The sequence below is a fragment of the Nelumbo nucifera genome, chromosome 7 (genome assembly GCF_055504915.1).
Source record: "Nelumbo nucifera cultivar China Antique chromosome 7, China Antique-T2T, whole genome shotgun sequence".
Classification (NCBI taxonomy): domain Eukaryota; kingdom Viridiplantae; phylum Streptophyta; class Magnoliopsida; order Proteales; family Nelumbonaceae; genus Nelumbo; species Nelumbo nucifera.
The window spans coordinates 33,765,662-33,837,750 of NC_142655.1; the positions used below are offsets into that span (position 1 = coordinate 33,765,662).

Genomic DNA, 72,089 nt, shown 5'->3' on the forward strand with positions numbered 1-72,089 from the left:
CATTTAGCTCATTACGAATATTTCTCATATTGGCATAGTACTCCTCAAGGCTCTGATTTCCCTATTGCAGATTGAAGAATTTCTGATATAGTTGATATACCCTAGTTGTATTATCCTGACCAGAATACAATTTCTTAGCATGATCCCACACCTCTTTGGCTGTATCAAGAAACATGAAGTTCACACTGATTCTGGGTTCCATACTGTTCCACAACCATGTGATAATTTGTGCATCTTCCTGTTCTCAGTCTTCATACTCTTGAGAATTAGTGGGGGGTTTCTCCTCTCTTATGTGCTTTACCTTCTTCTTCGCCTTCATAAAAACCTCTACAGACTTGGCCCAAGTGACATAATTTTCTCCATTTAGTTTAATGGAGGTCATTTGGACATTCAGGTAGTTAGTAGATATCATCACACTAGGTTTACTATCACTGTTATCTCCCATTGTCGAATTCCCTTATCACTGAATCTTGAACACTACACACTGCACACTACACACAAACACTCATCGCCTGAAGACTAACCACACGAAGGAATGAAATACCACTGCACCACACGCACCAGCCCTACATTAATTAGGGGAGGGCTTAGAAACCATAGCAACCAATCACCAACGACACCACTGAAGGCATATAAACCTCCAAGGGAAGAAGGCGATCACTCCTTTTCAGCCCTTTTCCCAGTCTCCAACCAACAACTGAGAAATCCAAGAGAGACCCTAGTTCGAATGCATAGAAAACAAAATTCTAGCAGGTCTGATTTGTTTGATGTTGCTCTAATACCATGTTAAAGTTCGGCCTGCCCTAGAAGTTTGTTTTGTTTGTTAGCTGAAAAGTAAAGTAAACAGCAAGAAGGAAGAGAGAAAAGAAGAAGGAAGAAAGAGGAAGGAGAAGAGAAAAAGTCTAGTTCGAAATTAGGAAAAGTTAACCCTTGTTTCGGCCAGACCTGTTATTGTATTATTAATGTAATTGGAAAAAACCTAAGTGCCCTTATTTAAGTAAGAGGCACTCGAACTAACATAATAGTACACATCAGCACTCTCAATAAGTACAAAGACCTAAATACCCCTTCACTAACATACTTTTTATATGTCAATTGGCTATTGTATTTGAACAATTTGTTTTGGATATTATAACAATTAATTTTTAAATAATAGATTTTGTTTTAAATTACATTTTTTATTTAAGTTGTTTTTATCAATTGTCATCAGATTTTTATTAAGCAAGTATTAAAGTGTAGATGCAAAAAAATGTTGGAATTAACCTAGTATAAAATAAAATATAACAAGATATAAACCGGTGGTCATTCAATTGTAGGTTTACTAAGGCGATAGTCATGTGGAACCTAAGCCGGTGGTTCAGATTGCCGCCTAAAAGTGTAAGCGACATTTGATACAACCTAAGGCGGCGGTCATATGAAATATAACCTGGTAGTTCAGACCGCCACCTTAAAGTACAAGTATCATTTGGCATAGCCTAAGGCGGCGGTTCAAACCGCCACCTAAAATCATGTGACGTATGGCACAGCCTAAGGTTGCAGTTACATGGGACCAAAGCTAGCGATTCTGATCGCCACCTAAAAGTTAGAGTAGTTTGGCACAACCTAAGATGATGGTCGAAAGCCGCCGCCTTTATTCATGCTAAGCCGGCAGTTCTGACTAACCACCACTTTAGCGCATTTTGAACCATCTCAAACCAACCATCAAAGGTGGCAGTCTTTTTCAGCTGAATCGACAGTCTTGATCTAGGCCGACAGTGGATTAGGGGGCAGGTGCCTAACTGCCGCCTTAGATCTATGGCCGCGGTCTGAAGGCCTAAGCCAGCAGTCATGCGACCACCGGCTTTGACCATTTTTCTTGTAGTGCATGTTGCTATAAATTATTGCCTATACTTTTAATAAAATATCTTCAGTTACTTATCAAAGAGAAAAAGAGTTGCAACCAAGCTCTTCCCATATATGCCTTAATGATGAATAATAATTTGTTAAAGATGTCTCCCTTTTTCTATGACAGAAAATCTTTTAATTTAATTAATAAATCTAAGCAAAGCTTTTCACTTGGGAAAATGTCTCTTGCACCCCACTGCCTTGACAATCTTCAGAAACAATAAGCCACTGTTGATAGAGTTCACATCTCCGCCCCATAGAGCCGCCCCACAGCACATCCCCACCGTGTATTGGAAACATCTCCCGATGATGACATCATCAAAACTAGTATTATCATTAGGAGATGTTCCCAATACACGGCGGGATGTGCTGTGGAGCATTGTGGGCGGCTCCTTGTGGGGCGGAGATGTGATCTCCTGTTGATACTAGGTCGCATTGAATTAAAGAGCATAATCATCAAAATTTCAGTGTCCCAGATCTCATGAGTTGGATCATCCTCATCAGGCTCAACAATCTTCCCTATATGAGATATCCAAGCTCCTCTTTTCCACCTATAAAACAGACAAGATACCATTGAAGATATTTTATTCCATCAATCTTTACAATAATAATTTAAATTCCAATGTTCTCCAACATTGATGAAAGGATGCCAACGTTCAAGAGACATACTCTTGGAGGATACAACTATGCAACTTCTACTTCCGGTCATCATAAAAACTGAAAATGACGACAAAATGATCAAAGAAACCAAATACCAAGTCCGACACACCCATATACAAAACTAATCAATAGCACGAATTTTACGACTAACCGACAAAGACTTGCACCGGACCTATATGACTAGAAAGGGTTATACCAAATCAAAAAAATAAATCACCAAAACCTTCCCCAAGGTAAGACAGCATTCAACTCTCGTCCAATCAATCCTTGGACTGAGAAACCAATTCAAAAGAGGAAAAAAGGGCTGGGTGGCAAAACAGAAGAGAAAAAATAGTTACTGAAAATTCCTAGTAACTCAAAATTGCCAAATCAAATCCACCCTGCAGACACGCAAGGGGACAAACAAAACAATCTCCATGAAAAAATTCCACTCAAATCGAGACATAGGAGTGATTGACTGCAATAACTATTTTCTACCATTTTCTCAGGAAAATCCTTAAAAAAGTACTGACTCATACATTGTGTATGAGACTTGCATAAAGGGAACTTTACAAAACTTGCATCTCATATATGTCAGGTACACCTGATAATGTCCTTAATCTGTACATATGACACCAGAAAACCATCTGATGAAAATAATGCTTTAGATCGTAAAAATGATGTTCCCATAACAAGTTGATTTATTTGGATAGATTTACTTACTAATTTAGGGTTAGAAAAGTAGAAGATGAAGAAGGAAAAAAAGAAAAGAAACAGAAGAGAAGGGTTGGGCATGAATGAATGAATCCCTTGCCCGTTTCTCAGTATTTTTAAAACGAGAAAAATAACATGTAATGACAAAACAGATCCTGCAAAAAATATAATGACCTAGAAATCTAACTCAATAGAATTACCCAAAATATCCTCCAATACACATGCAACCATGTGAATAGTTTACCCTTACCTTGTATATATGGGAAACTTCTTTTGAGAGCTATAAGGGATTTTTTTTTGTTTTAAATGTTAAAACTGAGTAATCAATATAGAAACAAGTTTCTAACGCTAATATTCCTGACTGCAAATCTTCTTCAAGTGTGCTACGGTTTGCTAAGAATGCTTGTAATAAGTTGTCCAAGCTCTTCACCACTGTCCTCCTGGACATGATGCCCTGCCTGCATGAACCAATAAGTTAACTGATTTAATTTCATATCATACTTTACTTAAAAAATAGACTTTAAAGTGGAAAACAAAACAAAGGGTTACTTCCATTTTCTAAGCAGTTCATGCACTGTCTAAATGTACACAACTTGAAATCACAGATCAGTCATTGAACGTGGAGGTTTTATTGTTGGTCCAATATGGCAGAGCTACAGATCTAACCCCAGTCAATAAACTCAGGGTGCCTAAAACAACAACAAATTGAATGGAGTTAAATATATAAATTGAGCACTAATTCTCCAATTCTCTCCTTGTCATCCCTTTATCTTCCTCTATTTTTCTCCACTCTCCAGTTCTCACTTCCAACTCCACCGTCACCATCACCATCTCCTCTAATCTTATATCTTGTATCCATGGTCTATAAAATCCAAGCAAGAACACTAACAGAAACCTAAGGAAACACTTGGAAAGGAGAAAAAAAGCCTTCTTGCCAAAGAGCAATGTAGCTTCTTTCTTGAGTTTTGGCTCCGCACAAAGCATGCCCTACAGCACATCACACCCATGCATTGGGAACATCTCCCGTACTTTTAATGGGGAGATGTTTTCAGTGCACAGGTGCGACGTGCAGTGGGGTGCACTCTGTGGGGAGCCCATGCACTTTCACCAAAGGTTTGGGTGGTGTTAGCATTGCTAGACATGGCCTAAAATGTTGAACTCAAGGAAAATCCCTTCATGTCCAAACAAACTAAATCCTAAGTGGGTTGTGTGCATTTCTTTGGTGGTTCATTGTGTGAGAAAGTGAATAGGTATATGGCAATAGCAGCCTAGCAGGACCGTGATACCCCATGGAATAGTAGAGATCTTGATGAGTTTAGCTGGATAATTTTAAGGATCTTGCACAGTCATCAAGGATCATAATGACTTGTCAATAAGACAGAAGAAATGCAATCTCGCTAAACCTAGCAAGATCCCACAGTAAGGAATCCACTACTTCTAAGTAACATGTGATCTCACACAAGGGAAACTTCGCCCAGATCACTCAATATAATGGCAACATGGGATCTTGCACAGGACAAGTATACGCTTCGAGAGAATCTATTTAACGCAAGATCTATATTGAAAGGCAATTGCAAGAGGTGTCCAGAATGAGAGCAGGTCTGCTACAGCAGCTTTGGTTCAAGCTTTTATTCAAGTTCAGAACACTGACATTCAAGCTTCCTAATCCTACTGTTGAAGACCACATAAAGGACTGTTTGAAGGCTCTTCTGCTCAGTACAATTACAGCACCTTTTTTCTGATTTTTCACCTTTCAGGTTGGATTTCTTCGTGTGCTCCTAGATTCTGAGTCACCCTAGGCCCTAGAACTTGTCCATTCTTTTGGACAGGAGTTCATACATGATTTAAAGGGTTTTGATACCTTTTTTATCTTTGACAGACCAGCAACTTGTCTTTTTCTTGGACTGTTATATTCTGGAACTATTTCAGACTTGTTCGAATCTGTATTTTCATCTCAGGACGGCTGTTCCGTTTTCTACAATATTGGGGGTCATTTTCTTGTGAGAACTGCTCTCTTTGGTGCTGAATCCCCCCATCCCTTTGTTATTTACATCTTGAAGTCTGATTTAGGTTGGATTACAGCAAGGGTTTTCTTTATTACTTGCCTTAAGATCATATTTTCCTGCTGTGGAGTGTGATCTCTTGGTGTTTTTCTTGCTAAAATGGCTACTAATAGAGCTCTGGCCCATTCATCTTTGGTGGATAGAAGCCCAATTGATCAAATCCAGGAGGCCAAGGGTACAGCACCTCTAGCGCCCATAAAATATCTTTACACCAGAAAACCATGTTCGAAGCCCTCCTAGAAGCATGTCCCTTTTTGCATGATTTGTAATGATGCCTATATATATGACACTTTTATCAATGAAATGGCATGAGAATTAGGTCAATTCTTCTGTTCCCTTCCCCTCTCTTCCCCTTTTTCATCCTAGGAGGTCGGGTCTCTCTCGAAGGGATCCCGGAGGTGAGAAGTAACTCACCAACTAGTATCAGAGCTTTAGTAAAGGAATTGGCGACCCAGCATGCCATCCACCAAGTCATCTTCCATCGAGGAGCGCATGGATAAGCTCGAGACAGATATGCACAAGGTGCTGGGAGATCTCAAAGAGATGTGTAAATAGACAGATATGCACAAGAAGAAGAAGAAGAGAAAGAGGATAAGGGTTCGGCCAAAAGAGAAAAAGTCACTCTACCCAGCCGACCCAGTTTGTATTTATATTGAATAAGTTGAATTACAAAAGACAATATTGTCCCTTACTAGAGATGGGACACAACTTAAACTTGAATAAAGCAGACCATTCACTTCTAATTAGATAGACAAAAGACCAAAGTACCCTTGTACTGTCGACACTCTAACACTCCCCCTCAAGCTGTAGAATATATGTCATTAAGTCCCAACTTGTCACATATGTAATCTACTCTGCCCCGAGTGAGCCCCTTTGTAAATAGATCTGCCCATTGGTTTCCTGAACTCACATGAGATGTAGTTATCACTCTACTAATCACTTTTTCTCTTACAAAGTGGCAATCGACTTCAATATGCTTTGTTCTCTCATAGAAGGCTGGATTAGAAGAGATGTGTACAATAGCTTAATTATCACAGTATAACCTCATGGGTCTATCAATTGAAAACCCCATTTCTTGTAACAAATTCTTCAACCATACTATTTCACATGTAGTATGAGCCAGAGCTCTGTACTCAGCTTCTACATTGCTCCTTGCCACCACTATTTGTTTCTTGCTCTTCCAAGTTACCAGATTGCCACTAAGGATGGCACAATATCGTGTAGTTGACCTTCTGTCTAACACAGAACCAGCCCAATCAGCATCTATATACCCTTCTATCTCAAGAGTTCCTCCACTTTTGTATAACAAAGCATGACCTGGAGCACCCTTCAGATGCCTAACTATTCTTAGAACTACTTCCCTATGAGGGAACCAAGGGTGTTGCATAAACTGACTCACCATACTTACAGCAAATGATATATCTAGTTGTGTGATAGTTAGATAGTTCAATTTTCCCACCAACCTCTTGTACCTTCCAAGATCATCAAACTCTTCATCTGCATCAATACTCAACTTAGCATTTGGTTCTATAGGTGTCTCGGCTGATTTGGCACCTAACAACCCTGTTTCTTCAAGCAGGTCAAGAACATATTTCCTTTGACATAAGTTAATTCCATACCTTGACCTTGCAACTTCTATTCCCAGGAAGTACTTCAGCTTACCCAAATCTTTCGTGTTGAAGTGATCCTGTAGGAAGTTCTTCAATCCGTCAATCCCATTGCTATCACTACCAGTTATGACAATATCATCCACATACACCACTAGTAAGATATTCCCATCTTTTGAGTCATGGCTGAACACGGAATGATCTACCTGACACTGTTTCATAACAAAGTTCTTCACTACTTCACTGAATCAATCAAACCACGCACGTGGAGATTGTTTCAGCCCATAAATTGCCTTTTTAAGTCTACAAACTTTACCATCCTTCCTCTGAGCAACAAACCCTGGTGGTTGCTCCATATATACCTCCTCAATTAGATCACCATGTAAGAAGGCATTCTTGATGTCAAGTTGCAAAAGAGGCCAGTCATACATTGCTGCTAATGAAATCAATACCCGAACTGAACCAATTTTAGCCACAGGAGAAAATGTCTCCATATAGTCAACACCATACAACTGAGAATAGCCCTTGGCCACTAACCTGGCCTTTAATCGTTCCATACTGTCATCTAGAAGATGTTTCACTGTGTAAACCCACTTACACCCAACAACATGCTTACCGGGAGGGATAGTAGTAAGTTCCCACGTGTGATTGTGTTGTAAAGAAAACGAGTCCTCTTCCATTGCTTGTCGCCACCCTGAAGAGGTAAAAGCTTCCTGGACAGTTTTGGAAGTGGAAACAAAAGATAGAAAGGACAATAAATGGCGATGGATAGTAGAAAGGTGAGCAACTAAAACATAATGAGAAATAGGATGAGATGCACAACTACGTTTACCTTTCCGCAATGCAATAGAAAGATCAAGGTCCGAAGGAGGAGGTGCAACCACAGAATCTGTCAACGAGGACTGAACTAGAGGAGGGGTCAGTGCTCTTCTGTGAGTCTACACTTGTTGGATTGGTGGCCTCTCAGTAGTTACCTACACGGGAGGAGGGGATGGAACAGGAACCATGGGAAGGGGATCCACAACCGGAACAGGAACCATGGGAAGGGGGTCCTCAACTGGAACAAGAAGTGGAACCACAAGGAAGGAGAAGGAACCTCAGGACTCGAGAAAAATGGAACTGACTCAAAGAAAGTGACATCTGAACACACAAATGACTTATGAGAGTTAGGGTTATAGAACTTATACCCTTTTTGGGTTCTGGAGTATCCAAGGAAGATGCATTTAGTAGCACGTGCATCTAACTTGTCTAAACCAGGCCCTAAATTTTGAACAAAACAAACACACCCAAAGACTCTAGGGGTAAGAGGAAATGGAAACAGAGTGGGAAACAATACTGAGAAAGGGGATTGACTTCCAAGGATGGACATGGGCATCTGGTTGATGAGGAAACATGATGTTAGGACAGCATCACTCCAAAAACGCTTTGGGACATTCATATTAAGCATAATGGACCGAGTAGTTTCAAAGTAAGTGTCGGTCTTTCCATTCAGCCACACCGTTCTATTGTGAGGTGTAGGAACAGAAGTTTAATGAATTATCCCATGGTGCTCTAAGTATTGCTGAAATGGTGTTGAGGTGTACTCTTTTGCATTATCGGAGCAAAGAATTTTAATATGAACTCCAAATTGGGTATATATTTCAGCATAAATTTTTGAAAAATAGAGAACAATTCACTTCGATCTTTCATAAGATAGAGCCATGTCATCCTTGAAAAGTCATCAACAAAAATTACAAAATACTTGTAACCATTGTATGACACCACTTTATTTGTACCCCAAACATCTGAATGAACTAAAGAAAAAAGATTCAAGACACGACTATCAACTCTTAGACTAAAAGAGACTCTATGGTGTTTCCCAAGCTGACACGACTCACAATCCAACGGTGGAAAATGACTTGAGGACGGAACCAGCAACTTCAGAGCCTTTAGATATGGATGAACAAGTCTACAGTGCCATTGGAGAGGAGTAAGAGATGACTGAAATGCTGTTGGCAGGCCACCACCATCAAGGTAATACAATCCACCTGCTTTATGACCTCCACCAATCTTCATTCCCATCTTGAGATCCTGAAACACACAAGAAGAGGGATAAAAGGTTATAGAACAATTAGTGATTTGGTTAATCTACTAACAGACATAAGGTTAAAAGAGAACTTGGGAACATATAAAACAAAGGATAAAGATAAGGAGGTAAGATCAACATCACCATCACCACAAATGGGAAAGGTAGAACCATTAGCAAGGGTAACTGTTTGGGATGTAGAGACTGAGAAAGTGAAGAAAACACATTTGAAGTCCCAGACATATGATCCGAGGCTCCAAAGTCAATGATCCAATGTGAAGGTTTGGAAGCCAAGTAAGCCATACCTGAATGGGCAAGAGTAGTTGTTTTCTACTGAGAGGATGTCTGAAGGGACTTATCATATACTTCACACGGTACACTCACAATCTCCTTCCCATAATTATAGACTATAATTATGACCACACTACTGCTGTCATGAATTCAGCATTCAGAAACCCTACTTTCAACTACATATCCAGGTACAAACAGAAGGAAAAGAAGCTTATATGCATACCTATCAATTCACACTGTCAGATAAATTAAATCCAGACCAAAAGAAAGCAATCACAGTCCACTACTAGTCGAATAGATATTTCTGCTCACACCTGTCCACAACTAGCCCTCTTCATACCAGCGAATAGAGGGTATCTAGTACACCACCACAGCAACCGGAGGCATATTTTCCTCCAAGAACAAAAAATGACCACTCCTTTTTGGCCCCTTATTGAACTTCCAATCTGTCTAGGAGATACTAAGCAAAACTCATATGGCTGGCAGCAATCCCAGGAAGACGAAGGGCGATGAGAAAAGAAAAAAATAGAACCGGTTTCTTATTGTTCTAGTACCATGTAAATAGGTAGATTAATCCTATTCAGTTCTAGGTTCGAAGTATGAGAAGAAGAAGGGTTCAACCAGAAGAGATCAGTTATGTATTTGTTATGACCGACCCACTTTGTATTTGTTATGATTTGATTCTGCCTTAGAGTTCTGTCTGTCTGAGATCAGTTATGTAGAAAGAGAAAGGTGGAAGAAAGAGAGAAAGAGAGAAGGGAGAAATTCTGGTTCAAACTGGAAGACTCAACATAACATCTCCCAGTCGGCTAGGCAGTATTTATATTATTAAAATTAATTGAAAAGACATGTGTGCCCTTATTTAAGTTAGGAGCATTGGTTCCAACACAACATTACAGATCAGCAACATTAATCTAGGTATAAAGACAGAAATACCCCTACGCTAACACTCCCCCTCAAGCTGGTGAGTATATCATATACTCCCATCTTGTTACATATGTAGTCCACTCTTCCCCGACTCAAGCCTTTTGTGAATAAGTCAGCCCACTGATTTCCTGTATTAACATGTTTAGTGTCTAGCTCTCCATTCAGCACCTTCTCCCTCACAAAGTGACATTCAACCTCAATGTGCTTGGTTCTTTCATGAAACACTGGATTAGAGGAGATATAAACTGCAGCCTGATTATCACAATAGAGCTTCATTGGAGTGTTGATGTTGTACCCTACTTCCTGTAGAAGGTTCCTTAGCCACACTAATTCACAAGCGGTGTGCGCCATAGCCCTATATTCTGCTTCTGCACTGCTTCTTGCCATAACCGCCTTTAGTAGACTGCCTATCAGACATAGAACCAGCCCAGTCAGCATCAGAATAACCTTCTATTTCAAGTTTTCCACCACTCTTGTATCTCAGACCGCGACCCGGACCCCCTTTTAGATACCTCACAATTCTCAAAACTGCATTCCAATGAGGAATCAGAGGTTTCTGCATGAACCGGATTACCACACTAACCGCAAAAGAGATGTCTGGTCTGATAATGGTTAGGTAGTTCAGTTTACCCACAAGTCGTCGGTATCTGCCAAGGTCTTCAAACACTTCACCTATATCACTGCTTAGCTTGGTATTTGTGTCCATGGGTGTCTCAGCTGGTTTAGCACCCAACAAGCCTGTTTCCTCCAGCAAATCAAGCACATATTTTCTCTGGCACAGGTTAATACCATACTTGGATCTCGCTACCTCTATCCCCAAGAAATATTTCAGCTTACCAAGATCCTTTGTCTGAAAATGTTCACTTCTTTCTTTCATTAAATAGAGCCACGTCATCCTTGAAAAATCATCCACAAAAATGACAAAATATCTGTATCCATTATATGACATCACTTTATAGGGACCCAAAACATCTGAATGAACTAAAGAAAAAGGACTCGACACACGGTTATCAACCCTAGAACTAAAGGGAACACAATGGTGTTTCCCAAACTGACACGACTCACAATCCAAAACAGAAAGCTAACACAAGGACGGAACCAAGGACTTCAAGACTTTTAGCGACGGATGACCAAATCGGCAGTGCCACTAGAGAGGAGAAATGGATGACTGGAGAGCTGTTGAAGTTCTACCACCACCACCGTCAAGATAATACAGTCCACCTGCTTCATGCCCTCCACCAATCTTCATCCCCGTCTTGAGATCCTGAAAAACACACATAGAAGGATAAAAGGTAGTAATGGAGCAGTTAAGTGATTTGGTCAGCTTACTAACAGACATAAGATTAAAAGGCAATTTAGGAACATACAAAATTGAGGAGAGGGATACAGGATCTAGGTCAACATTACCAACACCACAAATTGAGGATGTGGAACCATTAGCAAGGGTGACAGATTGTGATGTTGAACAATGAGATAAGGAGGAAAACACACCTGGAGTTCCAGTCATGTGATCGGAGGCTCCAGAGTCAATGATCCAGGGATTGGGTGTGGATGCCAGACAAGCCATACCTGAGTGAGCGAAAGTCACCGTGTTCTGCTGTGATTGGATAAACCTCTCATATTCGTCACGGGGAACACTCACCATCTCCTTCATGGGACCATCTGTGGATGTAGGAGGCATCTGATCAGATGAATGAGTCTCCCGTCTAAAGCTGGAACTTGAGTCACCGGTCGTGGCATGATTGGCCCAGGTTGAGGGTGGACCATGTAGATCATAACAATAGTTGATGGTATGTCCATCCATACCACAATGAGTGCACTTCCTCGGGCCTGAGCCACGTCCTCTACCACGGGCTCCCCCTGAATCTCTGCCCCCAGAAAAACCACCACCACGATTATGAGTAGGCCCACCATTGCCACTTCGGCCATACGCAGAACCACTACCACCACCACGGCCAGACTGAGCTCCCCTAGCTCCACCTCTAGCACCACGGCCTCTCAATACAACAAAGGCGGATCTATCTAAGATATTAGAGTTCCCAGTAGATCCGATAGAAATCCTCCGTAGTCGAGCAACCTCTTCTAAGGAGGGAAGAGCTGATCCTCCTAATATCTGAGCCCGTACTGGTTCATATCAGACTTTAGTCCCACCAAAAATCTAGTCACATCAAGTTGTTCTCTCTGTTGTTGCTGAATCTTGACATCAGAAGTGAGAGGATGATAGACATTCAACTCATTACGTATGTTTCTCATGTTGGCATAGTACTCCTCAAGACTCTGATTGCCTTGTTGCAGGTTAAAGTACTCTTGATACAGCTGATAAACTCTGGTTGTATTGTCCTGCCCCGAATACAATTTCTTCGCATGGTCCCACACATCTTTGGCAGTGTCAAGAAACACGAAGTTCACACTAATCCTGGGTTCCATACTATTCCACAACCATGTGATGATCTGAGCATCCTCTTGCTCCCAGTCTTCATACTCGTGAGAGTCAGAGGAGGGTTTCTCCTCTCTTATGTGTTTTACCTTCTTCTTTGCCTTTAGAAAGACTTCGACGGATTTAGCCCAAGGCACATAATTCTCTCCATTTAGTTTAATGGAGGTCATCTGAACATTCAGGTAGTCTGTAGGCACCATCCCACTAGGTTTATAATCACTATTATCTCCCATTATGTTATCACCGATTCTGCACACTTGCTGAATTCTATTACCACTGAGATCTGCACACTGCACACCACTAGGTCACACCTGTCACACTGATCGCAGCACTTATTGTTGCTGAAATGTATGCTCTTTACACCACAAACCCTATATCACACCTGTCACACTGATTTCAGCACTTGTTGTTGCTGAAAAGTGTGCTCTTTACACCACAAACCCTACTCCTACAACTACCTGAAATCTCACCACTATATGATCATATCTCTTCCTTCGAAATGCACAAAGAAACCAGCATAAACCCTAGCACATTACTGTCCGAAACCCTAGCATATGGTCTGAAACACACTTCCTATTTAATCCATAACAGATATCATGCACTGAGATCTCTTACCTTATCACTGAAGTAACAACCATACGAGCAGGAAATCAGTCCACACACGACAGCCACTGCACACACAGTTCGGCCCTCTATTCTTCCTCTACTAGGAGAGGGCAATCTCAGAAACCACAGCAACCGACCACATACAACCTGACTGGAGGCATAGAAACCTCCAAGGGAAGAGGGTGATCACTCCTTTTCAGCCCTTTCCCTTATCTCCAATCGAATGCAGAAAAAAGAAGAAAAACCCTAGATAGGGTGCGCAGAGAATAGAAACCTAGGCAAGCAGAAATCTAGGTAGATTCAAGTAGCTCTGATACCATGTTATGATTTGATTCTGCCTTAGAGTTCTGTCTGTCTGAGATCAGTTATGTAGAAAGAGAAAGGTGGAAGAAAGAGAGAAGGGAGAAATTCTAGTTCGAACTGGAAGACTCAACATAACATCTCCCAGTTGGCCAGGCAGTATTTATATTATTAAAATTAATTGAAAAGACATATGTGCCCTTATTTAAGTTAGGAGCACTGGTTCCAACACGACATTACAGATCAGCAACATTAATCTAGGTATAAAGACAGAAATACCCCTACGCTAACAGTATTTATAATGAATAAGTTGAATTACAAAAGACAATATCGTCCCTTACTAGAGATGGGACACATAACTTAAACTTGAAGAAAATAGGCCATTCGCTTCTAATTAGATAGACAAAAAACCAAAATACCCTTGTATTGTTGACTCTAACAAGATGAAAGAGGCAATCTCTATGATGACAACTAATAACCTCAAGAAGGCGGTGCCAACCAACCAGAAGGACAGAGAAGCTGAGAGCTGACACCAGGGCAGCGCACGCAAGTCATAGTTCGGGTCGAGCAAGCCTCCCAATGTGGACTTTCCCTTCTTCTCAGGCGACAACCCTATCTCTTTGTATTTTAGAGTTGAGCGATACTTTGAGATTCACGATGTCCCTGGACATCAGAGAGTAGCATTGGCCTCTGTTTATTTGGAAGGGGACGCTATACTATGGTACCAGTGGTACCAGCGTTCACACCCCAGATAGGATGGACAGACTTCACCGAGGCCATCTACTCTCACTTCGGACCTTCCAACCATATGAGGATTTTGATGAGAGTTTAGCCAAGCTTAAACAAACCAGCACAATAAAAGAATACCATAATGAATTTGAGAAACTCGCTTCTCATGTGTATGGGTGGCTAGAAGAAGCTTTAGTAGGGAGTTTTATAAGGGGGCTACAGGAAGACATTAGAATCGAAGTTAAGGCCATCCAACCGGCCACTGTTTTATCTGCCGCCAGCTCTACTCTGCTCCACAAAGAGAGATTGAACTGGCTTCGCCGATTCAACCGACCCACCGGCCCAGTTTTAAAGAACCCCACCCAACCTGAACCACTGGCTAAACCTCCTAAACCAAGGCCTCTTCTCCTCAAGAAATTATCATGGTCCAAGATGCAGGCCCGAAGGGAACATGGCCTATGTTATAATTGCAACGACAAAGTTGGCCTAGGTCATTGTTGTAAGAGCCCCTGGCTCTATCTCTTGCAGTCAGATGAACCGAAGGATGAAACAGAGACACCCAACCCAAAGACTGACAATTCAGAGATACTGGTAGAAGAATTATCGGAAATTTCCCTTCAGGCTCTCGCCGGATCTAATTCACCCCAAACCATGAGGCTTAATCGGCTAGTACATGGGCGCCCATCTCTATTCTGGTGGACAACGGAAGTTCCCTGAACTTTATAACTAGGGCCCTAGCCAAACAATTGGGCCTACCTATCCAACCCTTAGAGGCTTTCTCAGTTCACGTAGCAAACGAACACCAATTGACTTGTGATACCATCTGTCGAGGGGTTGAGCTACAGACACAGTGATCGAAGTTGTAGGTTGATTTACATCCCTTAAGCTTTAGGGGGGCTGATGTTGTTCTGGGAATGCAGTGGTTGAGACAACTGGGCCTCGTCTTACATGACTGGGCCATCAGGTGGTGTTTGACCAAATGGCGGGTTTCATGCAAACCAGACCAGGAATCTTGACTGGGTGACGGTTCGAACGGTTCAACCAGTAGGGTCAACAGCAAGTTGAAAACACTGCCTTAAATAGGAGTGTGTTGTCTAGTCTTGCTAAACTTGGCATTGCTGATAAGGAACTCACGAGTATCAATGAGGCATTCTAATGCGGATCTCGCATCCATTAATGAGGTGTGTTGACTCTAGCCTCATCGAAGAGACAAAGCCCCTCAAGCCTACATGCCTAACTTCTTCCCTAAGAAAGTAAACCCTAGACTTTGGCATGTAGCAACAGGCTTGAACACTAAGATCACGACACATGGTGAGGTTAGAAGAGTAGTGACAAGGAAAGCTTGCACAGGCCAGTACTTGGTCCCCTACTCTAAATGCCCTCTTTGCCAAAGCAACCTGGGATCTGCCACCCCAACCAATAGAAGACAAATTTGGAATATTCTTAGGTGGTACATGACCTTCATAGAGAATTCACCCCTATAAATAGAAGAATTGGTCTCCCATTGAAGGGGAACTTTCCACAAGGAACCCAACACTCCTTCCACATACACTCTCCATTACCAAGTCTGGCATCTGGATCCCAACCTTCAAAGCTCACAGGCCATTTCATACTCATCAACTTACAGACTAATTTATTATGCCTTGACTTTTGTCTCCAACAAACTTCCTCCCTGAACTAAAGATCATCATATGTTGTTTCTTCTCAATAAAAATCTTCCGTTACTAAAGATCCTTTTGTGCTTGTTCATAGTTCATGTCGTAATTATATATATATATATATATATATATATATATATATGTTTCTTGAGTAGCTAAAAATTTAGATAATGGATACCCAATGATACAGTTTGTTTCAATTATACAGTTTACATTTTTTCGCCTGTTGTGGAATATCAACTGAACTAGATAACATTCCTCTCAAGATTAGTTCTTAAGCAGGTTAAAACCTGGTTCTGAAATGAAACATAAAATCTTATTATGGATACCCAATGAAATCCATCACTGGAGCCAAAAATCATGGTGCAAGCTCAAGTTTCAATCATCTCATTATGAGCTTCTTCTATACAAATGAATTTAATTTTCTATGCAGCATCCAAAGGTTATCCTGTTGGCTTCAAGAATTGGATTATTACAAAAGAAAAAAATGTACCATTGCGAGTTCCACCACTTTATGACTTGAATGCTTGCAGAAATCATCAACTCCATCATAGCCTAACCAGTTGTCTCTCTGACCCCAACATACAGTTGTGCGTACTTTCCAATTCTCATTGGATAGTATCATCCGCATTTCTTTGGTGTAGGTCTACAAGTAACCAAACTCAATATTATAACACAATAACAACCTCTTTGATTTTTAGTGTGCAGATATGGTAGTCAATTTTCTTGCAAATAAATAATATAGAACATTCTTTGAGAGAAGCTATTATGTTGTACCTATCAATATATTGAAATAGCATAGGTTGGAATCATGTCATTGAACACAAATCTATAAAGCATGGAAACAATAAAGTAGCTGAATAACTGGCCGTTAGCTTTGATAACCAATTATATAGAACCAAACAGCTATAGCACCAAATTGATGCAGAATAGTTATAACCCAAGGATGTAACTGTGATAAAGGGCAGGTTAACAAAGACTTTGGGATGATTTTAGAACTAAAGGTAAGAATTGATGAAGGTCATATTCTGGACCAAATTGCTAAGAATTGCATATTCTCATTGCAATCACAGAAATTCAAAAACTTAAGTGTGGGACTAGAATTTTATAGTGAAATTTGTGAATATTTTTAGCACGATAAACTAAATAAAGCAGTTTAATTCAAATTTTGTGAATATTTTTATAATGAAATTTGGATAGTTTGTTCTACAATGCTTGGACAATTGGCACACTTCACAAAATAGACTCTCAATTGACACTCTTGACAAAATAGTCAAGAGATACAGCATGGAGAACTCCAAGAAAGGAAATGTTCCTTTCATGCACGGAGTCACTCTCTCCAAGGGGATGTCTCTCAAGACTCCCGAGGAGATTGAGGGCATGAAGGACGTTCCCTATGCCTCATCCGTAGGGAGCATCATGTATGCCATGCTGTGCACTCGTCCTGACATTGCTCAAGCAGTGAGTGTGGTAAGCGGATTCCAGGCCAACCCAGGGCAGGAGCATTGAACTGCTGTGAAAAATATACTTAAGTATCTTCGAAGGACAAAAGAGTTTCGTCTGGTATTCGATGGTTGCTCACTACAGATCTAGGGGTATACTGATGCCGACTTCCAGTCAGATCCAGATGATAGAAAGTCTACATCTGGTATGTTTCCACGATAGGATCGTGTGTTGTTTGCTGCAAAAGCAGCAAACAGGGGTCCACAGCAGATTCCACAACCAAAGCCGAATACATTGCCGCAAGTGAAGCTACCAAAGAAACCGTATGGATGAAGAAGTTCATTCATGAATTGGGAGTAGTTCCATCTAGCACATCACCCATTCCGTTGTTGTGTGACAACAATGGAGCTATCGCTCAGGCTAAGGAGCCACGAGCCCACTCGAAGTCGAAGCACATCGAGAGGAAGTACCATGTACTGCAGGAGATAGTTGGAAGAGGGGACATCCTGATTCAGAAGGTAGCATCAGCGGAAAATGTAGCAGACCCATTGACTATGCCACTGACACAGAAAGTGTTTGAGAAACACGTGGAAAGTATGGGACTCCAGCTTATACTAGATTGGACCTAAGTGCAAGTGGGAGTTGTTAGACAGTGTATGCCCTTAGCTCCAATCAGAATGATGTACCTTATGACATTTAATGTAAATGAATAAAGTACATATTTGATTCATGTTATTATGGTGTGTTTCTATGTAATACCCTTAAACTGGACACATATGAGACTCGTGTTAGTTTAGAATCTTCACAGCTGTTGGATAGATCTGGAGAGATTTATCCTGCCAAGGCTGACACTGATGTGCCGCCAAGTTGGTTGGGGTGGCTTGTCTCAGCTGCCAGGGTGAGACCTGAGATACATGCAGTGTGGGTTTTCTTGAAACCCTGAATCGGACCAGAATTCCAGTATTGCCCTGGACCTTGGAGATTGATGGGCAAAACTAGAATATTACACTTGACCCCTAGACTCGATTATGATACTGCACTAGGTGTCGGATTGGGCTATCTTTGATATGTCAATCAGTGAGATCCTTAGAGTGGGTCAAAACTTGGTATGTTGGGACAGTCCGAGAATTCATCTGAGTGGGTGATCATAGTGATAGGATCAACCCCTTTGTCGAACAAAGGTAATGATCGGGGATGCACTCTCTCTGATGGAAACCAAAGCTGCCAGTAGCCAATTTCAATCGTTGAAATTTGTTTTTGCAAAATATATTTATATAAAGATATACATATATATATTACGGTTTCAAAATGTTTGCAAAAGGTTTTAATTCCCGGGATCCATGTGAGTAGAGAGTGCAGCATTGTTCCTTGCAACCGAGGGAGAGGTCATCTCTTGTTGGGCACTGTTTGATCATTAAGGGCTGAGAGGTTAAGTGTAAGACCATTGAGGGTAATATCTGATGGGCTAATCTTGCATCTACCCACATTCCTTGGGTTTTTATAAGGTGTCTTGACCTAGGGACCACTTAGTGTAAGTGTTGGGCCCAATAAGAGCCCATGGTGATGGGCTCAGGGGTTCACTGTCTTTTACAGTGAATTCGGCCAAGCCTTGTAACAGAGGATAGGCTAAACCCATGTGGCTGATGTGTAAATCAATGTTTGGGTTCCACGCCATACAAGGATACCCAACTGGGCAGCAGTTTGGAGGTTGAATGAGCACATGGACTTAATGGGCCTAAAGCCCAAATCGAACTGGTTTAATTTGATTAATTAAAGAGGGGTAGTTCTGGGATTTAGATCAGCAGATAGGATAGGGAGTTATCCCTATCCACTCAGAGAGTCCAGATTCAAATAATGATTTGGATTAGGAAACTCCTAATAAGATTAGGAGGGCTGATCTTTATCTACAGATAAGATAAGGGTTTTGTCCTTATCTCTTAAAGAGAGTCTAGATCCAAATACAGATTTGGATTAGGAAACTCCTAATGGGATTAGGAGGAGCTCTCTTTAAGGCAATAAATAGAGGAGGAGGGCGAACCCTACTTCACCATTTTAGAAAAAAAAAAGATTTAAGTGTTCATATACAAGAAAAAAATCCTGGCTCTGCCACTGTGCATGAGCAATTCAAGCAGTTAATTAGATGGTTGAGCCTCTGGATAAGCCACATATTCATTGCTGCTATTCACATATGATCAATACTATTAGGTTCATATCAAAAAAAAAAAAACTACAGGGTTATTTCTCACAAAATCCAGTCACTAAAATGTCATATTTTCAATTATAATGTCCAAAAAAGAGAGGCTTTCTTCCAGCATCACAAACACATTAAACCCTTCTATCCCAGGTATGTCAAGGATACAGCTGGATACAGTATTGGATACAAAAATGTTACACTAAAAGTTAAAGTGTCTGACACAATACAGCACTTGTACAGGTATCATAGCAGCACTTACGCTACCACCTTGAAGATGCCTAGATATATTTATCAGCTTACTAGATGACACATCTAAAAGACCTTGTCCAGTACACCAATTTAGCAAGAAATGAAATAATTGGCTTCACAATGTGGACCTAAAATATATTGTCAATAAAGGATAGCTTTTATTTTTTATTGGAATTTGGAAAAAGCATCAAATCAAAGGTATGCACCTTAATTTCTTGTTGAAATTATGTAAAAAACAGTACAAATAATAACTAGTTGTGAAAAACAAAAATAGAAGAGTTCAAGAAACAATACGAGGAAATGTTCACCTTCAGTTCCTTTCTCATGGCCCTAGTTATTGCTGTTAATGCAAAACCTGAAGAACCTGATGTGAGATAGGGTCTTCTATAAACCATTGCATCTACCTCTTTCATTTTGTAAGGCCCACAACTGGTCAATGGTTTATCACTGGCCCTGAGAGGATCCTGAATGTAGGCAGGAGGTCAAAATTTACAAGTAAGCTGAACAGAATTAGTAGGACTACAGTTCATAATCAATTAGTAGGTGTTCTAACCTGTGAGAAGATTTCACCCAATAAAAAGTTGCTGAATATGGACAAGGTTGACGGAAGTTCAGCGTGATTTTCAACTAGCTTTGATGCAACAGAAGGAAAAGACAAGTGCAAGAAAAATGTCAGCTTTCCTCAAAAGATTCAAGAATGCTGCTTGAAATTATTCAGGTCCAGCTGGCTTAGAAGATTCAGTTAAGGCAGAAATCTTGGCACTTCTACAAGGTTTGAGATTCAGACTGGTCTCAGAAATATAGAAGTTGAAGGTGACTCACAACTAGTAACTCATCGGGCAAAGCAACTCAAAGTAGCATCTTGGAAATACAGACATGAATTTAGGGAAATTGATGTTATTGCAAAGAGTAGAAATCCAAACTTCAACACAAAGCAAATAAATTCAAACTTCATCTGGGTGAGAACTGCAAATGGAGTAGCAGATGTACTAGATAAACAGGGAGTAGACAGGCCAAGTCTTTTCTGGGCAAACTTGTAAACTTTGTCACTGAAGGGTGTTGGAATCTTCCAACAGTTGTAATAAGTTTTAATCCTCAATACTTAATAAAATCCTTTTGCTGATAAAAAAAACAATCAATATAACAAAATTAGGAAGTGATAGAAATACATATAAGCATCTGTTGTTGGTTCAAATAATGCTTACAGGAGGATTAAGAAGTATGAGATCATTCAACTTCTCTTGATGGTTGCTAGCATATTTGACAACAATTGGAGCAAAATATCCCTGTAATATAATTTACAGATTAGACATTCTTCCACATTACAAATCACATGTAAGAAATTTGGATCTGGAGCTTCTACCTCTTGGCATTTGTGGTAGTGACATACCTGAACAACAAGGGAAACTTTATCTCTGACAAGTTGACCAATAAGAGATTCCAAGGCCAACACATATTCTGTATCATGACAAAAAATATAGATGGAATAAAACTTTTTAATTTTTTGAAAAGGTGAAAAAAGGTGTATGCATCCCTTTCATTTTATTTTGGTTCCATCACTGAAGCTTCGCAAGTTACCATCCAACGTGTAGTCAAAACCATATCCTGGCTGAGGCTTATCTGAAAATCCAAAACCTGAAAAAAGGAAATGCTTTTCCTTGTAAGCTTCTAATCAACATAAACGGATAAACCCAAAAAATATGGATGCAGTCATGAAACCCAGTCTTTATTAAGTCTTATTTTCAGCAAACCTAAGCAACCAGAAGTATTGAATCTTCAAGTGAAACTTAACTCAGTCCACCACAAACAACCCAAGCCCCATACAGGTTCTAAACTTCTAACAATATAATTCTATACACTCTGAATAAATCAAATTAGTCCGATCAACTAGTCATTGAAGTGAAGGTCATCCCACCACCCTTGAGTAAAAAGTTCCACCATATCATTATTCATGGTAACATTCAATGCATCACCATATAATGATTCTTTAAATTCCATTCTAGTTAGAATTATTCAAGTAATCAGACCCACCGTCTCTATATCTATGATCATTTTCTCCTAGGGTTGACATATACTGGATAGGATTAACCTCATCTTGAAATTGGCTAGGAACCTAAGCTGCATGGCCAGTTACAAGCAAGCCCAGCTCATGACCTTTTAAACCTCTGGGTATGTGTATTCCTGCCAGTGAATATAAGAACTGACACGAAAGTCACATAGCCAATCCCTACCCGTCTGGCTAGGTTCTATACCAAGAATTTGTCCAATTTGATTTGAGCTTAAATCAAACACAAGCAACTAACCACTTGCAAAACACTTTACCTAAAAGAGACAAGAATTTCTCCTCTTAGGGACCAAGTTGAAACATTTGTAATGAAGGATTTGGAGTATGTTTGGCAAATAAGTGGTTTGGAAAATATGTACTTGTTAGTGCTTGGGAGATCTTTTCTCAAACCACTTATACTTATTTTAAGTACTTATTTTTTTACAGTGTTTGGTGAGTCACTTATCCCATAACTGATCCTGTTTCCACATTCACTGCAACAGTAGTGTGAAGAAGAGAAGAGGGAAAGAGAGAAAGAGAGGAGGAAAGAAAGAAGAGAGAGAGAGAAGAAGAACAAGAACAAGAACAAAAGGAAGAGAAAATTAAATAAATAAATAAAAAGGAGAGAAAGGCAGCGGTGGTTAGGGAAAGACTCAATTAAAACAGTGGAGGAAGGAATAGGAGAGAGAAGATAAATATACATATATATATACATGTATGGAGAGAGAGAGAAGGCGTGGTTGTATTTGGGTTTTTGGAGGTTACACTGTTACATGTGTATATTTGTAATGCTAATAAATTTTGAGGACTTGTATGTATTTATGGGAGGAAGAGCCCTGTGGGAAATTCTGGTATAATTTGGCATTTGCCTTATTTAAGCCTTTGGTTGTATGGGATTAGGGTTGAGTGAGAGTGGAGGGGCGCTCATCTGAATAACGAGATTGAAGAGATGGAGACAACGATGTGGAAGAGATCTTTATAGATTGAAGCAAAAAGCCTGACCCTAGAAAATTGTAGATGTAAGGATCGAAGATTTCTGAAGTTAAAAAAGGAGAGGAAAGCTACAATTTATCTAAGCAAAGAAGCAATACAGTGGTTGAAGGGCTTTGTGGATGGTGTGCAGTTCTCTGTTAAAACGATAGGTTGGAGAAGCACCCTGAAATCAGCAGATAGAAGATTTGAGGCAGTGTTGCGGTGGAATAGGAAAGGATGGTATGTAACAGTAACTGAATTCTTTGAAGGAGATTGCTGGCAGATGGTCTGTCTGCTGGAAGGAAAAGGAAGCAGGGTTTCGAAGGTGATCTCTGAGGAATTGCAGAAGTTTCTCTATTTCACCCTTCCAGAATCTCAAAGAGAGAAGTTGTTGGGAAAAGTGTGCGAAAGATGATCAACTGGCTGAAACAGTGGAGTTTTTAGAATCTAACAGGAATGCAACGAGTAGGGACGATGATCAACATAACTTGCAGGGGACTCGTATAATTGCTAGCTCGTTTAATGTTCCTAAATTGTCGATGGAGGTGGAAAATGGCGAATGGGAGAAGAGGTATGTTATTTTGGCAAAGGAGGAAGTGAGAGATTGGAATCCAGTCCTGAAATCGATGATGGAAGAATTGAAGATTAAGAATAGTGTTGTTTGTTTACCTTTTAGCTATAATAAGGCTATTGTCAACACAGGAGATGAAATATTGGAAGCTTCATCAGTTAAAACTGATGCAGGGTTGGTGTTGATTGAAAAATGGAAGGTGTCCTGCAATGAGAAAGATTTTACAGAGGATTGTGTTACTGTTAAACTGATACGACGGCCGTTTAATCTGTGGAAAGGGGATTCAATTAAGAAATTTGCATGTGCAATAGGTGGATCGCTGAAGGATTATTGCTTTGACGATTTGTATGCTGTGAAGATTATATTGACTGGAGTGAAATTGGAGTGTATCCCTTGCTCCTGTGACCTGTGGATTGAAGGACAATGGAGGAAGGTTTGGGTTGTTGCAGAAGTTGAAGTGGCACTGTGGAACGGCTACTCCAAGGTTAAAGATGATGAGCTGGCTAAGGGGTCAAGTGGCAGAAAGAAAATGAGAGGAAAAAGAAGCGGAAAGGAAGCGTCTGTCTCAGAAGATGAGCAGCCTTTTACCTTGGGTCGAGAAAAGAGCTCATCGAAAATGGAAAACAAGTTGATGGTTTTTAAAGAGGCAAACAATGGGGCGCTTGGTTAAAAAAGGGACAAAGGCTAAAAAGGTGTTTTTTTTGGTGAAAAAAAAATGGTCCAAATGGGCTCGGTAGCCCAAAGAGCCAGTTAGGGCTGGATGGGCAAGACAGCTTAAAAGGTACTGGGCCCAAGTCGGCCTGTTTTCCTTATGGGCCTCTCGGTCACGTATTGCTAAAGAATAGGGAGATTATGGACAGGAACTTACATCTATCTTCGTAACTGGTAAGTTTTAAATAAGTTCCTTTCACGATTCGTCCAAGACAACAAAGAAGCTTGGCTGGAGCTGGTTCGGGTAAAAGAAGTTGGGGAAGGGTTAATATGTTCAAATGATCGAAGGCAAAGAAATCAGCAAGCTTTGAAAGTCAAGTTTCAAAACTTCCCTGGAGTGTTGGAAAGATGAAGAAAGAGGTTTGGGAGTGGGTGACTACAAGGTTTATCTGTTCTGATGAGACGAGTTCGCCAATATGTATGAGAAGCTCGAAGTCTGAATTAGGATCAGATAAGTGTTTGGGTGAGTTTCAAGTGCCTCTTTTGGATCCGCCAAAAAGTTGTAAAGTGTGGTCTCGAAACAGGGGAGAATCACAGGGACTCAATGGCACTTAAGACCTCAGATCTAGCAGAGTTTGAAGGGGATGGTGCAAATGTTCTAGACAGTGTGGCGAAGAGCAATGCAAGCCCAAAAACGTTTGACAGTAAGGAGTTATATCAGATGCCCGGGAGAGAAACAATTGTAGTGGAATTGGATCAGATGTATGAGGAGGAAGGCAGGAGAAAATCGGTGGTAGTTGGGTAAATTAGGGGTGGACCTGGGTAGGAGAAGGAATGGAGGAGCCTCAGAGAATCCTGTTAATGACACACTTAAGACAGGGGAGCTCAGAAAATCAAAAGGGCCCGGAAACATGCAGCTGGTTCATGTGACCAAAGTTTTTCACAGGCTTAAGGAAGGGCTTGTAGGGGACGGCCCCTGTGATTAGGGACGGCCCCTTGTGGAATCTAGACTTGAGCTTTTAGAGTTCAGGTCGTTTTTATATGAGAAAGAAGATCAAAGGGTCATTTGGTAAGGAAATCTGATCTGGTTGGTATATTAGGGCATCTTCCAGTCCTTATTTTTAACGCTATTAAAGCTTTATTTGGATTTTTCTCTTTTGTTGGCTCTTTGGAAGGATTCCCACTATGGAAGGATTTATATTTCCCTCCTCGCCTTGTGGGTTATGCTCCCTAGCATCTGAACTAGTTCCTATCTTCAAGCAAATTCCGGTTTCTATGTTGCATATCAACTGTTCGATTTATTGTCTAAAAGGTTGGTTGTGGGTCATTTAGCCAAGTTTGGTGTTTTCTTTGGGATCTCTAATTTTTCGAAGAAGTATTATAGAAGCTCTACAACTTCTCTGGCCTATTTATGATTATCAATATCAGCATGTGATACTAGAGCTCAAGGTGACTATTTGGTGTTCAAGAAAATGTCTCACTGGTGCAAATTTCTACAATGGTTCTCCATTGTTATGATCAGTTCTGATCTAATCTTGTTTATGTCTTGGTTTAATATTTTGAATTTTGGACTATTTTGGTGAATGATGCATCTATTATCATCAGTCGATATCTGGTTTGTTTACCTCATACATGTTTTGCATGGAAGGATGTTTGATGAAATGTTTCAGCAATGATCCTTTATTATGCTCATTAGTTCTGAGTTATTGTTGAATAAATCCTTGGAGTTTTGATCTCCTTCGGTGACGTGGGATTTTGATTCACTTTATCTAATTAGCTTTCCAATTGGAAAACTCCAATTCCTCAATTTGGTTTACGGAGTTCAATATAGTTGGCTTTCCGCTAGCCAACTCTATTTTGGCAATTCCGTTGGCATTTCTAATGATCTAGTTGTTTGACATGGTTGGTTCTTCAGTTTGGAGATTGTGATCAGCCTTTTGAGGGTTAAATTTGATTCTTTGGCATGATATGTGTTGGCTTTCCGATGGCCAACTTTAGTTTGGTGATTACTAGATCATGACTTCGCTCTACTCTGGCTTTCCAACACGAGTTCATTCAACTTTCTAACATCCAACTTTGGTTTCTAAGAGGCCCCTTCAACATCTCAAGTTCCATGGTTGTTGGTTCAACAATACACATATTTTCATGGTGGTTGCTTCAACATCCTTCTTGCAAACTCAAGTTGGTTTCCCCACCTTGAGTTTGAGGGAGGGTGTCAAGAGATATATTGTATTTGGGTTTTTGGAGGTTACAGGTGTATATTTGTAATGTTGATAAATTTTGGGGACTTCTATGTATTTATGGGAGGAAGAGGGGCCTGTGTGAAATTCTGGTAATAATTTGGCCTTTTTCTTATTTAAGCCATTGGTTGTGTAGGATTAGGGTTGAGTGAGAGTGGATATTTTGTTGTGAGCCTGTAGAGAGGTCAGCTATGTATCTCTTGTTATCATAGTGGATATTTTTCCCTTTTTTTCGTGGATATAGGCTACTGAGCCGAACCTCGTCAAATTTTGGTGTTTTCTCTATTTCCTCTTCTTATTTTCTTCTTGATTTGTTATTCTATTTTATGTTAGTTGACAGGCAGTTCCTAGAAAATGAAAACATTGGGGACACTCTTGTCCCAAAAAAAAAAAAGAAATAAGGACCTATTGAATAAGCACTTCAAAAAAGTCACCCAATTCTGGCTTAGTTTTTAAGTTCTTATTTTCAAAACAAACACTTTTTTTGAAGATAAAATAAAAAAAAAAATACATGGTGATAAGCAATCACCAAGAAGAAAGACCAACCTAAAAAGAAACTCTAAGGAGTCATAAACAAACCCAATCAGCCAGAACCAGTACCAAACTAAATGAAGACCCAACTAAAGAAAACCCCTTAAAATGTGACAATAGAAAAGAACAAAAAAGGACAAAAGGAACAGAACATCCTAACCAGCCCAATGCCCACCAAATGCCCAAGCAAGACACCAATACCCCCAACGCACAGCTTCAGACACCTTAATTCTTCTTCTCAGTTTTTTGAGTACAATCTTCATGTCGTTTTTTACTATTCTTTTGGGTTTTTTGACAAGCTTGTTAGGCCCAACAGCAAAATAACACCTTTTAACCTCATGAAAACAATATAGACTGGGATCTACTGTTGTGTTCTTTTATTCTTTCGAGTTCTAAATCTTCTTATTGCGTTTGGAGTTCCCACATCTTCTTCAGACTCCCCCTCTGATTTCTGACTCCAATCTGCAACCCCCACCCCCTCGACCTCTTCTTCTGGCTTCTCCATGATATCTCTACAACCTCCAGCGATCAATTCCATCTCTTGCCTTGTTGAGTTATCGCAATTACAGTTATCCACTGGAGCTACTATACCTTCATTCTTCCTGACTGTATCCTCCACAGACCTGAATGCTTCTTTTGTGAATCCCTCCCCTCCTAGGAAAAACAGACCCAAAATTTTTCTAACTTCCACTCCCCTATTTACCACTTCCTCGATGTCACAAGTCTTTTCTACCATATAAGTCTCATCAATCATCAGTTCAGGCTCCTTTTCCTCCCCTAATTCCGTCCATCCCCTCCTCTCCGCTATCCTCTAATGGGAATGTTCTATGCTTTTTCCTTTTATATGTTTTAACCTCCCCCCCCCACCCCAGTCTTACCTTCTTCACCTTTGCTTCCCTCTCCCCCAAACCCTAATTCTTTCTCCCCTCCTTTCTCCTCTTCTACACCTCTATCCCCTTCTCCTTTGTTCCCCCACATCTCTTGTTTCCTTTCCCCCTTCAGTCCCATCCCCCTCACCTCCCTGTCTGCTCTCCCCCTCTTCAGTGATTTTTCTTCCGTTACTTCCCAACAAAGCTAGAAGAGTCACTCCCCCATTTTCTTCTTCCACTACCACTTCTTTCTCTTCCCAAACTACTCCCTCTATCCTTTCCAAACCTTCTCCCTTACCATCATTCGTGACCAAAAAGTCTTCCCCATCCTCCTCTTTTTCCTGTTGAAAAAAAAAAAACTAAATTCAGATTCCGCCTAAACATCTTCCTTCTCTTCCGCCCGCCTTTTTTCACCCCAGTCGACCTTCTCTAAAGTTGTTGAACTATTCTTATCTTTAACAAAAAATCTTGTCGTTCTCCAAACAAAACCTTCGGCATCACCAATTGCCTCTTCTATAACCTTCTCTATCGGTTCATCTTCAATCGCTGTACAATATGGTTGATCAACGGCACATTCACCATCCTTTGCCATCGCTCACCTCAAAGTCGAACTCTTTGACTCACAATATTTGTAACTACCAAATGGCTAAACCCCGGTAGACCTAACATTTTGAGCAAATCCGTCTTCATTATTGTTCGGCCCAAAACTAAAGACTTGAACCTCCTGGGCTCATCATTACAACCCTGCCCAAAGCCCATCTCTTACCCACCCACCTCATCTCCCACTTTTTCGCCCATGTGCTCCCCAAGAGAATCACGTTTTGGGCAGCTAAGGCCATTCCAAACCAATTGTGAAATACCCTCCCTCTCTCGAGAAGTCTGTTCACCTTCTTTTCCCCCTTTCCCAAACTCCCCTAATTAGCACCACCACAATCTTTTTTTGAATATTGAATATGCAATTTATTCAGCATCAAGCTTTTAATATCAAAAAACCTTTCAACTTCTCCCTTTTCTCCCTCTCCTTCCACTCTGTGCCACGTGGATTTCACCAACCCCAATCAACATCATCTTCAACCTCTCTCCCTCCTTACCACAACCAATTCAGCTTCCACTATCACCCAGAGTTTCCACCATTTTCCTTCAGCAAAGAGATCAATCATACGGGAGATCCCATCCGGCTTAGCACCAGCAACTTGAATCTTCATTGTGTGAAGATCAGTCATACAAGTTTCTTCCAAAACTCCTCCACACACCGTTTCTTATTTTGTTTTTTGATAAGTAAAAATAAAAATATTATTGAAGAGAAAAAGAAGTTACATCAGGAGGTGACAAGACATCACCCGATTACAGACCAAAATTCAAACTAGAGAACATTTTCCACAGTACATATCTGAAAATCCAAGAGTTCTCCTAATCTAAAACCAAAGTCTTCTTTCTCTGCTTGGTTGAATTCTGGAAGAATCAGCAGCCAATCTACCACTGATCTGCCCATAGCAGCAACCATCTTGTCCATGCTGCTAGCTTTATCTTCGAATATCCTTCTGTTCCTTTCCTTCCAAATGTTCCAACAGATTGCAAATGGGATGCACCTCCATAGCAGATTTACCTTCTTATTCCCATTCAGTCTAGGCCAAGTAGAAAAGATTTCTGTTGTCCCCCCCACCCTCTCCTTGCCTCTTCCAGCTCCTCCCACATCTCTCCTCTCTCCCCTTCTGTGTTTGGCCCGTACACACAGCTTGACGAGGGAGATGAAAACACAAAATACTTCCATTCTCTAGCTAATGGGAGCAAGAAAAAGAATCAACTAGCAAGCATTGAAGTGGATAGTCAGGAGGTAACAAGGGAGGAGGTAATAGTTAAAATTTTTGTGGACCATTTTAAAGGCTTCTTTGCCACCTAAGGGGAGAGGAGATCAAATTTCCTAGAATTGGCTTGAGGCAAAGTGTCAGACATTATTGCAAATATGGATAATATGTTTACACTTGAGGAGATCAAAGAGGCAATGTTTTCGATGGAAATATCTAAGGCCCCGAGGACAGATGGATTTTCCATGGCTTTTGTCAAGAATGTTGGGAGATCATAAAAGATTATCTAATGGAAGTTTTCAATGAGTTTTTTCATGAAGGGGAATGCTCTTGAGGAGCAAACTCAACTTTCAATAGCATCCCCAAGAAGAACGTAATTAAAGAACCCAAAGATTTTAGATCCATAAGTCTAGTGGAAAGTCTTTACAAGATAATAGCAAAGGTCCTAGCTGGAAGATTTAAAAAGATATTGCCTCTAGTAATCTCACAATTTCAAGGAGCTTTCATTGAAGGGAGACAGATCATCGATCAAATATTGTAGCAAATGAGTGTAGTAGAAATCTGCTGAATTAAAAAATATGAAAGAAAGTAGTTTCTTGAGGAGAGAAGGAAGAGAAAAGGAGAAGAAGAAAAGAGAGCAATAATCTGGCCGCCCCCTTCACTTATTATTTATACTAAAATAATAGAACAGTACAAAGACAACTATGCCCTTATAGGGCGGCAAAACATAAGACAGCATATATAACACTCAAAAAACATAATAAAATTTGGACTCACAGAACTACTGTGATCCCGACCTCCTACCTAACAACTAACATAAAACATCTACTCAGAAAAACATCATAAAACTAATTAATCTTCAAAACACTCCCCCTCAAGTTGGGAGTAAATGTCACACATTCCCAACTTGCGTAGATCATGTTCAAGCTTGTTCCTTGCCACCCCTTTAGTAAGAACATCAACCAGCTGCAACTCTGAAGAGACATAAGGCAAACAAACTTCTTTGGTTGTTACCCTTTCTCTTATAAAGTGTCTATAAATTTCAATGTGTTTTGTCCTATCATGCTGAATTTTGTGGGCAATATTGATTGCAGCCTGATTGTCACAGTATAACATCATAGGTTCCTCTGCTTTCACCCCAATCTCACTCAAAAGAGATCTAACCCAAAGAAGTTCTGATACACCATGAGTCATGGATCTATACTCAGCCTCTGCACTTGACCTTGCCACAACCGCTTGTTTCTTACTCTTCCAGGAGATCAAGTTTCCACCTACAAAGGTACACACTCCTGATGTAGACCTCCTGTCATCTAAGCATCCTGCCCAATCTGCATCTGTATAGGATTCTAGCTTCAGATTCTTATGATTTGAGAAAAGAATGCCTCTGCCAGGGTGCTTTTTCAGATATGCAAGTATTTTCTCAATATCTTCCCAGTGTTGAACCTGAGGTACATGCATGTACTGACTCACAACACTGACAGCATAAGAAATATCTGGTCGTGTCATACACAAATACAGCAGTCGGCCCACCATTCTTTGATATCTCCCCACATCCTTTACCAACTCACCATCCACACCATTAATTCTGTGATTTGGATCAATAGGAGTGTCTGCTGGTTTGGTCCCTAGCTTCCTAGTCTCTCGCAGTAGGTCAAGTACATACTTTCTCTGTGAAATGAAGATCCCATGCTTGGATCTTGCAACATCAATCCCTAAAACATATTTGAGCTCACCAAGATCTTTGATCTCAAATTCTTGTTGCAACGATTTTTTGAGATCATTAATCTCCTCCAGATCATTTCCTGTCACCACTATATATCATCCACATACACAATCAGAATTGACACCAAAGCATCTCTCCTCTTCACAAAGAGGGTGTGATCAGACTGTGTCTGTGTGTATCCAAAATGGATGAGTGCCCCTCTGAACCTGTCAAACCAAGCCCTAGGTGACTGTTTTGATCCATACAGAGATTTTCTGAGTCTACACACCTTTCCTTTACCAACATTTCATAAAAGCCTGCCGGAATGTCCATATATACCTCCTCCTATAAGTCACCATTGAGGAAAGCATTTTTTACATCAAGTTGGAACAAGGGCGATGAATAGGTGTCTGCTAGAGATAAAAGAATACGAACTGAACTCATCTTAGTTACTGGTGCAAAGGTTTCCAGATAATCAACACCATAGGTCTGAGTATACCCTTTTGCTACCAACCTTGCCTTGTACCTCTCTATCTTGCCATTGGCCTTATACTTCACTGTGAATACCCATCGACATCCAACTGTCTCCTTGTCTGGGGGGAGATCAACTATTTTCCAAGTTTGGTTTTTGACCAAAGCATCCATCTCATCTTGCATTGATGTTTTCCACTCAGATTTGGAGAGAGCCTCAATAACATTCCTAGGTATAGACACAAAATCCAGGGAAGAAAGAAAAGCACGGTAGGAGGGTGATAAGGCACTGTAGGAAAGATGGTGTGAAATACAGTGGGTTGTACACTTTCTCTTCCCCTTACGAAGTGCAATGGGAAGATCAAGGTTAGTGGGATCAGCTGCAACAATGGTGTTAGGGACAGAAACATTATCATCAGAAAACATAACAGGCTCAAGAGGAATACCTGGAACTGTATCTGTCGAATCTGGAGTTTTAGAATGACTGACAAAGAGTGGTGTGGGTCGAGGATGTGTGGAGTCAACCATCATCTGTTGGCGCTGATATTGCTGTGAGGCTGCTCGTAGTGGCTTAGGTAATGAAACTGGAGGTGCAGGTGCTGGCTGAACCGATGCTGGCTGAACTGATGATGGTGCAGGTAGTGGATGAACTGATGTAGATGCTGGCTGAACTGATGGAGGCACCACAGAAACAGGAAGAGGAATAGATTGTAAGTTCTCCCCAAAACTCCCCCCCTGAGGAGAACCACTCGAGAAGAAGAATGTGGATTCAAAAAAGGTAACATCCATAGTGACAAATCTGCTCCTCAACACTGGGTCATAACAGCAATACCCTTTTTGGTTCTGAGCATACCCAAGAAAAACGCATTTCTTGGCCTTAGGATCCAATTTCTTGCGATGAGGGCCAAGAATGTGAACAAAAGAAACACAACCAAAAACCCTCAGAGGTATATGAAATATCTCTCCAACTGGAAAAATGATGCTAAATGGCACCTTAAACCCCAAAGTCCGTGAAGGAACACGGTTAATTACATGTACGGCTATAAGAACTGCATCTCCCCAGAACTGCACAGGAACTGAAGCACACACCATAAGACTCCTTGCCACCTCCACAATGTGTCTATTTTTCCTCTCAGCAACTCCATTCTGTTGCGGTGTATATGCACAACTGCTCTGATGAACTACACCATGTTCTAAGAGATACGTGATTAGGTCCTTCTCAAAGTACTCTCTGGCATTATCTGATCTAAAAACCTTAGTTCTCACTCCAAATTGTGTGAGAACCATCTGGTGGAATTGTCGTACTAAGTTAGGAACCTCATCATGTGATCTCATCAAATATATCCAAGAATATCATGTATAATCATCCACAAACAAGAGAAAGTAACGGAATCCTCCCATGGAAGGGATTTGATATGGTCCCCATACATCAGTGTGAACAATATTAAAAGCAAAAGTACTTCTTTTATTACTTGGTTTTAAAGACTGTCTACAATGCTTTCCTAACTGACAACCCTCACACTCCAAAGTAGATAATTGAACAGACTCAAACAATTTTGATAAAAGACATTTCAAAGAACTAAAAGAAAGATGTCCCAAGCGATTGTGCCAAAGCATAATCTGGTTTACTCACTTTGACCCACTACTACTGTTGCTGCTAACATGATGGCCCTGATGTCTCGGAATCTCATCCAAAAGGTAGATTCCATTCACCTCACGACCACTCCCAATCATCTTCTTTGATTCCAGATCCTGCAAAACACAATTACCAGGAAGGTCACAGAACAATTCAATTTTTTTGTCAAAGAACTAACAGACAGTAGGTTGGTATGAAGTCTAGGGACATGTAAAACAGAGGACAGAGTTATATCATTGGTCACTCTAACTATCCCCTTCCCAGCAATGGGCATATGTGAACCATCTGCTGTAGAGACTCTGTCTCTACCAGAGCACAACTAATAGGAACTAAAAATGGTAGGGGTATTAGTCATATGCTCAGATGCTCCTGAGTCTATAATCCAGGGAGGTCCCTCCTTACCTGAAGTGGATGCAAGATTCGCAGTTGCATATGAACTACTTGTATGAGCAAAGGAAGTGGTGTAGTTGGCTCCTGCATTCTGTTGTCCATCTGGAAGGCTAGAGCTAGGTGAATCTTTCTTACTCATAAGCTGTCCAAACCTCTCCAATTCTGTTCTCACTGCTGCTACTACAATGGATTCCCAATCAGTTTAGGAGAGAGGGGCTGAAGAATCTCCTATAGTGGCTACATTTGCATTTCCCTTCTTGTTTCTTATCCGAGTAGGCATAAGATTTGGATGAAACTTCCAACAAGTGTCCCTAGTATGCTTAGGCGTCTTGCAATAATCACACACCAAGTCATTCTTATCTTCCCTTCTAGTCTCACTACTCCCCCTGTCTCCATTCGGCTTAGGTTTTGTTGTACCAACCATAGCTGACTAGTCAATCACAGGCTGTCTCAGCATTACATTCCTCCTACTCTACTCTCCAGAGACAAAAGCATAGGCCTGAGAGAGTGTCACACCCTCCCTAGAAAGAATCTGCTGCCTAGCAATGTCAAATTCAGGGTTCAGCCCTGCCAAGAACTCAAAATCCCTATTCCTCTTTACTAGTTCGTGATAAGTTGTTGCATCATTTACACTTTCCCATACCACAGTTTCTAAGTGATCTATTTCCTGCCATAGGGTTTTCAGAATGGAGAAATACAGAGCAAGAGGTTTTTCTCCCTGTTTCATACTTATCACCTGATTTCTTAACTGATAGGCTCTGGCTTCATTTTGCTTCTAAGAGTAGGTTTCAGTCACTCCATCCCAAATCTCCTTAGCAATATTAGCCCATAGGAAAATTTTTGCAATATGAGGTAACATAGAATTACACAGCCAAGACATTACCATGTAATTCTCTTGCACCCATCGGGAAGAGTCTGTATCAGGTTTCTTCTCCTCCCCAGTGAGATACCCTAATTTTCCACGGGCACCAATAGCCATCTTAGCGGATTGTGCCCACTCCAAATAATTTGTACCATCAAGTTTTACTGTAGTAATGATCCCAGACCCAAAAATATCACTACTACCTCCAACACCCAGTCCCACAGTACCGGTAGATTTCATCTCGGTATTCCAACTCTCCATTTTACTTCAAACAGTTCAACAGTAAGAAAAAATAGATTGGAGACCTTCAAAAAATAATTTAATACCACACACACAGAAACCAACCCTTCCAGAAGAAGAAAACCCTAGCTGGAGGGAAATCTCTCTCCTCCCCACACCTCCCAACAGAGAGAAAAGTGAATCGATCACTCCGGAAGGCCTAGAAAATTTCAGAAACCAAACCGCCATCTTCAGAAAATCAAAAGAAAACTAACAATACCTGAGCACCCAAGATCATATCAAAAATAAAGAGTCCAATTTTTCTAGGACTCTTCCTCGTACTCCAGTTCTTCCTGATGTCTAGATCCCACCAAAAACTCCAAGAACTAGGCAATCTTTAGCAGATCGATCAGCCCTTTACTACTTCATGCAGTTGGCTGATCTAGGGCTGCATGAGAATGCTTCAAGAAACCCTAGTCGTCGCTCTGATACCAAGTAGAAATCTGCTGAATTAAAAAATATGAAAGAAAGTAGTTTCTTGAGGAGAGAAGGAAGAGAGAAGGAGAAGAGAAGTTGAAAGAAAAGAGAGCAATAATCTAGTAGCCCACTTCACTTATTATTTATACTAAAATAATAGAACAGTGCAAAGACAACTATGCCCTTATAGGGTGGCAAAACATAAGATAGCATATATAACACTCAAAAAACATAATAAAATTTGGACTCACATAACTACTGTGGTCCCCACCTCCTATCTAACAACTAACATAAAACATCTACTCAGAAAAACAACATAAAACTAATTAATCTTCAACAAGTGTATAGCAAAGAAGAAGTAGAGGGGAAAAGGTTTAATTTGCAAACTGGATTTGTAGAAGGCCTGTGATCTATTGGGCTGGTCTTTCCTCTTGGAAATCTTAGAAAGGATTTGATTAGGGGACAGGTGGAGGATGTGGATTAAAGGGTTTTTAAGTTAAGTACACTATTCAATTTTGATAAATGGAGTGGCCAAAGACTTTTTTCCAGATAAACGAGGGTTAAGACAAGGAGATCCTTTATCCCTTTCCTCTTCACTTTAGTACCAGATGCCTTAAGTAGGATAATTGTCAATGCTAATCAGGATAAGGTATTTAGAGGCTAAAGACAGTCTCACACTTGCAGTTTGTAGATGATATAATCTTGCTATGTGAAGGAGGTAATCAAAATGACCTGATGAATTTAAAGGAACTCATAGCTACCTTTGAGCCTATATCCAATATGAGGGTGGACTTGGGAAAGGGTTGTGCAGCAAGGCTTAATATTGGAGGAAGAAGTAAGAGTGTTGGTTTTCTCTCTATTCCTGCCCCCAATCTTTGAAACTTCTCCTCCTTGGTTTTCTTCTTCTGGTCTTTGTTGTGTGCCTTGAATTTTACTGCCTGCATCAGCTTCTAAATCATTTGCAGCACTGCTTTTGATCAGACAATTCTGACATCTAGAGTTTGCCGCAAGGACCATTTCCGACCAACCCTTCCTTGAGACGATGAAAAACCTTGGTTACATGAGCAAATTGTCTATTACTGTAACCTCCTGTTTTTCACACATCCTCTGCCTTTTGGTTCTCTAAATTAGTATGTCCAAGGTCGGTTACGACTCTTCTACCTAGCTCCATCCCCAGCTTTCCGATCAAAATCGAAGTCCACACTCCTTCTTTGTCCATCCCTTCAACTTTTCCAACACACGTTACCTTCCAAGTTACCCGCACCATCTCCCTGCTATTGGCTCCACATTAAAACACCTTTCTCTTTGATAAATTTCCTTCCTTGTCACAGTTTTCTTCCACTTCAACTCTTTCCACCACTCTATCACCCTCCTCAATCCCATCTGAAAATTTAAGAATCTCTTTCTCAGAGTTAACAACTAGATCCTTAGCACCGACTTTTTCTTGTGATGCCATCGACCCCGGTTCTCCAAGATCACACCCGACCTCAAGGGGTGTCAGCTCTATAACCCCGGGATTGGAAGAACCAAGAATCCCTTCGGGATCCCTAAATTCCTGAAAAGGATGTCCTACATCGCCATTCATGGGAGGAGTGTGTTCGTCGCAAACCCCTTGAGTTCCACCTACAATCCTCTACTTACCATTTTTGTCATACCTAGCGACCACCCAGACCCATCTTTCTCTGGCCTTAGTCAAAATCCTCCTTCCTATTGTTCCACTCCTTTTAAACTTTGGTCTGATAAGCCCATGAAACTTTATCTTGCCAACTACCTTTCTCCTTAACTGAATCTCCTTCCCGCCATCAATCTCTTTGGAATTGCAACCTTGATCTTCCTTTGACATTTCTTTTTGGCATAACAAGGTCTCCAGTCAAGAACCCAGTTTAAAGGTAGCCGATGGTGATCGTACACCATGCTCCTTAGCCACTCGCATGGTTTCTAGAGATGAATCATCTAATCCCGCATGCACTGAGCCCTTGTAGGTCCTATCTTGTAAACATGGGGAAGAGGACCCAGGAGAGATGACAAATGTATTTGAGCAGACCCCACTGCTCGAGTTTATCAAAGGCCCAAGCAACAGATGATTACTAGTGTGGTCACGTGAGTTTCTAGACCCCGACAAGTGACTCTTTTGAACCGCTGGCAGACCATCCGATTCAGCTAAATTCTTTTCAAATCTCTTCTCTTTAAGCAATGGACCCCACCCACTGACCGATTTAGCCCCTGTTTGATTTTACTTATAAGAAGTACTTCTTTTAACAAGTACTTCTTTTAAGAGCTGGGACCACACATTAAGTGGTTATTAAGTGGTTATTAAGTGGTTTTATGTGTTTGGTAAAAAGGTGGAGAAGTTAAAAGTACTCCTTAAAAAAGTGACCTGAAGTTGGCTTTTTTTTCAACACTTTTTGAAGTACTCCAATAAAATGGAACGAACCAGTCCCTAGTATTTTCTTATAATACCTAAAATACCCCTGTGCGAGGATTATACCTCTATCTCTCATTCGAACCAGGTGGCGGCACACCCAGTTATAGGTCCACCGGCGACGATCGGCAGTGAGGAAAAGTGGCGAGCGGACCTGTCATTTTTCCACTTTCTTCTATTTTTTTAAGATATTCTTCTCATTGAGGTGAGGGATAAAATTGTCATTTTTGTCAATATAAGCACTTATGGGGAAAGTAGCTTACCAAACATTCCCACCCCAATAAGTGCTTAAAAACATAATAAGTGATTAGCAAATGGGTTACCAAACAACCTTAAGTGGTTAAAATAAGTACTTCTAAGAAGTATTTGTGCAACAAGTACTTCTTTTAACAACCACTTAATCATCAAACAAGGCCTTAGCCCCTTTCGGTGTAACTTCCCCATGTGAGCCTCTTTCCCCATGCAAATTTCTTTCCTCATTAACCGCTTTTATTCCCCATTCTCTTCCTGCAATCAAGTCTGGAATTTGAAGCATGTCACCCAAAATCCTCTCTGCAACCTTTCCTGCTTCCACATCAGTTTCCACTTCACTGTACTCATTCACCCATGCCTCGCCATCATTCTCCTTCGTCTTCCCTAACCAGAGCATCGCCTCCACTTCCGAGGCCACCCCAACTCTGTTCCATAGACCTACGGCATGCAGCATGAAGTATCTCGGAATCAACTCTGGCTTGACTCCAGCAATTTTCAGGCATACCGCTCTGAGATCATGTTTGTTAAACAAAAGCAGTGTACCTCCCATCGCCATCACTATCTGCTCAAGTATGCTCCACTGCCAAAGATTGAAAGGCAAGCCCAACATGTTCAACTGAAAACAGTTGCCATTTATCTCTAGAGAGTTGCAAGATGGCAACTCTCATCTATAAGTTTGTACTAATCTCATCTATAACTAATTTAATAAAATAATTTTTCCTACTGGTTAAAAAAACACACCCAAACCTTATCCCAAATACTTAAAGGTTAGCTACAATAGTCCTATTTCTTCATTCCACTCTATCAAGGGCCTTATCTTAAAAATGTTCTGTTATCAAATAATATATTGCTTTCATTATTGACAATAATTTCTTATCTACTAGTCCTATTTCTTATCTACAATAGTCTATTTCTTCACTCATTTGCAATTTTTTACATCCATTTTTTTCATTGCTTTCATTATTGACAATAATTTCTTATCTACCAGGCAAAAGCGGCTGAAACGAAAACAGAATACAGTGCAACTGATTGATAAAATTCTTCATAAAAGAAGTACACCCAAAAGAAAAACAAAAAAATATATATAGTAATATAAGAACTTGTAGAGCTAACTAGTCAGATGAACTATAATTTGGACCTACCTAGCCAATCAAAAGCAATGGCATGGTATTCTTTTGAGAGTACAGGAAGAGCTTTGCGATATGAATATGCCTGTAAGTATCAGAAAGACATAATATATATTTATGCAACTTATTCCCTCCATCAAGCCCAATTCAATCAAAACTTCATATTTGTCTTAATAAAATTGATTTAAATAGTCCAAATGTAAAGTTAAAAATAGGATTAACAATTGAAGTTGAAAACATAATGAGAAAAAAAAATAAAATGTTACTGTGGTTTGAGAACAATGAAAAACCTGTAGGAATAACTATGTCAAGTGTGTACCCAATGTGGAAATAACTAGAGCTAAACTTAGTTTATAGAATAACCCATGAGCAAATGTGAAGCACAATTAATATCTGTATTTCATAATGTTCAGAACAATTTGAATCTTCACAGTTGATCAAATGAAATGCATACTGGTGGAGACATCCAACCACTCATAAAAAGCAATAATTATAGTTCTTATTTCCTTTTTGTCTTCTTTTTTTATTTGGGGCGGGGGGATGGGATGCATTAATAAATCATGACATGATTTGCTAGGTTATTTTAGAAAATTGAAAGTATAAAGAATGAGGGAAGTTGGATGCATATGCAATCTTTCCTACAAGGACTAATACATCAACATTATGCTTCTTGATAGCTGAAAATGGATAAATCAGAGACATTGTGCAAATACGGAAGAACCATCTATAATAAAATAAAGGAAAAATATATCCTCTTGAATTCATAAGAAACCAAGAACAACCCCAAAAAGATTCTCACCTGTGATGGAAAACCATGAATAAGTATAACTGAAGGATTATCAGCATTTCCACTTTCAACGCAAAACCATCTATTGCACAAAATCAAGTATATAGAGGATTTTCAATCAATAATCTACAAGACATCCATTTTCAATTTATGCATATTATGAAGACCTAAATCTCAAATTTCCCAAATATAACTCTAAATAATTCAGTAGCTTCCTAATGCATAGGATTCTAAATTCACCTAAAAACATCTGACGAAGCCTGAGAACCAGCACCCATTGTAAGTCCAAAAATTGGATCCTTCGCCTTCTTACCAATGCCATTAACAGGGTGAGCTTTCACCTAGAAAAGCATTTTCAGGATCAAATAATATTTTTCCCAGAAAAAGAAGTAACTAGGAATAAGAGCCTTTTGTTGGATAAGCAGTATCTAATTAATATGTTAATAAATGAATCAAATAGGAAGATATGGTGAAAGACAGGAGACAAAAAAACCAGCTTTTTCATCCTGCACAGAAAACACTTAGCATCAGCTGCACCACACAAATAGTTTCAACAATGTTTAAGTCATGTAAAGTGGAATAGAACACAAGATAATACTGAACAACATCCTTTTTCTGCTGGCACCTGGCAAATAATGCAGCATATAGATCATTCAGTAATTACTATCATAAGCTTTATAATCAGGCATAAAGGCTTTTTATTGGCACCTTATGTAAGAGCTTTTTGTTGTCATTAGCCAAGTAAGATAATAAAAGTGAACCCAACTACCCAAGTAATGTACACATCTGGTTATTGTTTAGGCACACCTTTTAAACAGAAGTAAATGCAACACATGAGCAGCTTTGGTATCTAAGTGACCCTTCTTCTAAATTCAATGGATTCCAACATGCATCTAAAATTCTAAATCAATGATCTGAATTGAAGCCTTGGTAAGAGATCAAAATAAAGGCCATTAAAAAACTCCATTTATATCTATGTGACAGATCTAGTTTGACTGGTACTCTTGAAACCTTTTGAAGTGTTATGAAGCACAGGGGTGTTTATGTCATTTCAGATATGCCATTATGTTTAAATTCTGTCCCACATTTAGTAAGTGCAGAATAGTAGTTGTATTGAGTTTAAGAAGCCTATATATATCAGTCGACTGGTGAGAGTGTTGGACAATGTATGCCCTCAAGATCAAATAGGGAAATGTAAGCTGCCTTTATTATGAATCAAAGAACTGTTTCAAATACAATCACGTGTCAATAGGAATATGTTTCTGTGAATGGACCTTGATCTGCATTCTAGGATTAAACCTACAAGTCTTTGATTGGTTTAAAGCAATCACCTTGAATTTGATTAGGTTTAGGAGTGCATTAACTCTATTTGGTTATACTCAAACTCAATCTGATCATACTCTGTTTGTGAAGAGAAGGAGATCACTAGTCTCAATGTTGATAATGTATGTGGATGATGTTGTAGTCACAAGAAATGATCTGAGTGAGATTAGTACCTTGAAGAGGAACCTACACCAGGAGTTTGAGACTAAGGACCTTGGGGAGTTGAAGTATTTTCTAGGCATTGAGGTGGCAAGGTCCAAACATGGGATTTTCATTTCACAAAGTATGTTTTGGACCTACTACAGAAAACAGGAAAACTTGGGGCAAGGCCAATTGATACACCTATTGATCAAAACCACAAAATGAATGCTTGAGATGGTGAGCTAGTGAAGGATGTTGGGAGGTATCATAGATTGGTGAGCCTATTGCTATATTTGTGCATGACACGGCCAAATCTCTCTTATGCAATTAGTGTGGTAAATCAGTGCATGCATGCCCCACAGGTTCAGCACTTGGAGGCTATTAATAGAATATTTACCTATTTGAAGGGACACCCAGGTAGAGGCATATTGTTTGATGACCATGGCCATTTGAAGTTAGAAGCTTACATGGATGTTGATTGCGCAAGGTGCCTAGATGATAGGAGATCTACATCAGGAGTTTGCCCCAAGTTAGAGGGAATTCTGTTTCATGGAAGAATAAGAAACAATCAGGTGTAGCAAGGTCGAGTGCAGAAGTTGAATACAAAGCTATGGCACATGGTGTTTCAAAGATACTTCGGGTATGGTCCATGTTAGGAGCGATTGGAATTGAAACAGAATAACCTATAATGCTATAGTCTGATAATCAAGCAACAATTAACATTGACCATAACCCAGTTCAACATGATAGAATGAAGCATATAGAAGTGGATAAACATTTTATAAGGGAAAGGGTGACATCTGGAGAAGTGTGCCTACCATATCTTACATCTAACTTACAAATAGTTGATGTTCTCACAAAAAGAATTGCAAGAAACAAGCTTGAGCATGATCTCCACAAGTTGGGAATGTGTGACATCTATTCCCAACTTGAGGGGGTGTCTTGAGATTGGGCTGATATCACTTGTTCTTTTGTTTATAATGTTAGAGTCATTGGGCCCAAGGCCCATTAGTTTATGTTTTGTTAAGAGTAGTTCTTACGTTCTCTGGTAGTAGCTAACTTAACAAGGGTATACTTGTCATTGTATTCATATTTTTTTACGAGTATATAATATAGTAAAAGTGATGTAGGACCAGCTCAGTTCTAGTCCTTAGAGAATGTTGAATGGTCTTCTTGAACAGAACTTTATGGCTGTTAATGGCTGTAATGGCTTCTTAAAGGAATAAGAGAGAAAATAGGGAGAGAAAGAAGAGGGAAAATACCTAGAATCACTCAAAGGGTGCCTAGAATCACTCTAGGGCATGGGAATCACTCACCATAGCTAGCATAAGCTGAAGAAAACTCAATATAATTCATTGCCTTCGTGTAAAAGGTCCATACATATATGTTGGATTGAAGTCTTTGTATGTATGAGTATTCGGCTGATAAGAGTTCTTATTAGCCTATACTTAAGTTTAAGTTGTCCTGTACTGGGCCTTTGTTACTGGGCCTAATCCTGTTTAATGTTTTAAGTTGTCTGGGTGTCCCATCACTAATCAGGGGCATTCTAGTAACTTCCTGTATCATTGTACTACACCATAATATAAATAATAGTATTGTCGACTGAGGTGAGTGTTCGACATTCCTGCATCTCTTCTTCTTCTTCTTCTCTTTTCTGCTACTTCGGCTACAGTAATTTAGCTTTCATGGTATCAGAGCATTAGCTTCTTCCTGGTTTCAGCCGGCACACACTCTCTTCTCTTGTTGTCTTTTCATCTTCTCTCTCCCTTTTCTGGGTTGCTGTAGAGAAGACCTAGGGGTGTAAGAGTGAAGCAAGTTCGAACCTAGGGTTTCTCTTGGTTGTGGGACTCAAGGGAAGTAAGACCCATAAGTAGATGTCCTACTAGGTTATTTCCAGCAAATAGTAGCTATTTGGCTACTAAGAGAGGTCTGTGTAGGACAGACCTAGTTGAGGACTGATTTCAGCAGTCCTAGCACTAGCCGAAAGGGGCTTAGCTACTTCTACAGTTACAGCTTCGGTGCTCCAGCAAGACTCGCACAGACTTAGCTTCTTCTACAGAGCCCACTGTTCACTTGCTACTGTTGCGGCCTCGAACAGTTCACTCACTACTGTACCCGAACTGTTGCAGTTTTTGGTTCAGCCCAAGTGAAGTCTATCTAGTGTTCTACCAGCACTGTGAACACTTCTACCATCATAGCAATGTGGCAAACAGCTCCAAGTTCAGGGTGGTTATCAGTCTGAAACCCCTCACCACTGCTGTGAGATTACCTAGGGAGCTGCCAGCTCCAGATTGTTCAGCACTGTGAACCCTAGTTGAGGACTGATGTCAGCAGTCCTAGTATTGGCCGCAAGGAAGGGCATTCTCTTTACAGTTGCAGTACTCAAAGTTCAAGTGGAGTCTGCATAGCACAATAGTTGAGAACCCTTAGCTTCAGGTCGGTTACCAGCCCAGAACTCCTTGCTTGCTGTTGTAACTGAACTGTTTCAGAACTGTGACAGTCTCGGCAAGTCTAAAACTGTGTCGAGTGCTGTCAGAACCTGCTGTGGTCATTTCAGCTAATCAGATCTGCTCCAGAACTGGTTCAGAACCTTCAGAACTGCTTCGGCTAGTCTCAATCAGTGTCACCTACGCAGTGGCTGCAGTCAAGATGTCTTCAATACCCAGAGATGTTTCTTCTAGAGATAACAGGCCTGCGGCAAGTGGGAATTTTGTCACCAGCAACAATGATGACAACTCACAAAATACACCAACAGTGTCTTCTTCTCCTATGGGACAGGTTGTTGATTCCTCTGGAACTGGTACATTGGGCTTCTCTGCTAGTGAGGTTGAGATCCTTAGTAGGGCATTAGCCCGTCTAAGAAATAATTCTTTTGCTTCTACATCTCTTGCTAGATCAGGTACAGCCTCTGCCTTCAGTGCCACTGGCTCTATTGACTCTACTTCTTGGGTTATTGATTCCGGTGCTACTGACCATATGACACATATGTCTTCCCTATTCTCTTCATATCATTTGTTGTCTGGTCAGGATAAGATGAGAGTTGCTGACGGGTCTTTCTCCACTATCTCTGGAAAGGGAATTGTTGACCTAAGCAAGGACCTCTCTCTTAAATCAGTTTTACATGTTCCCAGTCTTACCTCAAATCTCTTGTCTGTTTCAAAACTCACCAAAAATTTGAACTGTAGTATAACCTTTTTTCCTACTCATTGTGTCTTCCAGGACAGATTGACAAGGAGAACGATTGGGTGCGGTCATGAGTATGGAGGCCTCTACTACCTTGATGCAGACATCGGCTCAGCCTTACAAGCATCTACTGCTAGTAATCTGGAAAGTGTGGAGTCAATAGCTAAGCTGCATCTTTGGCATGCTAGGCTAGGTCATGTGTCTTTCTCCTCATTAGAAATGTTGTTTCCCGAATTGTTTAAGGGCATTCCAAGTCAGAGTCTAACCTGTGAAGTATGTCAAATGTCAAAACAATGTAGAACTGTGTATCCAATTTCCAGCAATGAAATTTGTGCTCCTTTTGATTTGGTTCATTCTGATGTCTGGGGCCCTTCACCCATTGTTTCCTTTGATGGCTTCCGGTACTTTATCAGTTTTATTGACCACTACTCTCGTTGTACATGGATCTACCTGTTAAAAGGACGGGATGAAGTACCATGGATAACCATGGCATTTTGCAAGATGATTGAAACGCAGTTTAATAAGAAGATTAAGCAATTCAGGTCAGACAATGCTGCTGAATACTTTGAAAAATCCTTGAACTTATTCCTGGAAGATGCTGGCATACTACATCAGTCATCCTGTGCTTATACTCCTCAGCAGAATGGAGTTGCTGAGCGCAAGAATAGACATCTATTGGAGACAGCTCGAGCCTTACTATTCCAACACAAAGTCCCCAAGCAATACTGGTCTCAAGCTGTACTTTCTGCATCATATCTGATAAACCGGATGCCATCTAAGGTGTTGGGTATGAAAACCCCTTTCTCTGTTTTGTGCCCCACTCTTCCAGACTTTCCCCTTCCTCCTCGGGTCTTTGGCTGTATATGTTTCATACATGTGAAGGATCCAAAGAAGACTAAGCTAGATCCTAAGGCTACAAAGGGAATATTCTTGGGGTACTCTCCTACACAAAAGGGTTACAAGTGTTATGACCCTGTCTCCAAGAGAAAGTATGTCACCAGAGATGTGGTGTTCTTTGAGTCTCAACCCTATTTTCAGTCTTCTCAGAATCCTCTTCAGGGGGAGACTAGTGGGATGGAAGAGGATTCTCATTCTCCCTCCTTTTTTGTTCCCCTATCTACCTCGGGTCTTCCATCCTCTCCTCCTACTCTTTGTTGTGACATTCCGGGTCAACCCAGTGAGGCTCCCACTGTGCTGGTTACCTCTCCTGATGCTGCAGATGTTCTTGAAGGCTCCAGTAGGCAACAAAAAGAGATACTTACATACAACAGAAGGAAAAGGGGTCCTCAACCTCATGACAGCAACCAGTTGGACTCGGATCAATCTGTCTCTACAATCCAAGGTAATTTCAACTCTCATACTTCTGATTTGGATCTTCCTATTGCTCTCCGTAAGCCTATCCGCTCTTGCACCACCCGGCACCCCATTGCTGATTTTGTTTCTTACTCACATTTATCTCCTGCCTATCACTCCTTTGTGTCTGCTCTTTCCTCTGTGCATGTTCCTTCTAGGTACTCAGAGGCTGTGTCTGATCCAAGGTGGAAAGAAGCTATGAATGAAGAGATGAAAGCCCTAATAAAAGCAAGAACTTGGGAATTAGTGGATCTGCCAGAGGGGAAGACCACTGTTGGATGCAAGTGGGTGTTTACTGTAAAGCACAGGGAGGACGGGTCCATTGAAAGGTACAAGGCCAGACTTGTGGCAAAGGGGTTTACTCAGAAAGAAGGGATTGACTACAAAGAAACCTTTGCCCCGGTAGCAAAGCTCAACACAATTCGGGTTCTATTGTCACTAGCAGCAAATTTTTCATGGGAACTTCATCAGCTGGATGTGAAGAATGCCTTCTTAAATGGTGACCTTCATGAAGAGGTATTTATGGAACCTCCACCAGGCTATGACTTTAGTAGAAAGGTGTGCAAATTGAGGAAAGCATTATATGGGTTGAAGCAATCTCCCCGTGCATGGTTTGAGAGGCTCTGTGGGGCCATGAAGAAAGTGGGGTACACTCAGAGTGGTGCAGACCATACCTTGTTCATAAGGAGACAGGATAGCAAACTTACTGCACTCATTGTTTATGTGGATGATATGGTAATTACCGGGAATGACTTGGAAGAGATAAAAAGACTGAAGGAGTTTCTAGCTTCTGAATTTGAGATAAAAGACTTGGGTCATTTGAGATATTTTCTTGGGATTGAAGTTGCCAGGTCAAGAGAGGGAATCTACATATGTCAGCGGAAGTATGTTCTTGACCTCCTAGAGGAAACAGGCATGATGGGGTGTAGGCCAGCAGATACTCCAATGGAACAGAACCATGGCCTGCAGGAATCAGTAGGGGAGGACTACTATGATAAAGAGAGATACCAAAAATTGGTAGGGAAGCTGATATACTTATCCCTCACTCGGCCAGATATTGCTTATGCTGTGCATGTTGTCAGTCAATTTATGCACTCTCCAAAGATTCCTCATATGAAAGCAGTTGAAAGGATTCTCAGGTACTTGAAGACTTGCCCAGGGAAGGGAATTCTCTTCAGGAAAAACAATAGAATTGAAATTGAAGCCTACACTGATGCAGATTGGGCTGGGTCTGTTGGAGACAAGAAGTCAACCTCGGGTTACTGTACATTTGTGGGAGGAAACCTGGTCACATGGTGCAGTAAGAAGCAGAATGTAGTGGCTAGATCAAGTGCAGAGGCAGAGTATCGAGCTATGGCCCACGGGGTTGCTGAACTCTTATGGCTCAGAACTCTTCTTAATGAACTTGGCATTAAGGCTGAAGGTCCTCTCAGGCTGTATTGTGACAATAAAGCTGCCATCAACATTGCCAATAATCCCGTGCAGCATGACATGACAAAACATATTGAGATTGATCGGCACTTTGTTAGAGAAAGAATTGTCTCGGGTGAACTTTGTGTGCCTTATACTCCATCTGAGATGCAAATTGTGGATGTACTGACTAAAGGGCTGGCAGCAGCAAAGTTTAGGGACATGCTTGGCAAGCTAAACATGATTGATATCCATGCTTAGCTTGAGGGGGAGTGTTGGATTGAAGTCTTTGTATGTTTGAGTATTCGGCTGATAAGAGTTCTTATTAGCCTATACTTAAGTTTAAGTTGTCCTGTACTGGGCCTAATCCTGTTTAATGTTTTAAGTTGTCTGGGTGTCCCATCACTAATCAGGGGCATTCTAGTAACTTCCTGTATCATTGTACTACACCATAATATAAATAATAGTACTGTCGACTGAAGTGAGTGTTCGACATTCCTGCATCTCTTCTTCTTCTTCTTCTCTTTTCTGCTACTTCGGCTACAGTAATTTAGCTTTCAATATATATAGACTCTAAACTCATAATGATCCTAGGAGTCAAACTGTTAGACTCGTAATAGTCTTAGGAGTAAAACTGTTAGACTCAATAATCCTAGTAGGATTCAAACCAAGCTGCCATATCCTATTTCAATTCAAAGAAGACTCAATAACTCTAATCCTACATTCCTACTTATGCAATGACTCTGAAATTTTAAACATAAACAAACTATAACTAAAAAATTTAAATCCTATCATTGGACCCCACAGATAATTGCAAAAATGACAAAAATACCCTTGGTATTCAATTCAGTCCAAATCCCAAGTACCATCACTATGCTATATCAGGACCTGTTGTAAGGCCTTCTTCTTTCTAGAATAAGTCTTCAAGGGTGCTGATTGATTCCTATCAGAAAGGGACAGCCAGATCTGATTTTTGGCTTCCTCCCATTCTTCTCAATTTCTCTCTTCTTCTCTTCTCTACAAAATCCTCTTTTCTTTTTCTTTTCTATCACAGGTTTCAAATCAGATTGGTGTTTCGCACTTTCTACTCTTTCCAACCAGATAGCCCACAAAACTGCAGATGGGATGACAGGCCACACTTGTTTCCCTTCTTTAGGCATGCCAGGCACTCTCCACCCAGCTAGCACAGAAGAGACTGACTCCAGCCAGAACCAACTCCGATTAATTGCCTTGAGAAAATGCTGCCAAACTACTGCTGAGAAATTACAGTGAATAAACAGGTAACCTGATAACTCAGTTTGCTGATTGCACAATGGACAAAATAAGTCCAGTAAGGTAAAGCCTCTTCTCATCAGCATTTCCTGGTAAGGCACTTCTCCTTAGCATCCACCCAAGTGAAAAACTTGACTTTAGAGGAGAAGCTACTCTGTTCTCTGATTTGACTGAGAAAACAAGGCCAGATCGAACTGAACTAGGAGCATCCTATTCTGACTGGGACACTTCCCCCTAAGGCCCCGTTCGCTTTTCGGTAAATTATTTACCCGGGTGCATTTACTCATGTTCTTTTATTTCTCATGTAAATAAGGCAATGACCATTTTAGCCATAAACATCCATTATTAAAAAGGGCATTTTTGTCCCATTCAAGTGTTGGCAACTTTCTCCTAGGTGGGAAAGTTATTTACCCATCTAGGAGATGGGTATCACTTACCCGGTGAAGAGAAATTCCCAAGTTGACCAGATTAGGTAACCTTCTATATATTGCTCTTTTCATGTTTACAAGAATGTTGATTCCTCTGGTTTCTTCTTGTAATAAACAAACATCAGTATTGCTGAGATCCTAGCCTATGAGTCCAGATCTGGTCCCAACAGCCATTGCAGCCATACATTGGGAACATCAGTACGACTACAATGGCCGTTGGACTGTGTTGGGACCAGATCTGAACTTTTAGCCTGTACACTCTTTTCTTGCTACAAAGTTCTCTGAATCTTCTCCAAAAACATGGTCAAGAGTACAATTCTTTGTTTTAGTATAATTCTGACATAGGCAAACTATACTTTTTTCTTTTTCAATTTTCACTTGTTTATGTGGGAGAATAACCAGCTCCTTCACCCATCTGTTGCATAATATATTCTTTCTTTCCCCTCATAAGACCCACTTTAGGGAGATGCTATAAGGTATATTGTCAAATACTTTAAACTAGCAAAATCCACTAGGAGAATACGGAGATCATACCAAAGGATTTCAAATTCAGTTTTGAGCAGTGTTTGATCTGTCTCAAAGAAGAATTTTCTACTAAAATTTAGGTCAGACTTTAGTACCAAGTTGAAATTTCAGGAAGATATTACATGCTTTAAAATACCCATCTTGATTTCATTACTCCTTTTCTCCACTTTCTCATGTCTAGTTTATCTTTTTCCCAGTTGACTTTGTCTAATTATCCAAACCATCTCTATCTTTTCCTTCTAACAACCAAATTGTAGGATACTATATTCTTTATAGATTTTGTTTCCATCGTCCTATAAACTGGAATTAAATGGCAGAATTTCAAAAGTTCTGATGAAATTTTAATCCATGTAATACCTTCTAATCACATGGTAAGGAGAACGGATAGTGTATGATGTACTCGACTACCAACTTCAAGTTACCATATTGGAGAAATGTGGAAATAACGAAAAAATAAACAAATAAGCAAAAAATGGAAGAAAAAAAAGATGATTGCAAAGATTCTTAACTTCCCATAACCATGTTTTCCCCTATGCAGTAAGGGAGTGTTACTGATCCATAAAGCAATACTCAATTGAGAGAGTATATGATAAACCGAAAATGAGAACGAACGAAAGACACTCACCATCTTCCCTTTCTTGAACCATTCATCCGATGGGCTCGGCTCATCTGAATATTTACCTGCGAAAGTAATCAAAATATCAGTCAATAATTCTAAGCGAAAATGAGAAAACAAATTAACAATAAAAGCATGTATAAAGAATACCTCCACTGAATGAAAATCCATCACCAACAGAAACAGGAGCATCCAAGAGATATTCCTGTTAAAGTGACACAGTTCTCATACACCTTATTAAGTAGGCCGAAATTTGGACTCATAGATATCAATCAAATAAGCACTAATACCCCCTCTTGTTCGCGGCTCGATCTGCAACTGAATCTAAGTTTTCTCCTCTCGGCTTTTCCAGCGGAGAAGTTGAGCAACTGTCGAAGAGATGGATGTGAGGAAGGAGAATTGAGGACGAAAGGAGATGACTGCAGCGAAGAAATATTGGCTTGAACCATCATGACAAAATGTGAGACGCACAGTACGAGAGAGAGAGAGATGATAGCGGTTCTCTGGTTCTCGCTTCACAGCAGTTTTTATGGCACAGAACAACAAGGAAAAAAAAAACAAAGAAAATCAAAGAATGTCTCTCCATTTTTTTTCCTTTCATCAAATGATTTAAACGTAACTTGAATTTTTTAAACATACTTTATCGGCTTACTCCTTTCGATTCTCATTTAAATTTGGGTAAATAGCCGACATCTCACCTGAAATTTGATAATTTAAAAAATTTGATAATTTTTTAAACGTAATTTGAAATTTGCAAAATAGGCCCCTTTCATATGATCTCTATTACTAATAACTCCATCTTTGGACTTTTCATTAGACATTTTTATTTCTTATATAAGCAACATACAACGGACATAAAAAGTGCATATATGTCCGTTATTCTCACTCCAAAAACTACCCACTTATAATACTTAAGAAATTACCCACTCATAAATGTTCAAAAACTGACCACTTATAACAATTAAGAAACTGCCAACTCATAAATGTTCAAAAACTGCCCACTTATAACAATTAAGAAACTGCCCATTTATAACTGTTCAAAAACTGTCCATGAATTGTAAATAGTTTTATCTTGGAGATACTATCACGTGCAAATGCACATACATGGTTATTAGTCTTCTAAAAAGAGACATGTAGGGTGCAAATGGATCGGCCATCCAAGATTCGATCCTATTTGGTCGAATTGGGATCAGCTTTGGTTGGATCTTTGGATTGGATACTATGATTTGATCAGAAATCGGATCGGATTCGGATCCCCCCTCTCTTTTCAATCCGAGAAGATCTGATATGATGTATATATTTATAAATATAATATATATATGTTATTTATTTACTTATAAATATATTATTTATATTGTATTTTTTGTAAAGTTATTATAGTATTTATTTTTATAAAAAACACGTATATATATGATGAAAATAATTAAAAATACTTGTATTTTTTATTTTTCCTTTATTTAAATTGATATGTTTTATTTTTTTCTTTTAATAAGTTATTAATTTTTAAAGAAAACAAGTCAAATCAAATTAGATCCGAAGATTTGATAGGATTCGACTTCAGATCGAGTCCTATCAGATCCGATCAGATCTTCAGATTGGATCAAATCCAACATGAACAGTGTTGGATCGGATTTGAATATACACTGATTCAAATCTGATCCAATCTATTTGCATCCCTAGATACATGGAAATGTTTAAAACATCCATGCATTTACTTTAGACAAAAATGTCTATTGTCCAAATTTTATATTCATATGAATCACTGCCCCAAACCCTTCCAATATCTTTTCTAAAATTGATTTATTTTCTAAATTTATCCTTTATATCAATCACTCAAAGGAAAAGTTGCAACTTTAAATTCTCTTTGTTTTTGTTTTCAGAAAGTTGATATTTCTTTTTCATGGAAACCAGCCTCAATAGTAACTTCGTGGGTATTTTGGATGTTTTCATGCCTTTTTTTAGAAAATCCTACCCAAGGGGGCCTACTTGCAACTGTATCAAAAAACTTTAGGGGAAGTGATTGCAATTACTACACTTCAGGGGTAGTTTCAGTAACAATAAAAAACTTCATGGAAGGTTTTCACCCTTAAAAATTTTTAAATCCTATTTTGCCCTTCTATGCCTTTTACATATGAGACGTAATATTCACATGGCTTCTCACAATGGCTTATGATTTTGGTCTTAATCTCATCGAACATGGTCTTAATCTTATTGAGCAGTGTAGGGAGATGGGTAGCAATCCAGGTTTAAATTTGAACCTTATCCTCCTCTACACAAAATCCTCGTCCTTCCATCACCAAATACAATAATTTTGTTACCGCCAAATCTGTGTTCAAACTTATTATTGTATCATCCATCATGGTGGACAATACAATAATCATGTTACTCTTATTACTTTCATCTTCCTCTATGCCAGTCGCTAGATATAGTAATCTTGTTCTCTCCATGACAGTAGGGATGACATGAAAAGTTGCAGGAATCGATGGTTGATGAGAGTAAGTAGTAACAATATTATTGTATCTAGTGTAGAGGAGGATGGGGGCTTTGTAGTTGATGATATAGTAATATGGTTATGCATGGTCTTAGTCTTGTTATGCACCACATACAAACTACCTTGTTCCACCTATATGCATGCAAAGCCCCCATCTCCCATCTACTTTCCCTTGGATGGCATAGGGAGTTCAAATTAAAATAGCCCCCCCACAAGACTGAGCTCCACAATGTCCCACAGCATATCTCCGCCGTGTATTGGGAACATCTACAGATGATGACATCATCATTTCTGGTATTATCATCAGGAGATATTCTCAATACATGGCGGGACTGTGCTGTGGGACGTTGTGGGGCGCAGTCTTGTGGGGGGGCTGATTTGATATCTGGCATAGGTTGCTCAAAGACTTTGATGATCCCATGATGGACAGGGCTGAATAAATTTACAAGAATTAGAATTATAAATTTTTACTATTTATTACTCTAGAAATTCGAAGAATCTATTACAATAATAATCGATGGCAATATAATATGCTTGCTTTCATTAATCCATTGATTCTTCGATTATCAACTTACATGTTTTGTATTTTTTTTTTTTGAATGTAGTAATTACAATTCTCCTTAATTAATTTGAACCCTCCATATCAAAGTAGAGAAGAAAGTAGGGTAGGGAGAAGAGATCCGAGGAAAGTGATATGTATGATAGTGGAGAAACTCAAATCTGATATGTTGGTCATGGGAAACCATAGCTATGGGTTCTAAAAGAGGTGGATGGACTCATGGACCATAGTAGCATTTAACTTCTATTTAGATTTAATTTGCATTTATTCATGTACTTCTTTTTGAAATTTTGAAAGAAAATGAAGGGTAAAAGAGTCACAGGTATAGGATCAAAGACATAGGATGGAAGTTTATAGTTTGTAGTAAGGGTGCAAGTTGGGTTAGCTCGACCTAACACTTTACACTATTTTGGGCTCAGGCTTTGGGTTAGGCCCATTGAAATTTTGACAAAATCCCAACCCTAACCTGCAAAAGTTGCACCCCCTAATTTGTAGTTTGTAATTTGCATTTATTCATGTACTTCTCGTAGTTTGTAGCAAAGACCTAGGATCAAATCAACAAATCTCGCTACCATGAGGGTTGGGGGTTAAGGGGGATATAAATATAAAATTGTTATAAACAAAATATTAAAGTGTATGGATGCATACATACATTCTAATGTTATAGATATTACTGATGGATGTATAATTGTAAAAGTGTATGGATATATGTATATATGTTATATATTACATATAATTAATATTATATCATAATATATATATATATGTGTGTATACATATGTTAGACATCCATATATGTTTATGAATGTGATGTTTATTATGTATATATTCTTATAATAATTACATACATATACATTAATGTTTGTGGCCTAAATAAAATAATATTTATAATTATAGAACTATAACCATATAGTTATAATTTAAAGTAACAAATTATAGTTATGATATATATATCTTACATATAACTATAAAAAATAACATATATAAATATGATATAAAAAATAAATATAAATATAAATTTGATGCCATCAAAGATTGTAACAAGGGTAATTCGGGGCTACGAGGTTATATAGCCATAGGTCCCACATATGAATACAAAAAGATGCCAAAGGCCCAGGGTGTGGTTCCAAGGGCAACGACTCCAACAGTTTAAGTCAACGGGGTGCTGAGGTAAGAAATAGCAAGAGCAAAAATGAGAGTTAGAGCATGGTTTTAAAGGGCTACAGAGGCAAAGCCAAAGGCCTATGCCTTGAGGCGAGGCGGACCAAAAAAGCCTGGCCTCGGTAGCCTTTTTTTTCCCAACAAGGCCTTGAGTTGGTAGAGGCATAAGCCTTTTGGCCTTTAGCCTCAACATCGTTAAGGCCTACGCCCCAAATTTTAATGTTGTCAATGCTGAATAATTATATTTTTATAGGGGTTAATTTGAGAATAAAGAAAAATAAACAAATCCAAAAGCTTAGGGCATGTTTTTCTATCTTACTTGGAGTAAAATTATAGCAACTGAAGAATCGGAGACGAGACGAGAAACTGACTACAGTCATCAATAGACTAAAAGACGAACCGGTGGTGTTAAGGGTGAGGCTGTACTGGTGCACCAAAAAGAAATAAGAAAGTTAAAAAGATTGTTGAGGGGGTGTAGCTCATATGGTAGAGCGCTCGCTTCGCATGCGAGAGGCACGGGGTTCGATTCCCCGCACCTCCATGATTGATTGAATTAAGTAATGAGTTACCCATGCTTGTCCCTCCTTTTCCTATTCTTTTCTAGTTTTTTTTTTCTTCTCATTATATCCTGTTCTTTTTTGAAAGATGCTCTATTTTGGTGGTTGTTTTAATATTCATGAATATGCAATATTTAATTTGGAATAAAGGTGGGTTGTGTTGTGCTGGCCCGCGGGTCGCCACAGGCCGTGCCGTCCTCCCCGATGGAAATTTTGGGGGTCGGCCCGTGCCGTGTCGTACCGGCACGCGGGCCTAGGCCGGGCCGGACTGCAGGCCGTGCCATGAGCTTGGGTCGTGCCGGGCTAGGCCACAGTGTCACAAGTGACCAATTTGTCGCATCATCAAGTACCTTCACCACGCCCACAGCATACCATCCAAGTGTCCAAGTGTGTGTCTTGGGTGGGGCATTGCATGTATTTTGTATGGGGGATTTCTAATGGCATTACTATAATTCTGTAGTATGATTTTCCACATTTTTTATGTTTCTTATTGTCACTCCCCCAAAAGCTTAACGTACTCTTTGAGGGGAGGTAGGTAGTCGAGTGAATCAAGAGCATGTAAAGGTTAAGCATGAGATCCCATTGACACTGAACTGTGTGCTTATACTTGCCATCCATTATTGCAATACAAATAACCTTTTGACTAATCTGTGTGCCATCTTTGTTGTCTTTTCTTGTGTTGTTGCTTGTTGTTTAGGCTTATTCGTCACATTCGAGTGCCGCATAGAGCCCCATCGACTAGCCCCATGGCAGTTGGTATCATAGAAGTAGCTCCTACACGCACATTGGACCCTGTCAACCGCCCCTAATTCAGCACAATGAAGACCAACCGCGATATTGTCGATGACACGCTACATGAACTGCACCAAGCCCACGACACCAATGAAGCTCCACTCGACGAACCCACCAAGACACAATCCCTGAAGGGCCGCACAACTAAAGCTAGCAAGCGTGACAAATCAGTCGACCAACTAACTAGCACAGACATGCACATCCTACGTTGTGAGGCAACAGTAGGTGAGACTTGAGATCGGGTCGATGAACTCCATCTCAAAATAGAGACTGTAGAGAATGTTGTGGAGAAGCTGGAGAGCCGCTTCAACGGAGCCCTCCAAAACATCCACAACACCTTGCAGCAGTCACAAGCCAGCTCTTCCCAAAGCAGCCTTCAAGGCATGATGGAAATCTTCCAAGAGCAATTGGATGGGATGAGGGCTAAGCTGACAATCATGAAAAGATCTATGACCAATTCCACCAGCCCTTCATGTGCTCCATTGATGAGAACGAAAAATATCATATTTTTCTCACTTAATATTTAGTTTTTTATATTTATTTTCTGCCCAAATCCACTCATTATTTTCATATTTTGGTTTAAGGCACGAAAGGAGGCATTAGGTGAGAAACAAGGCTAATCGGGTCATTTTACACAGTTTCGGCGCCATATGGTAGATTAAGAATAACTCTCAAATCCGGACTCTGATTGAAATGATTCAAGATACATTGGAAAGATAAGGAAAAGTTCTACAACTTTCCTGTTTTGAGTTTTGATAGATTCGAACTGCATCAGGATCAAATTCAGGCCCGAATTCTCTGCAACCGCATTGGTGACGTGTTGAAGACAATCCTTAGCCTTGAAGCTTCATCCGCGATTTGATCACTCTCCCGCTCACACAAGAACATGGTTTTATCTTATTTTTGAGTCTTTTCTAGATTGAGATTACCAGTTAAGAGATAGGATAAGATTATATCTAAATTAATCATTAGGATTAGGACTTTCTATTTTTTGAGAAAGAACTCCAAAGAGGAGTTGGAAACAACCCCTCCTCCTAAAGCTATATAAAGGGGGGCGGACTAGCACCAACAATCAATAAAAACTCCTCCAAAGGAGCTTCATCCTTCAAGAAGGCAGTCAGCAACCCAGGAGGAGAAGAAAGGCGGCAAAGAGGAGAATTGAAGATTCAAGGGCGTGGAGTTTCCCTCAATCGACTTCTATTCAAGAGTTTTTTTTCTTCAAACTTTACTCTCTGTTATGATTCAATTTCATTTATGTTTAATCTAAATTTTATCGTTGGAATGATTCTTTTCATTAATAATATGAGTAGCTAAATTTCTTGATCTAGGATTCAGATGTAGTCTTTTGATTTGCCTATGATAGATTATGTTTAATTGATTGTTGGGATTTATCTTTTATCTTAGGGCTTAATGCTAGAAATTAATTGGCCATTAATTTCTTGAATTAAGGTATTGTGTGAAGTAGCGAGAGTGAAAGGATAATACTAGTTCATTGAGATAATTGACCTAGGGTATGTGTTGCTTAGAGATAAGAACACTCCTTTGTGATCGTTAAACTGATTTCCATTGATCTTAATGGGTTTGTGTTCATTGTCTGTGATCACGAGAGTAGACATGCGGTGAGCATAAACACATATGTTGTATCTTGAGAAAGAACTTCATATAATTTTGGGAAATCTGATCTTAAATTCCTACAACGATAACCCAATCTAAGAAAACATAAGTATGTCATAGGTAATCATTTGATGAAACCCGAATCCTTGGCTTTTTATAATATTCTAAATTAAACCTATTTACTTGCATTATCATTTCTTTAATTTGGCTTGAGAATTGAATTTCTAATTTCTAAATAATAGAGAAATCTTAGAATTTGGTACTTGACAATACCTTTCCTGTGGGATCGACACTCTACTCACACACTATTACTTGCCCACGATCTGTATACTTGCAGAAATCGTACAACATTCATCCACCCACATCAAGGTGCGCCAACCAACTCCATACTCCAGTGCTCGTGATGCTTGGGAGCTTGAAAACTTCTTGTGGCAAGTTGATCAATACTTCTCTATGACTGACATCCATGATGATCAAACTCAGGTACACACAACCGCCATGTATTTAAATGATATTGCAATGTTACGGTGGCGTAGATGTTGCCAAGACATTGAACGTGGCTCTTGGACCTGGGCCGATTTCAAGAGAGAGATCAAGCAACAGTCTTCTCTGAAAATGTTGAGTACTTGGCCCGAAAAAAGTTGAAGAACTTGAAGCACCAAGACTCATTACATGATTATGTCTACTCAACCCTAACTTTTGAGATCTCTGACATGTCTGACAAAGACCTTTTGTTCAACTTCATGGATGGTCTCAAACCATGGGCGGAGCTCAAACTACAACAACGTGGGGTGAGGATTTAGCAACAGCCATGGCAGTGGCCGAGCAACTAGTTGATCTAAGGAAGTTAGAGGAAGAAGACCACCAACCACATAGCCCACGTACCAATAGCTTGAATGGGGGAGATCAAAAATCAACCTCTACACAGGAGAAACCAGTGCCCACTAACAAGCCCAACAATTACCAACAAGGGAAGAAGCCACAAGGAGCCCAAAGCTATCAGGGCCACCGGTACACTAGGAACCCGCTACTCCTCCAATGCTTGTTACATTTGCAATGGAAAGCATTGGACGAGTGACTGCCCAACACGAAAGAAAATCAATGCCCTCATCACCAAACTTAGTGACAGTGAAGAGAGTGATGAGGAGAAACCCACAGCGGCGCCAAGAGTAGGCGCCCTTCAACTCATCAATGCTATGGTTAAGAAAGAGGCCACATCCAAGCGACTCACCAAAGCCCACAAGGGGCTGAAATATGTAGACATCACCCTCGGCGGGAGGCCGACCCAAGCCTGGGTGGACACTGGGGCCACCCACAACTTCATCTCGCTTGCGGAGGCAAAGTGACTCGGCTTGACCACCACCAAACACACAAGGTGGATCAAGGTTGTCAACTCAAGGTCCAAAGCAGTACAAGGCATGGCTCATGGAGTAGAGCTCTAATTTGGGCCATGGAAAGGACTCATCAGTCTATCTATAGTACCTTTGGATGATTTTCAGGTTGTCTTGGGAATGGAGTTTCTCACACAGGCGAAAGATGCACTCATACCACACATCGACGGTCTACTTATCTTAGACGAGTGTTCTCCTTGCATGGTTCTAGTGACAACAGCCCTGTAGGTACATGGGAAGAAACTTTCGGCCCTGCAATACTATCAAGAAGCAGACACCCACGAAAACAACGTCATGCCAATAAGGAAGACCCCCTCTCAATCATCTCACATCAGCATTGGAACGGGTTGGGAAGTCGTCACCAGGAAGAAGTTTCCCCCAAATCCATTCCATTTCCAACACTAGCGCCAACACCAACACCCACGTCAGCACCAACATCAGCATCAGCATTAGCCTCAACATCAGCAACAACATCAGCAGAAGCCAACTTCGCAGTAGAAGCCGCATGTGCCCGCAACTGATGAGCCTAAGAGAAGACCCAAGGCCAACTCCAACACCTAGTTTACCTACCATAATGGGAAGAGAGTGCCGCCCCAATTCAATAGGAACCATTCCAACACTTAGCCTTCATCCAACCCATATAGTAGCCCTGTGAGGAGAGAACCTTGGGAAACACCCCTCCACATCCAACCCCCTCTTAATCCAAATTCACCTTTTGCACTAATCTTTCCCTTGACACTGAACCGTGTGCTTATGCTTGCCATCCATTATTGCAATACAAATAGACTTTTGACTAATCTGCGTGTCATCTTTGTTGCATTTTCTTGTGTTGTTGCTTGTTGCTTAGGCTTACTCATCACATTCGAGTGCCGCATGGGGCCCCATCGACTAGCTCCGTGACAACAGGGCGGGCCTTGGGCCTGGGCTGAATCGGGTTGCACAGTTTTTTTTTGAAAATTTTGATTTCTTTTCTAAGTAAAATTGTAAAACTAAAATATTTAACTTTCCTATGAACTTTGAGAATTGGGAACTATTTAAAAAATTAATAAATTAGAAATCTAAGTTACTTAACACATAAATGAAAAAAATACTTAACCAAATTGAAATAAGAATGATGGAATAACAAATTGAAAGAAAAATAGGAATTTTATTTCATTTAAATTTGAATGGTGTAAATTAGTGGATTACAAATACAATGATTGGATCATTGCATACTTGGATGAATGAAATATAAAAATGGAATAAATTAATAAAGTAAAAAAAATACAATATGATTACAAATTGAAAATACAAAATTACATTGTTAAAAAATTAAAAAATATATATATCAAATAAATTAAATAAAATTAAAAAAATTACAATAATTTGAAAAATGAAAAATTCTATACAAGTAGTCAAATTCATGAATCATCATTCATGACTTTCATCATCTGCTTCGGGTGAAATTTCCGGTGTTGTATCATGCCCTCCCTTTTCTTGTAATCTATCTTCTGCATCTAGTCAATCCTTGAAGCAGATGCACATCTTTATGCTCTCATCGTTTATGCTGCTTCTTTTGTCTCCAACACCCTGGTACCTACACTAAAACAAGACTCTAATGAAACTGTAGACACTGGAGGGGTTAGTAGATCACGTGCCATGGCGGCGAGAACTGGATAATTTTCGAGTGTTCACTCCACCAGGCTAAAATATCAAAATTATTTGATACTTCACCTAAATTAGAAAAATTTGCTTGTAAATAAAAATTAAGTTCAGTAAATGAACTTGTTGTAGAACTAGCAGATTTCTGCCTTCTACTTATTAAATAAAAAAGTTTTTCTCTTCTACTACTGGACTCAAAGTCAGAAGTAGAAGAAGAAAATGATGAACAAGTTGTAGGAATATTTCCTACAACTTCAGATTCATACAAACTATACATTTCAAATAATAAATTATTAATTTCTTCTTTTTTTATTTCCTATATCAATATTCATATTTTCACAATATGTTTCAAGTAAAGTATCTAAACCATCTTTCCTAATCCTAGGGTCTAATATTGTAGCTAAACAATAAAGGGGAGAAATGTTCTCCCAATATTTTCTAAATTTATTTTCCATAATTTCAACAATACATTTAAATTATGGATTATTTCTTATTTAGCAAAACAATCACTAATTACCATTAATTGATATGGTAAATTACAACTAGTTGGATAATAAATTCCAGATAATTCATTTGTTGCATCATAAAAATATTTTAAAAATCTCTTATACAGACCGTCATTTCCCAGTCTTCCTCAAATATCATATCATTAGGCATTTTTGAATTATAAAATTCGGAAAGAATTTGTTTATGAGATATACAACTTTCTAACATAGCATAATGTAGAATTCCACCTATGCTTTACATCTAATATAAAATGTTTATATTTTAAACCATAATTTTGGCATAAATATTTAAATTCTTGTTTTCTTGCCCCTAAACTTTTTATATATATAATAGAATTTCTAATTTTTGAAATATGATTTGAAATAATATTCAAGGCATCTTGAACACATAAATTTAAGATGTGGCATGCACATCTAATATGAAATAATTTACCATTTAAGCATGGTCTTAATTGAGAATTTAAAATATTTATTGCAGAGTCATTATTGCTGGCATTATCAAAACGAATAAAAAATAATTCCATAAGCATGCAAAGTATTTAAAATACTTGCAGCAATAGCTGGGCCACTATGTGGCCGTTCAAGCCTAGTAAAACTTAAAATTCTTTTATTCAAAAGCTAATTTTCATTAATGAAATGGCCGGTAACACAAATATAACTAATATTAAATTTGGATGTCTAAACATCCGAAATAATTGCAACTTTAGAATTAAGATTTGTTAACAAAGAAATTAAATTTTGTTTATATGAATAAAAAATTTTTAAAGCATTAGTTCTTATAGTATTCCTAGAAACTTTTTTAAATTGTGGGTCTATAGAGCTACACAACCATTTTTCTAGCTTTGGATCTTCAGCTAATATAAATGGTTGTTCTGCATATACAATATATTTAGCAAGTTCTTGTCTCATTTTTTCTTGTGAATATTTAAAAGTACCAAAACTAGTTCCCCTCCCAGTCTGTGTTTGGGTTGTTTCTCTCCCTTCATCTTTCTCTCACTCATGTGTGAGCAGGTGCTTGCTAAAATGACCCGTATCACCCTTGCTACAATAACTAAAGTCTTTCCTACATTTTTGGCAAATGACCCTTTTCCCCTTCACATCAATATCCTTTACTTTGAAAACTTTCCAAACCGAGCTACTCAACTTAGAAGCCTTCCTTTTTCCCCTAGTATCACTACTACTAGGGGTGAAAGTTCCACTTCCATCGACATCAATCGCATCAGTGCTAACACTATCGTGATGCGATTGAATGTCATCCATGGTGAACATGTTGGGGAATCGGTTTTCAGAAGAGTCGGCCTTTATTTTAATTCTAAAAAGATAAAATTTAATCTAATTCGACTTCCCAGATTGTCGGTTCAAAATCCCAACTTGATTTCAACGGTTGAAACCTTTCAACGTCCAAGCCTCCCGAATTGAGATACTTGAGTTGGTTGAGCAAGCCTTCTTCTTGTTGAAAGTTGAAATTTTGATAATGTTGAGACTTGAGAATTGGAGAATGCAGGATCATACAATCAGCTAAACATAATTTCTTAGATTGCAGATAATTGAGAATGTATGAGTATGAGAGAGAGAGAGAGAGAGAGAGAGAAGAGATTAAGAGAATTGTTGAATTGGTGTGATGAGTTGTAGAGGATAGGGCTATTTATAGGAATTGAATATAATTCAATTGCCCAAAATACCTAAAAAACTATTTATCATTAAGTTGTTGGGAGGGATATTTTGGTCATTATAAAATTACTTATAACTTTACCCAAAATGCCTCCTAAACTAGTTATATAGCTGTTGGGGGGCATTTATGTCATTTTTTCAACCCCCCATAAGCAAAAGCAAAATACAGCAATACCCCCCTAATATGGCTCTTTATAGTTGTTGGAGGGTATTTTTGTAAAAAAACCCCTAAAAGTTGAAACTAGATGTTGGGCTCCTTTAGGGGGGGGGGGGGGGGGGGCAACGGCTATATCCCTAGGCGGGCCTGGCGGGCTGTGGCACGACCCGTGCCGTGCCAGCCCATGGGCCTCAAACCCCCGGCCCAGCACGACATGGACCTCCGTGCTGGGCCTAGCATGGCCCATGGACCTTCGTGCCATGCCAGGCCGTGTCGGGCCACGGGTGGCCCAACTCTATTTACACCTCTAATGTTTTTGTGTTCACTCAAAATACTAAAAGCATCTATATCTATTTAATTTGGAGTTGCTCTAGCACTCCATTCTGACCTGAGATTGAGCCTCACTCTAAGGCTTTGAACCTTGAGTGCAAGTCAAGGCTTTGAACCTTGAGTGCAAGTCAATGTCACTCTAGTATTTCGTCTTTTCCTTAACCGCAATTCCATGGATTATTCCACCAAGTTTTTTAAGTAGATTCAAATCCATGTCTAATATATCAAATAAGCTACATGACATTATACAAAATATTGAATTTGTATTTTCTCATGCCCTTATTATTTATAGATTATATCCATAAAATTTTACTTTTTATATTCAAGGTTTAGGCCTCAAAACACCTTGAGGCTTAGGCCTCACCCCTATCACACCCAATCACCTTGCCTCCGTCTTTTAAAACCTTGAGTTAGAGAGCATAAGAGAATAATTACCTATGGCTCTTACTCCTTATTTATAGGCAAGGTTTGCGAGCTTCTTATAACGACTCCACACATTAATGAACCTCAGAGCTCAAAAAAGGTCATAACAACTACAAGAGTCACTTGCCATTAAGGTTGATGCGAAATACTAGGGATGTCCTCTGTGGCCAGCTATTAGCACCCAGTTTTGTTCAGTCTGCCACTTGAACCCCATATCCACAAAATCCATTATTGTACCCACTAAATACCCTTAAAGCCTAAAAATACTCCTCAAGCCAACCCACCAAAATACCCTCCTTCCTAATCACAAAAACTACCCTCTTATACCAATTGGCCAAAATACCCTTCATTCCCCGAATTATCAAAATACCCACATATTCCATTTTTCACAAGTACCCCCATTCCCTAAAATTCCCAAAATACCCCTTAACCAAAATTATCAAAATCCCCCTCATTTTCTAAATCATTAGAACACCCTTCCCCATTCCAAATGACCAAAATACACTTCAAAACAAACCTTCAAAATATCCATCACACCAAATTACCAAAATACCCTCCCCTTCCTTAGAATACCCTTCACACCAAATTGCTAAAATACCCTTCAAAACAAATCTCTAAAATATCCTTCACACCAAATGACCAAAGTACCTTTCAAAAATACCCAAAATATAATTCACACCAAATTACCAAAATACACTCCCTTCCAAATCTCAAGAATAGCCTTCACACCAAATTACTAAAATACCCTTTAAAACAAATCTCCAAAATACCCTTTACACCAAAATACCATTTGTTTCCCAAATCCCTAAAATACCATTCCCTCTCTAAATGACCAAAATGCCATTCTAGACCTTAACCATCCAATTACCTCCTTCCAAAACTCCAAAATACCCCCTTCTTACTAAATGACCAAAATACCCTTCGCCTCAAATTCCCAAAATGTCCTTTAGGTTAAATTATCAAAACCCCCCTTCCAAATTACCAAAATACCTTTTCCCTTCCAAATTGAATTTCCAAACCCCTAATTCTAAAAGCTTCCCCTTGGAACCCTTGAATTATCCAAGCATATTGGAACCCCTCCCCCCCAAAAGATACTAGAGTGACATTATCCCCTTCCAACTCTAAAAATTCTTAAAGGCACCCCTTCCTAGAAAACCATCCTCACACCTGGACCCATGTAAACCCTTTCAAAACCCCAAGTCAGTCTAAACCAAAGGAATCCCGTCACTCCAAACCCCACCCTTTGGATGAGTATCTCCAAGATCGTTGTGCTTCCCTTTCACCATTATAAAGAGTGGAAGCATTGTTCCCAAGAGTATGAGGTTTTTTAAATGAAAGCGGGGGAGGTGGGGAGGGGGTATTCTTTTAGAATGAAAGGTGGGAGAGAATGGCTTCTTCAAAGAGAAGGGAAGAAAAGATGTGTTGAGACTAGTTCGAACAAGAAGAGGACTCTTCTCAAGGGTTTGGTTCTATTTTCTCGTCAAACTCAGAGGAGTGCCCTAGTGATTGAATCATTCAGTAGAAGGAGTTCTCTTCTGCTTCGCTTGTCTTCCCTGCGATACATCCTACCATCAACGCTTCGATCCTCACTAATTTCTTATTCGAAGTCAAGCTGAAACACCACTATATGAAAGCCACTTCCCAAAGATATTGAAACCCCAGAACATTTGCAGCATCATTGATCCTTTCAAAGGCCACAAGAGGTAAAATCGATTACCTCATATCCCATGTTTTTGTTTGCAGATGATTTAGCGGATTAGTTGTAGTTCGTGTTTCCTTATTTATTTAGTTTTTGCTTTGTTTCCTTTTTTGCAATCTCTTTTTGATAATTCAATCTTGCGTTTCTGTTTTGCATTTAAATTTGAACATGAGAACCATGGCGTTCTCCAACGTTTGAGAGGCTAGTGGTTCTTATCTTTTCAGATAAGTTGAGTCTGAAGGTGGGAATTCTGATAGAAAGGGGTGAGGAAGCTATCTCTCATCCTTTTGCTCAGACCCCTACATCCAAAAGGGGGTTGGTCTGGAAGTGAAGGTAGAGGCATTTCTATTCATTTCAAGTTGCTAGAGGACCCAAATATTTTGATTCAAATGCAAAGTATGGAAGGGAATCTAGTATCCACACTAATTAGAGAGATGGGTGCCTAACCCCTCCCCTCTCTCCCTCTCGACTCACCTAGATTAGCCTTGTCCAGGTCATAAAGCATGGAGTCACCAATATCTAGCTAATTTTGAAAAATGAAACTCTGAGAGGCCCATCACTCTCCATTAAGCATGTTGATGAAGTGGCAACTCCATCTGATGTAGCGCGATCCGGTCACTCCTACCTGGCACTCACGTGGCTTCTGAGAGGTACATGAAACAAAGAGGAAGAAGAAGTATCCCCGGGGGGTTTGCCCGGCGGGGATGCTCCGACGATTAAGTCAGTATTCTGTGTGAGAAGCGAAGGGAAGATAAAGGCTAAGAGTGTAGATTGCGCAAGTGGTTCGAAGATACCTTGTTCCTTGAGAATAAGCCCCTTATAATAGAATTCCGTCGCATCAGGCCCTCTGGCTTCTGATAGGGCAGGTATAACCGCCACTGTCAGTCTGCCACAACCGTTACAGGCAAGACTGAGGTGGCACGCGCGGGGCCGTCAACATAGGGTACGTGCCTGTCAGGTGTAAGACACCTTCTAAAGGTGGTAGGCGCGACGATGTCTGGCGAGGGACATGGCTGTTGTCCCCAGAGTTGTCGGGTACAGTGATCGGGCAGGAGATCTTTCAGCGGTATGCCAAACTACCCTTTTGCGAGTTACCCTATGCCGGGCTATCCCATAGGCGGCGAGCTGCCTGTGGCAAGCTATGCCGAGCTGTCTGGCCCGAAGTGTTTTCACCCCGGGGTGTCTAGAGGTGGGTCAGTGAGCTCACGTCGGGGAGTGGCCCGAAGTCCATCGGGAGGAGCTCGGGTATCGAGAAAGGTCAGGGTACCCCGACCTCGAGGCACCCCGAAGTGCCTTAGCCCCGGGGAGGAGATGTAGGCAAGACGACTTCCGGCGAATAGTTTATCCGCCCAATTGCCGACCCCAACTCGGCGAGACCCTCCCCCCGAGCTGTGGTTAAGTCAGTTGCGCTGTCACACTGAGTCACTATTTGAGCATGGTCACGCTCACGTGTACCCGTGCTACGAGGTCGGGCCAAATCACCCTTCATCAATTGCCCCCCACTCCCTGCGCTGGCGGCGGTGACCCAGCGCGGTGAGGTCATGACGCGCCGGGTGGATTTGGCGTTGGTATTTATGCCGCTTGGTCGCGCGCTCCGTCCAGCTGGACCGGTCTAGCGCCCGGTTCGATCGAAAAAAAACTCGAGTCACGTCCAGATCACGTACGGACTTCACGCGACTTGGACTTCGCGGACGTCAAAAACGCGCTAAATCATTTTCGCCTCGATGAACCCACAGCTGTGGCTATAAATAGGGGGTCCCTTGGCCATTTTCTTTGCCACAAAGCTTTCACCATTAGCGTTTGAACTCGCGCCAAGGGTCTCTTAGCTCGAGTCTTCCAGTTCGTCCTGTTCCCCCAGTCCGGTTGCGTTTCTTTGGTGAGTCCTCCCGAGCTTCCTTTTCCCTTATAGTTTGTTTCTTTCCCTTCAGTCTGCTATGTCGTCTAGCGTAGATAGCTTCATTGACGAGCCCGAGGTGGGTACCTCAGCTCGGGGTGTCCCTTCTGCCACCCAGCCATCCGATGTACGAGTGGCTTCGGGTCATCTGGCATCCACTTCCCACCGAGGTCGGGTGCCAGATCAGTTCGGTCCTTCCACCATGACTGTGGAGAGACTCCAGAACCTCATACAGAAGTTCCGTCTTCCTGGGGAGTACTCTTACAGTCTTCCTACCGGCAGTTTCCCATGGGAGCACGGTCTTGAGGAGATCGTGGTCTTCAGGGAACAATTAGTAGCCGGGCTCCGACTTCCTCTCCACCACTTAATTTCTAAGGTGCTGGTGCACTTCAACATAACCTTGGACCAACATCACCCGAATTCCATACGGAATATAGTTGGGATCATTTCTCTTTGCTTCGACCGTTATCTTCCTATTGACCTTGACATCCTTAGCACCATTTTGGCCATAAAGAAGAGTGCTTCGGGCACTCTCCTTGGGCACAGACGGTCTTACTACCTGTCTCCCCGCCCGGGGTCCAAGCTTATGCATAGACTCCCGAGTAAAGTCCCGGCCTGGAAGCGGGACTACTTTGTAGTTCGGAGCAGCACGGGGTGGCCCTTCCCTATTGACTGGAGGGTGGCTGTTCAAGACCCCGGTGTCATCTTAGATGGGAAGACCAAGAAGGCACTCCAGACGCTGGCTCAGCTCGGGCTAAATTATAAAGACTTCACATCCGAAGAGAAGCTCGTCCAGGCCGGCTTGAGCTCGGGTAGATTTTGCTTTACTTCGGCCTTTTGCACGTATGCTTACTTCGGATTGCTAATGTCGTGTCTTGCTACAGGTCCCATGGAGGCGGAGAGAATAGATAACCAGAAGCTCTTCCGCCAGATGAAGAGAAAGAAACGCGTAGCCAAGAAGGCGTGCGTTGAGTCCCTGCAAGCTTCAGCCGAGGCCCAACCACCGCAAACATCAGCTCGGGGGCCCGAGGTGGTGGCAGTGCCTATCATCGACTTGGAAGGAGGGGCGGTGCCTCAAGGGCACGAGGTGGTAGCGGAGCCTGCCATTAGGCCCACCGAACCTGCTGCCAAGCCCACTGAACCTGCCGCTGAGAGTGTTGCCGAGGCTTGTGCTGTAGGTGCTGCTGCCGGGGCTCATCCTGCCGAAGCTGCCGCCAAGGCCTCTGAGAGTTCCACTCACGATGTAGAGATGACGGTGTCTAGCTCGGAGGGCCAGGGGAGCCGAACCGTCCTGAACCCCCAGTGCAGCCTGGAGAAGAGCAAGCTGGCTGCATACCCGGGGGAGGTCAGCAAGTGGGCTGATCTCACTCCCGGTCAGCTCGGTGCCCGAGCTGCCACCCATACTATGGTGGTGAGTCTCCTTTTTCCCACTTCTTTTTTCTTCTCTTCTTTCTTCCCCCTTTTTTTTTTTGATTTCCCTCTTGACCGGTTTCCCTTTTGCAGGTGAACACTGCCATTCATGCCTTGACCCTTCAATCAGATCGGCACCTGAGGCGGGCTCTGGATGCTAAGAAGTCATCTCGTGCAGCCTATACTGAGTTGAGGGCTGCTTGCTGTCAGGTCCACCGCCTGGAGAGTGACGCCTCGACTCAGAAGAGCATCATCGAGGTGTTAATGTCAGAGAAAGGGGAGCTGGCCCGTGACAAAGTTGAGGGCTGAGGTAAACGGGCTCAAGGTCGGTCAAGAGGCCTTAGAGCTTAAGGTGAACAACCTCAAGGCTGAGCGGGATGCCCTGAAGCTCGAGATGCAAGGCCTCAAGGAGGCAAAGGGGAAGTTGGAGCACGAGGTGGAGTACCTCCAAGAAGATATAAGAGAGGAAGGCCGCGATCTTCGAGGGTGCTCTCGAGGAGGCCAAGACTCAGGCCATCATCGACTATGGCAAATCTTCAAGGTTTGATGACGTGATGCCCGAGGCCTACTACAAGGGCTTCAAGCTCAGTCGATGGCTAATCTGGCACCTCTACCCCGACCTGGATATGAGCGCCATCACCACTTCACGGATCACTGACGACATCGTGCATCAGTCAAAAGATGATCCAGATTTTGAAGATGAGGGCGCCAAAGATGAAGCAGAGGATGCTGGCCCAGTTACTGCCCCCGAGGAGGTCCCTAACAGAGGCAACGAGCTTCCGAAGTAGTTTGCTCCCTGTATTTGTAAACTTAATCTTTTCCCTTTTTCTTTCTTGTAATCAAGACATTCTTAATGGAATTCATGTAATGAATCTTCTGAAATGAAGGGATTTTTTTTGTCACAAGTTTAGTAGGGGTAGCCTTGTGTACGTCGGGGTGAGGGACATAGTAGGGCGCATGCCCGACCTGTCTGTACCCGAGGTAGGTTGCCGTCTGTTATCCTTAACGGGTCCAACCCTTTGCATGCCAGGGCAGGCTATTTGTTGTAAGGTTCGTGCTCGAGCCGCCTGCACCTCAGTCACTGCAAGTAATTAGTTCATGTGGATGGGGCAACTTAGTTTTGTATGCTGTCGAGGTTTCTTCATTAGCTCGGCGTTTCAGCCCTCAGGCTGGAGGAGACGCTCGTGGCCCACTCTTGGAGTCTGCCCATGCCATAGAGGCGACTGGGTCCTGTTGTGTTGAGGTCATATTAGCTCGGTATTCTGACCCTTAGGCTTTGGGAGTGGCTCGTGGCCTACTCAATTCTTACAAATAGTATTGTCTTAGGTTGTCAATATTCCATGCCCGAGGTACTTGTTTCCCTTCGAAGGTCTCGAGCTCGTACGTTCCTTCCCCGAGCACTCGCTTCACTTGGTAGGGACCTTCCCAGTTGGACCCGAGCTTTCCAGCGCCGGGCTCAGGTACCATAACTTTACGAAGGACCAGGTTGCCAACGCGGAGGTTCCGCCTCTTGACCCTGGCGTTATAGTACCGAGCTACTCTCTGCTGGTAGGCTGCGGTCCTGATGTATGCGAGGTCCCTTCCTTCGTCGAGTAGATCGAGGTTGGTGCGTAGCTCATCTTCGTTTGTCTGATCACTGTATGCTTCTAGTCGCAGCGTAGGTACTTTGATCTCTGCGGGGATCACTGCTTCGGTGCCGTAGGTGAGACTGAAGGGTGTTTCTTCCGTGGCGGTCTTCTCCATGGTCCGGTATGCCCATAGAACACTGGGTAGTTCATCTGCTCACAATCCTTAAGCTCGGTCCAACCGTGCCTTTAATTCGCGGAGGATGGCTCTGTTCGTGACTTCTGCCTGACCGTTTGCTTGAGGGTGTGCGACTGAAGTAAAATTATGTCGGATTCCCATGTCTTGGCACCAGTCTTGAAATTTCATGTCCTCGAACTACTTGCCGTTGTCGGAAATCAATACCCGAGGTAATCCGAAGCGGCACACGATGTTCTTCCAAAAGAAGTTTTGAACATTTTGAGCTGTGATCATTACGAGGGGTTCGTCTTCTACCCACTTGGTAAAGTAGTCCACTGCTACTACTAAGAACTTCCTTCCACCCGTTGTTGGCAGGAATGGCCCGAGTAGATCGATGCCCCACTGTGCAAAGGCTACGGGCTGGTGAGATACTTGAGGTCAGCAGCGGGTTGGCGGTGAATATTGGCATGTCTCTGGCATTTGTCACATTTTCTAACGACTCAATAGCGTCTGTCTTCATTGTTGGCCAATAATACCATTGTCGAAGTGCTTTTTGGGCAAGGGCCCTGCCTCCAAGTGTCCGCCGCACAGACCCTCATGAGTGTCGCGGAGTACGAGCTCGACTTCGGTAGGTCGCAAGCAACGCAGGTGGGGGAGCGTGTAGGATGTTTGGTATAGGCGTTCGTCTATCATGATGTATTTGGCTGCCTGGTGCTGCACCCTTTTGGCTGCATTGCGATCTGCAGGGAGGGTCCCGTGTGGCAAGAAGCTCGTGAGCGGGTCAATCCAGCTCGGCTCTGCTTGAACGACGGGAGCGGCCTCCTCTGCTCCCCCGATAATGCTAGGCCGAGGTAGGTCCTCTATGTACATAGTTCTCATGGTGATGTCGCTGGTGCTGGCTAACCTGGACAGGGCTTCGGCCTCAACGTTCTCCGACATAGGGATCTGTCTGATTTAGTCTGACTGGAAGTTGAGCAGGGCCTCTCTAACTTTGGCTAAGTAGACGACCATGGTCGGCTCGCGAGCTTCGTACTCGCCAGTGACCAGGTTGACCACGAGCTAGGAGTCGCTGCAGATAACGATGTGCGAGTTTCATACTTTGCTTCATTGTTAGATGTTGCGAACTCAAAGCGTTGCGCATACTCTAGTTTCGTGCCACTTGGGCCATGCAGAACTATTCCGGCTCTGCTGCCCTGCTGGTTCGAGGAGCCGTCTACATGAAGGATCCAGGGCTCCTCATCCCAGCTCGTGTTTGGCCTAGCTAGGAGAGATGCCACACTGGCTGCTACCTCATGGGGCTCGGACTGGACTGGCCTGGGAGCTTCGGGCTTACCCGAACTGGGGACCTCGTGCTCAACCGGCTTGGGAACTTCAGAGTTGAATGTGCACTCGGCGATGAAATCTGTTATGGCTTGAGCCTTAATGGCAGTTCGCAGCTTGTACTGGAGGTCGTATTCGCTGATCTCAATGGCCCACTTCGTCAACCGACCAGAGACCTCGGGCTTAAGTAAGACTTGCCTCAGAGGTTTGTCGATGAGGACGATAACATTATGAGCTTGAGCTTGGAAGTACGGGCGGAGCTTCCGAGCTGCAATTACTAGTGCATATGCTAGCTTTTCTATCTCCGGGTATCTCGTCTCTGCTCCCTCCAATACTTTACTAACATAATAGATGGGTCGTTGGACCCGATCAACTTTATTAGTACCGAACTGACCACTTCATCGCTCGCCGAGAGGTATAGTTCTAAAACATCGCCCTCCTCGGGCCGAGTCAAGATCGGCACGCTAGCGAGGTATTTCTTGAGCTCGTCAAACCCGAGCTGGTAGTCTTGGGTCCATTTGAACCCTTTGCTCTTAATTGCCTTAAAGAACGGCAGACAATGGTTCACCGACTTGGACATGAAGCAGCTCAGGGCGGCTACACGACCATTCAATCTCTGAACCTCCTTCAACTTCCGGGGTGGTC

The 72,089-nt window shown here is 41.0% G+C and overlaps 1 protein-coding gene and 1 non-coding gene across 5 annotated transcripts; one reads left to right on the forward strand and one right to left on the reverse strand.

The window, feature by feature from the left end:
- Window positions 1-3,310: 3,310 nt before the first annotated feature.
- Window positions 3,311-50,712, reverse strand: LOC104598304 (alpha/beta-Hydrolases superfamily protein). Of its 4 annotated transcripts, XR_016078670.1 has the most exons (15): window positions 50,376-50,701; window positions 50,236-50,290; window positions 50,095-50,150; window positions 40,075-40,175; window positions 39,847-39,916; window positions 39,063-39,132; window positions 21,385-21,441; window positions 21,197-21,264; window positions 21,012-21,092; window positions 20,360-20,437; window positions 20,115-20,270; window positions 16,414-16,566; window positions 7,740-8,977; window positions 7,524-7,620; window positions 3,311-3,695 (listed from the first exon to the last, which is right to left on the reverse strand). XR_016078670.1 is itself a non-coding variant. In XM_010260306.3 (13 exons), exons 1-13 carry the CDS (start codon window positions 50,535-50,537, stop codon window positions 3,621-3,623), a joined length of 1,182 nt encoding a protein of 393 aa, XP_010258608.1. In that variant the 5' UTR covers window positions 50,538-50,688; the 3' UTR covers window positions 3,311-3,620. The 4 variants fall into 4 exon arrangements, 1 of the variants encoding a protein (XP_010258608.1); XR_016078671.1 differs by lacking the exons at window positions 20,115-20,270; window positions 20,360-20,437 and having other exon boundaries at window positions 50,376-50,712; XM_010260306.3 differs by lacking the exons at window positions 7,524-7,620; window positions 7,740-8,977 and having other exon boundaries at window positions 50,376-50,688.
- A 4,052-nt stretch (window positions 50,713-54,764) lies between these two features.
- Window positions 54,765-54,837, forward strand: TRNAA-CGC (transfer RNA alanine (anticodon CGC)). Its single transcript has one exon. It is a non-coding gene; the product is annotated as a tRNA-Ala (tRNA).
- Window positions 54,838-72,089: the final 17,252 nt, after the last annotated feature.

Excerpts from the sequence above, each read along its gene's own strand:
- LOC104598304 (XM_010260306.3), bottom strand. The coding sequence starts at position 50,537 with ATGATGGTTCAAGCCAATATTTCTTCGCTGCAGTCATCTCCTTTCGTC. Across the intron at positions 21,093-21,196 it reads AAGTTTCCCTTGTTGTTCAG|GGATATTTTGCTCCAATTGT; the intron begins GTATGTCACTAC and ends ATTATATTACAG. Across the intron at positions 3,696-16,413 it reads AAGTGGTGGAACTCGCAATG|GCAGGGCATCATGTCCAGGA; the intron begins GTACATTTTTTT and ends TGGTTCATGCAG.